Source organism: Anarhichas minor, unplaced genomic scaffold (genome assembly GCF_050575085.1).
Source record: "Anarhichas minor isolate MPS153535 unplaced genomic scaffold, ASM5057508v1 ptg000010l, whole genome shotgun sequence".
Lineage (NCBI taxonomy): Eukaryota > Metazoa > Chordata > Actinopteri > Perciformes > Anarhichadidae > Anarhichas > Anarhichas minor.
In genome coordinates this window covers 16,869,639-16,930,586 of record NW_027466456.1, presented here as the reverse complement: position 1 = coordinate 16,930,586, position 60,948 = coordinate 16,869,639, and the positions used below count along the sequence as shown (strand labels likewise).

At 40.8% G+C, this 60,948-nt stretch overlaps 2 protein-coding genes across 8 annotated transcripts; one reads left to right on the top strand and one right to left on the bottom strand.

Annotated features, from left to right (window-relative positions):
- The first annotated feature begins 3,915 nt into the window (after positions 1 to 3,915).
- fxr1 (FMR1 autosomal homolog 1) lies at positions 3,916 to 15,317 on the top strand. Of its 6 annotated transcripts, none has more exons than XR_012953150.1 (18): positions 3,916 to 4,197; positions 5,789 to 5,841; positions 5,957 to 6,050; positions 6,156 to 6,227; positions 6,821 to 6,969; positions 7,217 to 7,310; positions 7,529 to 7,645; positions 8,440 to 8,610; positions 8,829 to 8,907; positions 9,146 to 9,267; positions 9,442 to 9,528; positions 10,448 to 10,677; positions 10,780 to 11,044; positions 11,229 to 11,322; positions 11,402 to 11,523; positions 12,047 to 12,256; positions 13,243 to 13,331; positions 13,454 to 13,502. XR_012953150.1 is itself a non-coding variant. In XM_076088428.1 (18 exons), the coding sequence occupies exons 1-18, from the start codon at positions 4,060 to 4,062 to the stop codon at positions 13,619 to 13,621; spliced, it is 2,202 nt and encodes a 733-aa protein (XP_075944543.1). In that variant the 5' UTR covers positions 3,918 to 4,059; the 3' UTR covers positions 13,622 to 15,317. The 6 variants fall into 6 exon arrangements, 3 of the variants coding, with proteins under 3 accessions (XP_075944543.1, XP_075944542.1, XP_075944545.1); XR_012953148.1 differs by having other exon boundaries at positions 9,433 to 9,528; XR_012953149.1 differs by lacking the exon at positions 13,454 to 13,502 and adding an exon at positions 12,482 to 12,559 and having other exon boundaries at positions 9,433 to 9,528; positions 13,243 to 13,301.
- Positions 15,318 to 15,854: 537 nt separating this feature from the next.
- On the bottom strand, positions 15,855 to 17,946 carry dnajc19 (DnaJ (Hsp40) homolog, subfamily C, member 19). 2 transcript variants are annotated; one of them, XM_076088431.1, is made up of 6 exons: positions 17,801 to 17,946; positions 17,365 to 17,416; positions 16,749 to 16,822; positions 16,511 to 16,590; positions 16,344 to 16,414; positions 15,855 to 16,052 (listed from the first exon to the last, which is right to left on the bottom strand). In XM_076088431.1, exons 1-6 carry the CDS (start codon positions 17,801 to 17,803, stop codon positions 15,982 to 15,984), a joined length of 351 nt encoding a protein of 116 aa, XP_075944546.1. In that variant the 5' UTR covers positions 17,804 to 17,946; the 3' UTR covers positions 15,855 to 15,981. The 2 variants fall into 2 exon arrangements, with proteins under 2 accessions (XP_075944546.1, XP_075944547.1); XM_076088432.1 differs by lacking the exon at positions 17,801 to 17,946 and adding an exon at positions 17,514 to 17,594.
- Between the last annotated feature and the right edge of the window lie 43,002 nt (positions 17,947 to 60,948).

Sequence of the window (60,948 nt, the reverse complement as noted above, 5' to 3'; positions counted from 1 at the left end):
CTGTGTTTCAAACTGGCATCGCTAACGGATGATGTTGTGGAGAATATATCAAGGCCAAATAATAGTCCTTGAAACGGGTGAAAGGGGATGTGAGAACTGAGGAGGGTCAGACATGTGGAACGTGTGTATCTGTCTTCCTGTGTGTGCATGTGTGTGTGTGTGTGTATTTGACTACAGCAGGAGCAAGGCAGAAAGCCTAATGGGAGTGGGCTTAACTCTTGCACACAGACTCGCTACATATCTGATTACTGGGACCAGTAATTTTCTTTCCTTAAATAAGGAAGAAATTGGATAGGATGAATGAAATTTGGCTGTCATATTGCAATGATGGTGCAGCAGGGAGATTATGTGTTTCACATAATCGTTCATCATTTCCCAACCAGTGTTCGGGCTTAGCATAATGGAATTGGTAAACTGGTTTAAATCAGAACGTGAGAACAGACTATCAGGCAGACTGTGAGGGTCTTGTGGTAATGTCTTCAGACCAAGCAGAATATTTTCACCACAGAGCTGCACATACACACTGAATCACACAAACACGACAGGAACACTATGTATTCATGTCTGCCTCATCACATTGGCAGAATACATCAAAAGATACCTTAAAAAACATCCCTATAGATATATATATTCATATTTGTGGTATTTGTTGTAGTATAATTTATCTTTATTTCATTGTGTTCCAGTTTTCTCTGCCTCTTTAAAGCTTTTTACATGAATTTAATACTGAATTCAGTATAGTGTGAGCACTATGTCTTGTTCTTAAAAAGCAGACAAGACATCATTACATATCAACAATTTATTTTCTGATGTGAATCACAATATATCTAATCTGAATCTATTTGATTAAATGCTCTACACAGTATCACTTGTCATTTTATTTTGGTAGGACTTAATACTCATATTGCATTCTGTGTTAATGGCTGCTATGTCTTTTTTATTTTTTATTATTCATTTACTTATCTTTTTATATTTTATTGGTATTTGCCCAGAGTTCTATTTCAGTTACCAGGCAATAAGTTGTCGATGTGCACTCACTTTATTTCACTTTCTTTTGTTTTCCTACACGTGTAACTGTATGACCACACAGCTCCTCACAGGGTCGTTGTGGAATAAAGAAAAGTCCAGTATTAGTATAATGATGGATACTTTTTTGTAAATGTTTGGCTCTCATGTTGTAAACGAAAGCATGACAATGATGACAATGTCATTTGTTTGGGACATCATACGCCTCTTTTGTAGCAAATTATTATTTTTGTCCTCATCTTAACAAAAAGGGCAAAGAGTGTCAGACAAAACAACACGTATCTACTATTACACCTGTTGAATGTAACACCTTTGGGGAGTACACTTCCTGAAAGACCCGGTCACCAGTGTATGAAGTACCGCTATTTTCAATTACATTACTGAGAGAGTTTGACTACAGATGAAAAATATCTGTGTTTCAACTGATCATAATTAGAAATAAAGACATTTAGGGTTAAAACCTTTTACAGCATCAGTAAACATGAATTATGATAGTCTAATAATAATCTGGGAGTTATAGCTGCTTCCAGTCATTTGTTTGGAATTTTGGTGTTGAAAACTTCAATCATTTCTTCAGCTTTTCCAAACTGGTGAAAACTTAAAATTGATCACCTGACCAAACATGACAGGTTTACCCAAAATTTACCAAAACCCAAATTGCTCAAATGACTTCCTGTAGTGAGTCGCTCATAACATTATTTTGTATATATTGAGTTGATTTGACACCGATATGAGCCAATAAAATCTGTTTTAAAGTTTGCAGAGTATCTCTGGTGCAGTCTCATGGTGGTGCCAAATCAGGATAAATATCTGATGCACTGGGGTAACAGTCCCCAGGAGGTTATCTGTTGGCCACTAGGTGTCACAGTGGTTGTTTCTAAAAGACGCTCTCTGTTTGACTGAGCACTACACTCAATGTTGAGTCTAATGTGTGTTTGTATTAAATCGGCCCTGTCGAATAATTCTGAAATGTGAATGAAAAACAAACATATAACTATCTCCAACTATTTAATTTTTTATTTATTAGCTGCATCTGTGGATGAATGATGGCTTGAATGATGTTGGAATCACAAGCCAACAGCAGGAGGAAAATGCCACATGCCCACAAATGTGAACTAGGTTTTAATGCAGCAGATAAACAAGCTGAGCGTGAGCTCTGTACTCTTCATTACACTGAATTATACATCGACGGCTCATGTCAGACACATAACAGGAACATCAAAATTAATTAAATTGTCTCAATATTGTTTTTTTTCCCCACAAGGTGCAAGAACAGCTCAAGTGAGTCACAGTCCGAATGTGTCTGAAGCTGGACTGCACAGATGGGGGAAAAAAACCACAACTTGTTTTGTGTGTTTTAAACCTTTAAGAATATTGAGCCCTCATCTGGACAGAGCTGCTGCACAATTGGTCAAATGGCATCACTTTGAATGCTCTTGAATTGACTTGCATTTAAAATGGTCATGCAGGAATGTAGTGGATCTAATCCACACCTGTAAAATACAGCGAAGCAACCACAACTCTTCACTTCAGTGAGCTATGGTCTCCAGGTGCGGTCTCAATCTTCTTTCTCCCTCTTGATGTAAGCACAACATGAAGTCTGCTTTATAGTTTTGCTTTTATAAGATATATGGTAAATCATAAATATCAAATAAGTAATACATAGGTGAAGAAACCAAGGTTTAATTGGGATAAAATGTGTTTTAAAATAATGAAATGAAATGTTGGGAATGACATTTTTAGAAATGAATGTATGCTTCCTGTGACATTTTGTCATGGACACTTAATAGGACACTTATGGAAACTATTTGATTTAAAGGAAGTCAAAACAAGTGCATGCCAGCTGAGCAAACTAATAATCCCAATAATATAATGAAAATATATAACTGTTGTTAACTGACTGCTCTAGGAAGTGGCGGAAGAAGTATTTCAGTTCTTTACTCAAGAAAAAAGTAAAACTACTAATGCTGTCATATATACTGTGACAATTCTCCATTACAAGTGGTCCTTCATTCAAAATCTTACTTAACCAAACCATGTAATATCAGAAAAATGTACTTTGAGCTTCAAAAGTAATACTCATTATGTGGAGGAATGACCTCTGTGATATTATAGTTGCATATTATTAATTATGCATGCATGTGTAAACTCAATTTTAATGTTGTAGCTGGTTGAGAAGGACCTAATTTGAACTATTCCATGTAATATCACTGGATTTTAATTACTGATGCATTAATTAAATGTATATAACTTCAATACTGCAACTGGTAAAGGTGGAGCTTAATTTCAACCATTAGACAGACTGCTGGGGAGTTTATTCCATGATAATAATCAGAATCAGAATCAGAACCGTTTATTTGCCAAGGTATGTTGCACATACAAGGAATTTGACATGGCGGGTGGTGCATAATAATAAACAATCAACAACAATAACAATCAACACAGTGCAAAAAATAGAAACATATTAAAATGTACAGTAAAATATAAAATATAGTGCAGAAACAGATAACAGTACTATAAACAAGTATAATGTAAGTGTAATAATAAGCGTCTTTGAGCACCTTTTAAAGTGCTATACAAATAAAATGTATTATAAATGTATTATTATTATTATTATTATTATTATATATCATAATGTATTAGTTGATTTATATGTTGTAATAATCTGATTCCGCAAAGTAACTAATGTTGTCGAATTAATGTAGTGGAGTAAAAGGCTACAATATTGGCTTATAGTATGTAATTAGGTAGAAGTATAAAGTAGCATTAAATGGAAATACTCAAGTAAAGTACAAATAGCCCTTCCTTAGAAAAAAGTGCTTAAAGAATGTACAGTAGTCTACTTCAGTAAATGCACTTCGTTACTTTCCGCCGCTACACTCTCTTAAAGGGACAGGACAACCAAAATACAGCAGGAAGATGACTACGTCAGACGAGGCTTCCGTCTGTTGAATTATTGGTGTCAGGAAACACAATCAAGCTTCTTTAGGGTTGTATGTTTGTATCGAGGTAAGCAATAAGCACACCACCATCATGGAGCAGTTACCTCTCCAGCCTGCAAACTTCTGCCCTGATGCCTCAAAGAGCACCTGTCGTCCCGACATCCTTTGCGTGTCCAATATGGAAGAACTGGTGGTGGAGGTCCGTGGCTCCAACGGGGCTTATTACAAGGTAATAAACCTGCTTATCGATTCAGGGTCCAACACAATAGCCACGTTATACCATGCAATACTCTAGTTGACGTCTCACAGACCACGGCAACAGTTTCCGACTTGCTCTGAACCCACTAGCTGCTCGCCTTTAGCTTGAACTAGCAATGCTATAGCTACAACACCAGCGGGCTAAGCTAGCATCGCTCGCAAGTCTTCGCCAATTGTCACTTTTTAGCGAAACTTCTGTGTACTCTGAGTGGACGAAACAAGATCTCATCTTCGATTATTGGGACGTACAACCGGTAACGTTCTTTATTATTTGTGCTTGACGTTCGGTTGCAGCTTTCCCGAGCTAAACGTTAGCTACGTTGCTAGTTGCCAAAGTGTTGACGTCAAGAGATGTGGCTCAAGTAGCGATAGATTGCGGTTGCACGCTGTTCTGTAACATATCTTCTGCCCATTGTAAGTAACTCACATATCATGAATCTGGTTACTAACGCTGTTGATCATATATCTTATTAAAATATGTCATGTTTAGGAGGCACCGTGGCTCGTTATGACTGTGACTTTGAGTTCTCGTTGAGCTGCACCTACTCGACGGCTGTCTATTATTTGATACTTCATCACGCCGAAGTTATTTTGTGTGTGTGTGAGTGAGCCAGCTGTTCCTTGTCAATCCTGACCAGCTGGCATGCCAGGAGAGGATCACTGATACCGCAGACTTAAAGGCTATTTCAGGACGCGCTGTGTGCAACAGTCTCCTCTCCTACCATCTCTTCTTTCTGTGCGTTTCCTCTCTCCTTCTCTCGTCTCCTCTGCTAATCGTACTCCTTTCCTTTATTTCATTTTCCTTTCTGGCCTCACCTCTATTCCTCATGACTCCTGCTACTACTGTTTGAGACTGCCCCACTCCCCACTGCTGTTCTCTGTGTGAACCCAGCCCTGGTGACTCATTGTGTCCACTTCCCTGCTGGTCGGTTGCCTGGGCTGAATCTTGAGTTTTATGTCTGTGTGATTCTATCTTTCTATTAAAATAAAATTGATATCGCACCTTCAAAAGAGATGAGCAGGTTGCTTACATTGCACAAGTCTTAAAGCTCCTGAACACCTAAAACATGTTCAATTCTGGTGTGTGTTAATGGGCAGCAGCTAATGTTTTTTTTATTGTGTCGTGAATTCATTTGCAGATTATTTTCTTTTTTACATGTCTATTACAATGTCTCTCACATTGTATGTTTAGTCTGAGCCAGTTTGTAGCCAGTTTGTCAAAAACCCAAAAGGTATTCAGTTCACAATCACACATGACGATGAATAGAGACAAATCCACACATTTGAGAAGCTGAAACCAGAGAATATTTGGCATAATTTCTCTAAACATTACCGGTAATTGATAACCAAAATAAAATAGTAACTAATCATTTCAGCTCTAAACCTTGTGGCCTCTTCTCATGCAGATGCTATAGGTGGTTTTTGCCCAGATTTTAAGATATCTGCCACTAACATTCATGCCAACAACCAGAACTAATTGGGGTTAAAAATAGTTTTGTAAATTGACAAATATCAGTCCGCTGATCGTATGTGTTTACCCTGTTTGTGTGTCTGTCCTGCAGGGCGTTGTCAAAGATATCCACGATGACTCTCTCACCGTTGCCTTTGAGAACAAGTGAGTTTTTCTCCCTTCTCCTGTATTCAAGCTGTCCTCATGAAACATGTTGACTTCAACATTTTAATGTAGGACCGTGTTTTAACAAGGTAAGGCATGACCATCTTGTTTACAGTTGGCAGCCAGAGCGCCAGGTGCCCTTCAATGATGTCAGGATGCCACCGGCCGCTGACAGCAAGAAGGAGATTGGAGAGGACGAGGAGGTGGAGGTGAGGAGGACACACACATAGTCTACTCTTTTTCTTTCCTTGTTTCCTTTCCGATACCGTTGTGTTTGTGTCTCACTCTGTCTCTCGGTCTTCGTCTCCTGCCAGATCCTCTCCAAAGCCAATGATCAGGAGCCTTGTGGTTGGTGGCTGGCTAAAGTCCGCATGATGAAGGGAGCTGTGAGTAATGTTCCTAATGAAGACACGTTTCTATACTATACACTTAATATTTACATGCATATTAATGCCAACAATATTAAATTCTTACTGACACTCTATTGTAGTGTTGTTATTATATAGTTCATTAAAATTGACCAATATTGCAGCTATCGATCTATAATACTTTATAACTAGCAGAGCGTTGAGTGAAGAATTTAGCTAAAATACATTTTTTCTTGTTTTATTAAAATACTTTTTTGCAAACCTGATATTTCGCTATTGTTATTCAAACTCAGGATTTCAGATTTTCACTACATGATTATTGTTTGCCAGAAAAAAATCATAATAACAATATTATCAGGATATCAATAGGAAATTTGAAAAAAATGAAATGCTACTCGTCAAATGCATCTTTAAACAGACAGTTCACCCCAAAATCAAAAATACATATTTTCCCTCTTACCCGTAGTTTTATTTATCAATCTAGATTATCATATTGTCATATGTGTATTATTGAAATTATATCAATATTAAATTTTTTGGATATCATGTTTATCATCATTAGCTGTATATCGTGACACCCCATAATGAGATATATATGTCTGTCTTTACAGTTCTACGTGATAGAGTATGCAGCCTGCGACGCCACCTACAATGAGATAGTGACCTTTGAGCGTCTGCGTCCAGTCAACACTAACAAGGCCATCACCAAGAACTCCTTTCACAAGTGCACTGTCCCTGTTCCTCAAGATCTACAAGAAGCGTATGTACAGCAGCTTTACACCAACGAGCGTAGGGAGGGATACATCTTAAATACACATGCTTGTTCTCTTCATAATTAACGATACAGAAGATTGTTTATTGTAGGTGTTACATATGGTCTGTACTTTTCTCTTAAGATTCATCCAATCCTAATCACCTGTCAGCGGTGTGACAGATGTGCGGGTAAACCATTTGTTTACATTAGGAATTTGGCAAATTTAAAGTAATACATTTTCCTCATATTGCAGGTGCCAGGGTGAGAATGCCCATAAAGAATTTAAGAAAGCCGTGGGAGCCTGTCGGATCTCGTACTGCCCTGAGACCAGCCAACTAGTGATTGTGGTAACTGGCTCACTATTAATCCTGTGGAGACATTTGGATATTCATAATAGCATCTCAACTACTATATGATGTGTCGCAACTTTGTCCTGCTGATGTTTGTGCACTGGATGACTCAGCTATTCCTTTCTTTCTAGTCGTCATCATAAAGGGAGCAGCTCAACATATGTTAATTCTTCTTTTATTCCTCTGTGTGTGTGTGTGTGTGTGTGTGTGTTTAGTCCACCAATGAGACGACAGTGAAGCGTGTTTCTTTGCTGAGTGACATGCACCTGCGCAGCATCAGGACCAAGCTGCTGCTAATGTCCCGCAACCATGAGGCCACAAAACACCTGGAGGTTAGTTGGTGATGAGGTCGCTGTGGTTCGGTCTCGATGGTAACCTGGAGGTCACATGGGCGACTTAGTACACTTGGAGGGGGGACAACTAGCAACCTTAAACCTAGTCTGAAGGGGACATGAAGGGCAGTTAATGACAATGTGACCATACCAGATGAAGTTATAAAGTCAAACTTTTTATACGACACTTTGGGTGTCCGTCAGAGCAAAGTCCTAGTAAGTGATAGTTAAGGAGTTTGTAGTAAAGAATTGGAGTTGTCCGCAATACCATATTTGGAGCTAAGACGCTTAAGTGAGAAATATTCCAGGATATGCACCCCTGAAAAACAAGTTTGCACATATGTAGGCCCATAAACAAATGAATGAATGAATAGACTAGCCTATGTCTCTCTATCAAGTTCCTCTGCTGTGTTTCAGTACCCGGGACAGCGACACACAGCCCCTCTATAGCGCTATCCGTCTGAGAATAACCAATAATAATTCATGTGGATGCATAATAAATAATGTGTTACTACTATTCTTTATGTAATGGGCTATTTGGAATTGTTGGGGTAGTGCATGTATAACAATGAATAATGTATAATAGCTATTACTCCTGATAATGAGGACAGATATACGATGTGTGCACTGTACTTCAGATCAGAGAGAAGATTATTCATATTTTCAGCACCTTCAATTATTTTTTGAATTTTTGATAAAGTTATATCTGTCCGTTTTGGCTATAAAAATAAAGTTCAAGTATTGTGAAAAGATGAACTGACGACAACTGAACCTCTGCTCTTGTGTTTGTGCAGAGCTCCAGGCAGATGGTGTCGTCCTTCCAGGAGGAGTTCATTGTGAGAACGGATCTGATGGGCCTGGCCATCGGCAGCCACGGCAGCAACATCCAGCAAGCACGGAAAGTTCCAGGTGTCTCTGCCATTGACCTCGATGAAGAGACCGGCACTTTCAGGATTTACGGAGAGGTAGGGTGTTTTGTGCTTTAGTGTTGGAGGACGCATGAGTGGCTCAGTGATGGGTGAAAGGAATGAATGAATACAAGCCTTTACAGCAACAAATGTAAAGAGAAACGAAGTAAACTTATTACGACTGAGTGACCGTATGCGGTTTGTAGAACATATAGATTGACGGTGCATGTGTGTTGGACGTATGACAGATAAAGTAACCCTGTGTTGTCTTTCAGACAGCGGAGGCAGTCAAGAAGGCCAGGAACTACCTGGAGTTTTTGGAGGACTCTGTCCAGGTGCCCAGGGCCCTTGTCGGTACGTAGACACACGTTTACTCCCTGAGCTGGAAATCTTCAAAACTTGTGCTTTTACTTGGGGCAGTCACGGGCAACTGAAAATGAGATGCTCCATACGTTAGTCATGATCATAGTGCCACATCTAAAATTCATAACAATATCTGTGCAGCTCCTTCATATACCATAGTTATCTACTCCCTTATGAGGTGATCTCAGTTTGGCTAGTTCATCATCTTCTCCCTCCTCTGTGTCCTCAGGCAAAGTGATCGGTAAGAACGGAAAGGTCATCCAGGAGATTGTGGACAAGTCCGGTGTGGTGAGGGTCAGGATAGAAGGAGACAAAGACAAAGACAAAGACAACAAGCAGCCCCGACAGGAAGTAAGCCTGCTACTGCCATATCATTTCTGCTACTGACAAAGCTGCTTGTGCAGTACTGATAAGTGTCACCGGTTTTGTCTTCTCTTATTTCTATGTATCCAGACACTTTCTTTGCACTTGGTTCAGTCAGTCCCGTACTAACATGTGTTGTGTTCTTTTGTTTTGTCGACACAGGGAATGGTCCCATTCACCTTTGTCGGTACTAAGGAGAGTATTGGCAATGTTCAGGTCTTGCTGGAGTACCACATCTCTTACCTTAATGTAAGGATACCTTTGTGTGTGTGTGTGTGCGCTAAATAGGGTTAAAGGGCTTGTTTTTCATGCATGTTTGTCTATTTTTCCCTACATCTTCATATGTTTATATATGTGTATATACAGTATGTATAAACCAAAAACACAACACATATGTATGTGTGTGTATATATACTGTATATATATATATATATATATATATATATATATATATATATATATATATATATATATATAGTATATGTGTGTGTGTGTATTAACAGTATTTTTATAATTGGGATGGCCAGCATTTACTTTGGGACGTTGGTGGTAAAAGTTCAGTTTTAATTATGGTGTTGCAACATCAGAAAAAACAGCAACTCCTTTAAAATGTATTCCATTTTGAGGCTAACAGCTCAGTCAGCCACAGTTTGATGGGATGTGTGACGGAAATATCCACGGCACAAGCAGAGGAGTGCAGGGAGGTGAAGTTGGTTTGAAGAAAATCACCAGCGGGAGGGGACGTCTGTGGTTAACAGGGAAGAGCGGGTTGTCCCTTTAATCACAAGATTGCCAGCTCCTTCCCCGACTCCTCTTGTCCTCAACGTCAAAGGGTTCCTGAGACGAATGTGACAATGAAAACAACGTTTCAGTTTAGGCTCGACATTGACTTGACGTTTTAGACATTGACCAGCTGGACATATAGATTATTACCATCTCTAGTAAACAATGTCCTGGCAGGAATTCTGATTATTATCATTATTTCCGTATCTATATGTCTACAGTGTTAATTGTGAATGCCATACAAATGCTTTCTAATCTTCATGTGTCATCACTTTGCTGCTCTGCGGTGTGTACGTTTTGCACGCATGCACGTGTCCTGTGTTGATGCTTTGTGTGTGTTTTGCACGGTGTGTGTGTGTGTGTGTGTGTGTACGTGTACGTGTAGGACATGGCGGAGCTTCTTGCAGAAGGCGAGCAGCTAGAGGAAGAGCTGAGGCAGATTGTGGATTATACACAGGGAAGCAGCCTAGCAAGATTCAGAATATGCAACACAAGGCACACTATATGTGATGTAGATGTGTGTATGATGATTATGCATTTGTATCCAGTGATGACTCTACATAAGAAAAGAAAAACATTTCTCAGAGATTCTCTTCATTTACTGAAACAAAAGAAGTACGATTGCACACATTTTCTGTTTCTTGCTTTTCCTTTCGTCTGGTTTTCTTTCTCTTTATTCTTACCATTGCCCCTGTTTCTTTTTTTTTTATCCTCTAGGAAGTTGAGGAGCTTCGTCTGGAGAGGATGCAGATCGATGAACAGTTACGTCAGATCACCCAGGTTCATCGCCAAGGTGACCGAGAGAGAGGAGAGAGAGGAGAGAGAGGGGAAAGAGGAGGAGGAGGAGGAGGAGGAGGAGGAGGAGGAGGAGGCTATAATACAGATGGCAGCGCCAATGCCTCCTCCTCCTCTTTACATGGCAGTCGCTCCTACAACGGTCGAGGGCGCGGGCGCAGAGGCCACGGCTACAGCACTGGATACGGTAGGCACCTGTTAAAGTCCAATATTCAACAAAAAAAGACTCAACTTACCTGCTGCCAGATACTTCGGTGTTAACAATTGTATACAAATGTGCCATTTGTGCAAGAAACCGTAACCTTTTCTGTGTGGCGGTCTCTCTCTCTCTCTCTCTCTCTCTCTCTCGTGTGTTCGCTTGATTCATCCAGGCACCAACTCAGAGCAGTCCAACGCCTCTGAGACAGATTCAGAGCGCAAGGATGAGCTCAGTGACTGGTCCCTGGCTGGAGAAGACCAGGACAGGTGAGGTTTTTTTGTATTTTTTTCATAGCTGTGTTGTCATTACAGCGTGCACATACATATTTTATTGACTGACTTGCAGGGAGAGAGAGAGAGGCTCACGGCCACAAAGAGATGCCCGCAGGAGGCCTGGGCCCGGCAGAGGCCGAGGAGGGCTTGGAGGACGGGGGAGAGGAGGAAGAGGAGGATACAGCAACAGCTCTGGTAAAATTCACTCTCCGAGCAGACATTCACAAAGATCGGGTCGAGACCCGCAGGTGGGACGCAGGAGGTTGTATTTGGCTCGCCAAATAGATTTGCAGAATTTTCATTTAAGATTTATATCTGCAGTTCAGCGTTGAGCCACATGAGGCAGCCTGAAGGTTCCTCTGATAACTGTAGTTCACTGATCACACTGAATCTAATACGATAGACCAGATTTCATTCTGTTTGTTTAAATCATGAGAGGAAAAAAAACCAACAACATGTTAACTCTGCCTCAATGCATTTATTTGATCTAAATTATAAAGTATCCAACATGTGTATATGTCTTCAATAACATGCATAAAACTTTTTGAAATTGCTGATTTACCTTTTCTAGATAATATAGTTGATGCTTAAATGGCAGTAAAAATGGTCAGGAACAAAGTTTGAGACTACAAAGAGAGTATCTTTCTCTTGTAAAAGTATTGTCCTGTGGTAGTGTGACTTTAGATAAAAGCTATTTTCTGTAACTCTGACCCTGCAGCAGGGCCTCGGGACCATGAGGATAACCATGCCTACGGGGCCACGGAGACAAACACAGAGACAGACCAGACGGCCGATACCGATGCCAGCGAGTCCAACTTGCCCGCAAACCGACGCAGAAGATCTCGACGGCGCCGAACAGACGAGGACACCACGCTGATGGACGGCATGAGCGAGTCAGACAACGCCTCAATGAGTGAAAATGGAATAGGTAGGGAAGTCCCAATACTTCTTTCAGGACTTCTTCATGCACACACGGACTCTACAGTGCATACATGTAAAGCATTAGTCACAAACAGAATATCCTAGTGGGAGAGTCTCATACTTTTCACATTTGAAGTGTTAAAGGAGCCTGTGCTGTTCAAAGGCAGGTCTCTGCTTTAAAGGCAATTTAAGCTCCAAATCCCTTTCTTTGTGATTACCCTGACGTCCTTAGATGACTCAGAAGTTAAACCTCAGCGTCGTAACCGTAGTCGACGTCGCCACACCCGCCTGCCTGAGGAGAAGCAGCCAGGTAACCATGGCAACTGCAAGTGTCCCCCCCCCCCCCCCTCTGAACAGGTCTCCTAATGGCTTGGCTTAGAGGTTGCACACCAGGCCGGGTTTCTTTTTTTGTCTTCGTGTGACACAAACCAAACAACTAAACCAAAAAAAGTTGTTAAGATCGTTGTGATCTCTTTAACGACTTGGTGTTGCTTGCTGCTGCTCAACGATGGGATGTGATTGGTTGACAGACGCTGTCCTCACTGGAATGCAAATTTGAAAGTATGCATCTTCCTTTTTTCTTGTATTCTTTTATTTGTTGCAACGCTGGTTTACTAACAACTAGGCTGCAGCTGGTTTGTTTTCACGTGGTCGGGCTGTCAGTAACACCGATGGCACTCTTGGTTTGTGTGGTGTGTCATAGTGGGCGTGACCCCTAACTTACTTCTCTGTGATGTCGGATGTCAAGTACACAGTGTGGCCTCCAGGTGCCGAAAAGCTCCTTTCAGGCTCTCAGACAGGATCGACCGCGACATTCTCAAAACTGTCAAACTATCGTCCATTGTAACTATATAACCACAGGAGGTGTAAATTGTGAGATCAATATTGTGTATGTAAGAGTTTCACAGCACTGAAAGAACTTTTCGGCTTCGGTTATTTAAAAGACAAAACGGACAATTTCCTAGTGGCTTTCTTCTCTCTGTTGTCTCGCAGTGACGACGGTGGCCGACTACATATCCCGGCCTGAATCTCAGAGCAGACAGACGACGGCCACTAAGGACACCAAGAAAAACAAGGATGTGGTTAGTTCCTAAACGTCACGTGTTCATAAACCTTTTATAAAGTCTCTTTAACCTGGATCTTTTGAAGAAGCACTTTTGAATGTAGATGCTGCATTGTTTGATTGTCCCTCGTTTCTGTTCAGGGTCAGGTGGACGCCATCGCCGAGGACAGCCCACCATCTGTGCCGGCAACCGCCAATGGTTCTAACGACGCTGCCGACACCGAGAGCAGCAATGCCCCCGGAGCTCCCGCCAAAGCCTCCTGCCAGGAGGACTCTAACCAACAACCTGTTGCTAACGGACTCTCCTAGTCAGACCTGAGCAAAGGAAATGGTTTCAAATTTTTGAAATTCTTTGGCTGCACTTGATTTAATCTCCCCGTCTCTGGAGCAGCCTTAAAATTGAAACATTTAAACACAACAAGCACTGTTCTTCTTTTACTTTACAAATATTTGAAACCCGCAAATTTTTAGACATCTGAACCTTAACCTTCCCTTTACACACGTGTTCTATCCAACTATTCATTTTACTACCGTTTAGTTTTTTACAACAGTTCTTCCTGTATGAGCTTGCCAAAGATAGTCAAACACACACAGACTTACAAACATCTAATTAACTGTACTTTTCGGTCCGCTCTTCATTGAGAGCTCAGGGAGAGGTCGGACCGAATGCAGTATTTATAAAAACGCAGACAGGGAATCAAACTCAAACCCATACTAAGGTATGAATGCAGCCCTTTTTTTTTTTTTATCAGTAAAAATATCATAGCAGGATTTTTAGATCAGAAACATGTCTGCCTTTTACCAGGTGGACTCGAAAAGATGCTTCCACGACCTTTTTCAGGATGTTTTGTGCATCTGAAGTAGTTTGTAAATTCAATATTCTGCAAGAGCAGAACCACAGTGCAGATAGGTTTGTTGGAAACCCAAGTATGTTTGACATACATGTGATCATCTGTTGTGCCTTGAGAGTAGATTCAACATGTTGTTGCCTGGCTCTGCACACCGTCTGAAATTGTTTCACTTGTTTCTGTGTTACGCGCTCACCCTCTCCGCCACAGTGGAACCAGATGAGCTGTCTCCTTGTGCTTAATGTACCCTCATGGCACTGTAGGCAAGACAAACACCCAGAGACCCTGAAAGGATTTCAGAGGCATATCTTTTTAAAATCAGGTGTGTCTATTCTTAATGTTTGTGGGGAGAATGAGTCCAGTTATTCTTTCTCTCGCTCTCTCTCTCTCTCTATATATATACACGTCTCTGTTGAGGAGTTTGACATTAGCTGCTTTCTGTTTTTTCAATATGCAACCACTTTGGTCATAAGAAATGTTATTACAGCGTGTCTGGAAAAGAAACAAACGATAGAAGAGTTGTTTTCTTTGCACTGAAACATAACCTTTTTCTGTTTTTAAAAGTTGATTGTAGGTGAGTCTGGAAACTGGCTGTTACTGTTAAGTGCTGGAAAGAGATGTAGCCATCAAGCGCTGGGTTTCCTGAAAACATCTCATTGCTAAACAGCGGGCGCTTTCATCAAATATATGACAAGAGGGATAATGAGTGCTTTTTTTTTTTTCTTCCAGAATTCCAGCTAAATCAAAAGAAAATCAATGCTCAGTTGAGATGTTTTTGGAAAACCAAGCCCAGGTGATGATGTCATTTTCATGGTTCTTCCACAGGCTGGCTGGAAACTGGTCACGACTGTTCCACTAAGGAAGGAGATTTATTTGGTTTTATTTATTTAAAAATGTACAGTATTTAAAAAAGGCAAAAAACAAGAGAAGCTCTTCTTTTTCTTGACACTAAAATATACGTTAGAGGGTTTTCTTTTGAGACAAAATGAAAATTTGGACTACTGAGAGTTGTGACATCCCCAAAGTGTTTTTGTTGGGTCAACTACAGTATGTTTTTTTTTTTTTAAAGGATCATTCTGGTTGGTTGATGTGCAATATGTTTTGTATGCAGGTAGTTCTTAAATAAACTTGATCTTCCATGTAGATCTAAAACTCAACTGTGTCATCCTCTCTTATGAAAATATGACTTAAGTTGTATCAGTACAATGCAAGTTGGTGCAGTTGTTCATGGATCTCAAATGATCATTTATTGATAAATATTCATAACATCAAACCCCAATTTTGGTTCTGTTCATGGTTGGCTGTAATAACCAGTCTGTACCAATTTGTATCATTCTATATAGTTTTATTGGTGGTGGTAGGGCCAGCCTAAGCACGAGGGAATCAGGGAAACAATGCATGAAATCCAGCACACATCAACCTCAGTCTCACCGTTTGCTCTTTTACACAGCGTCACAGCTGTGTGGAGTTATCGCTATTAGAGATGGAACATCCAACTACTGCTGCTTCACTGCGAGAGAGCTGTATATGTGGTGCGTGTAACCTCCCCCAACCCTTTACCATGGCACTGACTTTAACAAATTGTAATCTATTGTTTGAAGTTCCCATCTTGTGGAAAACCACAATGGAAACTTTCCCTGAAAAGCACACAAAGTAAATCTGAAATACAACATAATAACGAAGGACAGTTCCAGTTACAATTTGTACAGCGTGATTTTATTTGAGAACAATCGGTTAGAAAACTCTGGTAATCGCTGAAGCCGGGTCAGTGCAAACAGCATGGATGAGAGCAGTGTGGAACTTCTGTCATTGCTGGCATCTTCACTTCTTTGTCTGGGCATCGAAGAAATCCTTCGCTTCATTTATCTTCGCTGCCAGGTAGGGAGATCCACCTGTGGCACACACACACACACACACACAGTGTCCATGGTTACGTTTCAGAAAAGCCGAAACTGAATCTTTTTGGCAATCATGCTGCATAAAACCTGTTAATAAGTGTAGCCATTACATTCACCTCTCTTTTCTAAAATAAACTACACCCTGAAGTAATTTGAGTGACATGTCATCCATAAACAGTGAATGCAGTGAACGAATGTTTATTTACTCCATCAGTCTGTGGAGCACTTCATTGTAACGTACATGGTCAACAGGAACCGATGGTGGACTTGTAATGCCTCACTTACCTCTATCTGGGTGATTCAGAATCATCAGTTTTCGATGTGCCTCTCTGATCTTAACCCTGTTGGCTGTGGGACTGCAGGACAGAACGGTGGCACAACAGTGAATTATTGTCGTAATAATCAGTGAATAGTGCGGGTTAGCTGATTCTAACATGTAAGCGTGCACTTACCTGATACCTAAAACCAGGGAAGCTTCTCTCTTGGACATCTTTGGATCAAACCCACCTCTATAGTAGCCTCCTCCAAAAGCCTGCAACATGTACAGTTCACAGCTCAGCATGATGGGCCTGCTAACCCGACGCTTACTTGCAACATACTTGTGAAAAGTAAACTCAAAGATTAAGCGTATCTATAATGTATACTTCCATTTGGAGAGAAACTTATTGTGTGCATGTTTTCCCTTCTTACCGTCTTGGGGAAACTCTGAAGGGCCTGTTTCATCTGAGGCTCCATCAGCCTCATGGCCTGCACGGCATAGCGACCTGACAGACGGAGCAGAGGGGAAGCACGCAGCATATTTACACCATATGATAATTGTGGAATTGTCTCTACCATTTATATTTACGCAAGCACCGATAACCCCAGTGTTATTTTGGCTGGCAGATGTTTAAAAGCAATTTTGTTTTCCCCACATCTTCATCACTATATGGACAATCACATATAAAGTGATGAATGAACCATATTACACACTTATGCATTACATCAGGAAAACTCTTAAAACAAGAGCAAATGATAACCAATGTGACCCTACTATAACAATCTGCATTATATTAATAGAGGATACTGAATTATTGCCTTAATTAACATTAACTTGGATTGCTGCTGGTATTATAAATGAAACCAGAGCTCATCTATCTGATCAATCGCTGGTGGTTGTGCAACATTGAATTTCTGGTACTTATTTTACTTTATGCATTTCATGTTTGTATTGTTCTTGTTCGTGTCAAGGTGATCGGTCGCACCACAGAAGAACTAAATGCTCAGTTCACCTTTTCAACAGTTAGCTCTTATAGGAGACGCTCACCTGCAAATCCAGCTGCTGCCAGAGCCAGTCCCACTGCCACCATGGAACTGGCCTGATGTTAGACAGAGACAGAGAGAGAGAGATCAGGATAAAAAAACATTATGAAGACGCACAGAACCTCACCTGCACCACCTAACCAGCTGTCCTACCGGTGCCACATGGCCAAGGTGTCTCCTACTGTGAAGCCTAAGCAAGTGACGTTAGCTACGTGTGTTTTGAACCACTACTACTGATCTCTTTAGGTACCGCACTAACGTTGGCTGGTAAACGTTATCTAGGTTTGGTCACGTCGTGCTGGGTCACGCACATTCGAGTAAAGCTAACGTTAGCTTAGCCGTTTAGAGTGAACGTTATCTAACGTTTTCAGCAGACCCCTGCTCACGCTACCGTTTTTCGGATGTTCGCTCCACGTTAGTGAATAACACGTCCGACCTACCATGTCTGGGTGTTACGTTCCGTGTCTGTTGCAGATTAGGACCATAACTTTTGACCTCTCATGTTTTCCTCGCTCCGAGCGTGCATGTGTTTGTACCGGAAATGGCGGAGAACTGTCGTAAAGCGTTGACGTCCGCTGGTTCTCCTCCCCTCCTCTCCCGGTAAAACTGAACCAACATGCAAACATTCACATAACATCCAGCAACATGTTTGTGTGCCATTTAGCTGAATGCAGTTTAAATGCTAACCTGCATTTGCTATAATGCTTTGTGGTGGCTAGTTAGCATTAGCATACGGCTCTGCTAAAGCTCCAAGTTAGTTAGTTATGTAAACATTTAAGCTGCACTACAGCTAAGAGCACTGAGTGGGATGAATGGGAAACTCAACAAGTAAATTAGCAATGCAACTCATGTTTTGTTTGTTAAACAGAGTGGCCACAAGTGACTTATTAAAGGATATATAAATGCAAATAAATGTGTAGCATGTTCAAAGAACCTATCCATGTCTATTACACGGCAACATCGCTGATATTTTCTAAAATTGAGCTGAGTAATGGTGCAATTTCTCTAATATGAATTACTCTTCATTTGAAAGTGTAAGCCTTGCTTTAAGTCAACACAATTAAACATGAGCTAATGTATGTTGCATCTACTTTTGTTGACAGGGTTGTCTCTTTTTCAATAAAACGTTAAAACTACCGATGGGTCTTGATTTCCTCACTTTTGCTGATTGAAGATATTTTGGTGTGTGTGGAAGTAGTACTTTAAAGTGTCTGTTACAAAACAAACCTGGATACATTATGAGTTGTAACTTTGTTGCTACATGTGTGTGTGTGTGTGTGTGTGTGTGTGTGTGTGTGTGTGTGTGTGTGTGTGTGTATTGGAAAGTAAGCAGTAGGCGGTTGAGAAGAGCTTCAGATGTTGTGCATAATAATAGTACGTAGGCCTACATGATTACAAAATGAGTACACTACCCCTTTAACCAGTGACCCACCTCCACTGAACTGTTTTGGAGGAAGTGGGCGCAATGATTTTAGCAGACTCGCTCAATGAATTGTACTTCCATATGGCCATTGGCAGAAGTAGGTCTCAGCATGTATGGACTGCTTGATAGACATCAACGTTCAAACAACGTTACCTGTGTGGGTGAGCGAAGCCTTTCTATGCAGTGGTTTCCTCGCTGGAAAGATGACAATAATGTCAAACGTTTTGTTGCCGTCACTCAGTTTAAACTGTGCAAAGTGTTCTGTGACAAGTTCCACTCCACACATTAGGTTAGTACTGTCAATTTGATATATGACACAAGTGAGTTGTCCGACTATTTAGAGTTAATTCATATGGTTCAGTTATCTGGGTTTGAGCTACATCTCAAGAGTTAAAAAAAAAAGTCTTAATTAGCCATGTGGATTAAAATCATTTGTAGATCTGTCTAGATTAAAACAATTTTATGTCTTAAAAGTATTAACTGTAAACTGTTGCTGTTGACATTCTTTCGAAACGTGATTTCTAAAATCATTAACTTCAACTAAATCAAACCCAGTCTTAATCCAAAAAGCAAAGCATCTTTTGTACTCTGTTCTCCTTGAGTTTGTTAGATGTTTTTGCACATTTGAAGGTTATATTTAGAGGAGTGGTCACTTTACAGTTACAACTTGAATGGTAACTCAGGCCTACACAGGATGACGCTGAAACTGAGTTCATACTAGTGACGAAGCATACAAAGTGTGGGAGATCAAACTCTGAAAGCGTTTCAACCATAACATAATGTTAATTATCAAGAGAGCTTCTGGAAGTCATGCTACACTGTTTTACCTGTGAACTCTACCTGTGTGTTATGCCTATATGAGCAGCTCAATAGCCAAACGGCCTGCTTGTACTGTAGGTGTATCGTAATCAACAAAGATGCAAAGGTTTGGGATCAATTAACTTTTCAAGTCATTCATCAAGCAAAAGCATCAGGTTCAAGCTTCTCAAATGGCACGGCTGGCTGTTTTACCGTTTACAATAGTGCATCACATGCCAGCAGGCCTCTGGATAAACAACAGCTGTCTGCTGCAGTGGCATCCAGCTCCCAGGCAGCTCTCCCACAGCTAAACCAGAGTTTGCTGCCACTGTGTCATATCTGGGGTGATGGCTAGTCACAGGACAGAAGATGCTGTGAACATCTGCAGGCTGTCAGTAAGGAGCAATTTAAACCCGAACGTGCCCTGCTGCGTCTCTCCTACCGTTGGACCGAACCACGGCAGCAGCTAACACAATGGGACAGTGAAGGGCCTAATTATTGCCCCTATCATTTGCATAATTACAATGTTTTTCTGAGGCAAGGGCAGTATAGAAATTGTAAATTGTAGTGGACCCGCTGTCTCTCCTCAGTGGAAGTCATATTTGAATGGAGAGAGCCTGTTCTGCTAGCCAGGCTCAGGCAAGAGGTCCCAATCAGCCAGCCGCACAGACTGCTCATTCAATAGGATTTAAAAAGCCAACTGTGTGGAGAAATGAGAGTTTTGCCCCCCAAATCATATGGAATTACAGTGCTGGTTGCATATGGGGGGAGCCAGTGGCAAGCACAAAAGCCCACAGGAAGCAGCTATTTCTGTGTGTTTTATTAACCCAACCAAGCAATTTAATTCTTTTGTTCGGGGGAGTTCTACTTCATTGATTAACAAAAGCGGGGATATAATTTTTTCAGCCCCTTTTGAAAAGCCTGAAATGTCAAGCCTTTTAAAGGAGATTATTCTGCCTGTGTGCGATGAATAGAGCCCAGAGTAACCTTTTGTCTACAATTAAATATTCCAGCATAAATATAAAAGAAAATCAGAGATGGGGAAGATTGAGTCAGGAGAGATTGGAGAGGTAGATCCTCTGCCCGATAGTGGCAACAGCCTGGCTCTAATTAGATATGCCAGGCGGGCTGTGAGCAGTCACTCTCCACAGCACGCCGAGAGAGGAGGCAGCCTGAGAGAGGAGGACAGAGGAAACATATCTGCTCATCTGTCTGTCCAGCGCCTTCCTCTGGGCATCCACAAGGTATTTCAGGAGACTTTGTTTTGTTTTGCTTCCCCGCCGTTATTTGTTTTCCTGACATCTTTGCCACCGGAGAGGGAGCGTCTATAAGGCAATGCCTTCTGGGAACTGCATAAACAGAGAGGGCTGAATAGGAATAAAAAAAAAAAAAGTTGTGAGATTGTTTATGATTCTGAGGAGTGATTAGGAACGACAATAAGAGACTTTAGGGACAGAGAGGGGTTTATTACGTAGACTATGAGGCTGCCTGGAGGAGATGAAGAGGGATGATAATGAAGTTTTCATCGTGCAGGGCTGCATTTGATTGTGTTTTGTGAGTTGCATTTGCGTTGTGCACTGAGGAGGCTGAAATGCATGTGGACCGAGGTGATCTGCATGCTTTGGTACAGCAGTGAGCTTTGCACTGTTGTCTTCAATCCTTATGGAAAGATTTACCTGATGATAAAAGTTTTGTCATCAGTCGATTAGAAGTTTCCGAGATGGTCTTCGTGTGCAGTTTGGTGAAGCTGTCTTCCTCCGTTATGTAACCCTTTCTCTTTAATTACCCGATTAGGGAAAACACTGAAGGAGGTAATGAAACCCTTAAACTCTCCCGCAGGTTTAGTTGGAACTGGGTGCTAGTTTGCTCCGTTGGGTTTTGATGGATGATGCTGTGACCTCTTGTCAGTTGGTTATTTTCCTGACCAATCATTCTCTGGAGTGACTTCATCGTCTCTGCTAATAGACGTGATGCTCCTCTTGGCTTTTTGACACGATACCTTCATACATATACTTGGCTTTTTGACACGTGCTCATACTTTATTAACCACATTTAACATGTTTACATGTTTGTGCAGTTTTTCTTTTTAATATTATGATTAGTTAACGAAATCTTGTCTTACTTAAAATGATCTGGATTGATCTGGTTGCATAAGTTTAGCAGATAGGTCTCTTTTTATTCAAACTAAGTACTTTCAAGTTCGAAACAGTTGATATTGATTTATTAAAGGGGGAGTTTCATCAAGTACTGTTTTGATCTGTTTTGAAGGAAAAGGAAAGTGCCAATACTACTGTTATATTAACAGTTATTAGAGGCATCTGTATAACAACTTACCACACATTACTGGTGGGTTCCCAATACCCCACATTGTTTGGTCAGAATTCCTGTATATGTAGCAAGATGGAAGACTGAAGGTAAAAGATGAAAAGCAGTGTTTTGATGTATAGATGGTGAGAAAGGACTAAGATCGCCTTGTGCTCTACTTCTGTACATATTACAGGCGACGAGAAAGGACAGCCTCTATTTGAACTCATTTGTGAGACTCCTGAATTTATTTCAGCAGAGCCTGAAGCATCCTCCAAATTGCTGTCAAATCCTTTCCCCCTAAATTATGTGCAAGGTATTTAACTTAGAATAGATTTTGTATTTCACCATGCAGGCAAGAACAACACATCGTCATTAGAGAACTCACCTGCTGTTAACACCATGAAACATTTAACATAATGCAACAAAAGAAGAGCAGGGTACAATACCTCTTACAAGTGTTTCTGTGCAACCTACAACACCATACATGGATGCAGTTTTTTAGCCAACAAACACAATGACGTTTACAGGGTGGTAACCTGAAGACTTTGTACTGACAATGAATGCAACAGGCCCTTCAAACAACCTACATTACCTCACTGGCTCTTGTTCAGTCTGCTAATTTCCTCCAACTGTCTCAAATTCTGGATCAATGATAAGAGTCCTGATTAAACTGCAATGCAGAAAAGCATTCATAGAGTTATGTCAATTTTGTGGGGTAAAAGAGAGAAACGCAGTATACTGTATATCATGGCATGAATGAAATATCTTGTTTCACCCCCCCAAGGACAAAAATATACATTTTATTTGTATTTAGATTAGTTAACTCCTTTATCCACCTGTCAGTCACACAAATGGTTGCTGGTTTCATCTTTTGTTTTTCCTGTCAGGGTCTCAAACACATTTTTGTATTTTGCCCTGGGACTTAGTTTTAGTGAGAAATACTCTTACCATTGGCGAATCCAACACATTGACCCAAATTCAGTGGAGTGCAACTGCACATAAATATTTGCCAGACTCTAGGTTTTATTGAAACTCATTGTAGAATAACACATCAGACTGGATCCAAGTTCAGACTGGGATTGCAACAAGTTTAGTGTGCATTTTAAGTAGAAACTTGAGCCAGGGGTGGAAGTATTCAGATCCTTTACTTTAAATAAAAGTAGCAATACCACACTGTGAAATACTCCATTACAAGTAGAGGTGCCGCATTGACAAAATGAAGGTATTTTTAGCAAGAAATGGCCCCTATTTTATATTTTATGATTAGATTATTACATTTTATTATTACAGATGCATTAATGTAAGTAGTATATACTGTTGGTTGAGCCGGAGCTAATTTAAGCTATTTTATAAACTGTTACAGTGCATCCAATTTCATAAGATCGTCACATGTTTTGTATGTAAAATCGTGATCTGTGTGCTGACAGAGAAGAGGTGGTCAGGTCTCGGATAGACCTGATGATGTGTTACACCCTGAACGCTGTTCTCCCTTCCAGGGGAGCCACTTGAGTTACGATGTGTTATGAGCTGTGTGACAATGTGACCCATTGGGCATTTATGAGGAAATAAAAATGTACACTGAAGACGCTGACAGCGATGTAATGCCGTTCTCCTTTTCATTTTTGAGCAGCCCTCAAAAATGGGACATTTTAGTTTTTTTAAAATAACAAAAATAACTCAGAAATGGAAAACTTCACATGATTTTTCAGCATTCAGTTTTGTGTGTTCGAGATCGAACTTGCAAATTATAATAACCTGCAAAACCTGATACAAAAGTCCATAATGTAGTATGATGCTATGCTTTTAAGTTCTTTAGTTTGCTTAAGATTAAGTCACTGCATCCGATCCCAGAATTTGGGCAGACCGTCTCTCTTATAAACTCAGTTCATACAATGTAGTCAAAGTCCCAGATTCAAATTCAAACAAGGATCATGCCCCCTGCAACCTCCCCTCTTTTTCTGTCAACTCTCAGCCAGACATTTTCAATTAAAGGCAAAAAAATGCCCCAAAAGTAGCTTATTTAAATCCCTCACAGATTCATGTTGTGACTTGAGATTAATTCAAATTGATTTCAGTGACATTTTGAGCCTTTTAGAGTAGGAAAGAATATATTTTGATTTGATGTTAAATCCATTAAAATATAAAAATGTATATTGCTTTAACCCCAAATTGTCAATCACATAACATTCCACCTACCGTCTGTCAGGTGCTGTATTAACCGTTTAACCCAACACCACACTATGCTCATTTTTAACCCCATTCCTCACCTGTACTTCATCTTAATTCTAATCTAAACCCTAAACCAAGGTGTTAATCCTAAACACTAACACACACACACACACACACACACACATCTCATGTCACCTCTATCCAGCAGCCTGTTTTTTCCCCAGAGGGCTTTATCAGAGCTGTGGAGGGCTGATTGGAGGAGGCAGCAGTAATGACTGCAGGTCGTGAGGTCACCACCCTGTTATGATAACTAAACTCTGAGGTCAAACACCTAAACTGCAGCGGGCTCTGCCTGCTGATGATGCCTGATAACAGCAGATGAACATTGCTTTGTTACTTTAATGTTCAAATCAAAATTCATCCTTTAATGGAATTTGATTTTTGCTCAGTTTTCTTTGCCAGACACCAACCGACCCATCCCAACAATGACCAACCAAAAATATGTATTTATAGGATCGTTTTGCCTTTATATTGCAATTAAATGTTTAGATTAGTATTTGTGGTATTAGGATATATATATACATACACAAAATATATTTTAAAACTGTAAATATTCCAATGTTATATGCAAGTATTAGCATTTTTTTACCGTTCAGATATCCTCTGAATTCTGCATTGAGCACCTTTTAAGTGAAAGCGTGTTTTTTTTTTTTTCAAATTTTCAACACCTCATGTGTCATCTTCAAGGTTATGATTACATTTACATTACATTACAGTCATTTAGCAGACGCTTTCATCCAAAGCAACTTACAATAAGTGTTTTCAACATAGGTATTCAAGAGAACTACTAGTCACCAGAAATCACAAGTGCATCTCCTTTTTTTTAAACAAGCATCTAAGAGCATAAACCAGAGCAAAAGTACAGTGCAGAAACAAACTAATATGAATACAATAAGTGCAACAAACTAATATGAATACAATAAGTGCTGAGTGGAAGGCTCATAGTACTTCTTGAAGAGGTGAGTTTTCAGCCTGCGCAGATAGATGGGCAGCGACTCTGCTGTCCTGACGTCAGTGGGGAGTTCATTCCACCGCTGTGATGATAACATAGTCGTGAGAGAGGTTTGGAAGTGGATTAATAAGGTGAATTAACATTAAAAGACACTTTGGAAAATGAACCCCCCCGCATATAAGTTGCTTACACATTTTGGACTGACTGCAGAATGACAGCTGGACAAAGTAAACATCTCAAACAAACATTGTGATTCTTAGAGTGAGACTCCAGTTTGTTTCTGAAGCACTGCTCTGCAGTTCATATCAGCCATTTTGCAGGTTTCTTTCTGGTTCCAGTTTAAAAACTTGCTTTGGGCGCATCATTACGCTAAAGGCCCCCACGTCTTGTGCGCAAGATAGAAGACTGTATGTTAAAAGTAAGTTTTGGGTGCATGTTCTCTTGCACCAACCTGGTTAGATGCTGGTGAGAAGGAAGACCACAGTTGCTTTCTAATACGTGCCAATTTTAACATTAGTGGCCTTCTAGTGCGACATTATGTAATGAAGCTTGGTTAAAATGTAGTGGGCAACCACAAATACAGACTGGTCGTGCTTATTTTGCGAGGCACCAGAGTGTGTTTTTACATCTTCCCAGACAGACAGTCACACATGCACACAGACAGGCGTGCTGGTAGTCAGACGTGCAGTAGATATAGAGCCAGACTGACTTCTACAGACGGCACATGTATAAATCTGGAATAATGCTGATTTTTTACTTTTCCCAAAGAGGACTGCTAGCTTGGCAGAAAGGAAACAAGAATTATTCAATCAAACAGCTCTCCTTCCATATCCAGATTTGACTCCAGCCGCATAAAGCTTGCCGCATAATCCTTTTATCAAACCCTCCGATGGAATACTCTTATTGGAAATACCCAGAGAGAGAAATAATATTAAGGTCATTTCTATCTCGAGTTTATTTTCCCACTTAAAAAAAAAAAAAAAAAAAAATCACCTCTGCTTTTCGTTTTTTTTATTTTTATCTTGAGACAATAATTACTTCAGGTTTGCGGATGGAGACCTAACTGCTGATTATGAATGTTCTCTGACCACTGAGGGAATCTCTGCCCTCATCAGTAATAACTGAATCAAATTGTCCTCATTTATATATATCTAAAAAAAAAAAACAGCATCTCTGGAAAAGTGTATTCGTACTGCGCCGTGGTGAGCCTCCGTCAGCCTCCGTCAGCCTCCGTCAGCCAGGTTGGAGGGAAAAACGTAATGTGGGTCAGCTGGTGATGATGGCTGGAAGTACTAATATCTCTAAAGTGGTAGATATGGAAGCTGTGAGAGCTGCTGTTCTGTCCTGTCAGCGTTTTACAGCTTTATATCTCTGCTCTCTGAAGCTGTCTGTAAGTGTGTTGGGGTTTAGGTTGGTGAATGCAGCCCAGGGTTATTGTTGTATTAAAACAATATTCCCCTGTGGATTATTTAAATTCTCCAAACTGTTTTTTTTTTTACCACAAGAGGAGTTCAGGGGGATTCTGTGTTTCTCATGTATCTCACTGTCAATAACTGCCATAACTTCAGGTGATTTCATTACGGTTAGATATCCTCATTGTGTACATATATGAGATTTTCCAATAAAAAGTTTGGTAACCAAAGCTGTATGTGACACAGTTATGCATGTGTATAATCCTGCAGTTTAACAGAGCAAGCCGGGCACCTTTTATAAAGGCACATGTGGCTATGTGAAATATTAACATGCAGAAACAATTTCACGTGTGCATTTGGGTTTGTAAAATAATTTTTTTAATGGAAAAATATGAGTTTTTTTAATAAGTGTTTCAAACTGAGGGCAGATATGCTTTAGCAAATGGGCTGAATGTACTATATCACTACATTTGGACTGAATGAGCACATTCATGGTCAAACTTTTCAAATAGGTATATACTTGACTACTCTTCTTGCACCAGATTATGTGGGGAAACTCAATGAGTATGAGATGTCTTGACCAATTCTAATCAATTAAATAATGCATTCTTCTCTGTCAAATAGTTGATTCTAATGAAGGAATTTGTCAAGCAAGTACAAGGCTCTTTAATGTGTTTTGATTGTTGGACAACAATGGAGTACAATTGAGGCACAGATGTATCAACTATTGCTGACACTACTTATCAAACTGGGATAAGTTCATTGTTGGTTTTGCTCTCTTCAGATGGATAGTTGGAGTTGATAATTAAAGGGTCAGTGCACTGATTTTACACTTTGAGTTCACTCTTCACGAGGCGCACTTCTCAGCCTGTGCAACAGTTGAATAATGTCTACTGTGGCTCTGGAGAAAATGCTTCGGAGTTGAAACAAACCCAATGTCATCAGGGTTGAATGGGATGGGTTGAGATACTGCAAATTTGTATCAGAAAGCCTTGCAAACCGTTGCAAAGACGTATTTACCGTCTAGGGATAGTCTAATGAGAGTCGCTATCAAGTTACACAAAGGAACGGTTGGATCCAGTGTTTTTGCAGCTTGAACCTTATTAGGGACTCAAGGTCAAGATATCTCGGCCTCTGCTGCTTTGATTTTTACCATTGATTTTCAATCTGTCTTTTATGAGACCCCAAACTTTTTAAAAGTGCTGCAGTACCCTTTTAATAGGTCAAGAAATGCTAGTATTATCCTTGAAGCAACTCAAGAAGAAGAATGATGGCCCTCTACACTTACGTGTAGTTTCCTCTCTGCTTCAGGCTGTTCTTGATGCATTCATTAGACCAACATAGACCACTTGTACTGTAGCTTGCGGTGCAACTCTGAGCATGCCATTAAAGATGTTTGATATATTGCACCCTGCTGTGACACAATCTGGTAAACTTTTTTTTAGCCGTATTAGCAACATAGCAATGTCACAGGTCTCTTTTTCAATCCACCACTTTGGTTCAGACTGAAATATCTCAACAAATATTGGATGGATTACTATGAAAGTTGGTACAGACATCGGATGAATGCTACTGTGTGGCGATTTATTTCTAGTACTACTGCGAACAGGTTGACATTTTTTGAACTAAGCTAAATGTTTCAACTGCTATGGATTGTCATGAAAGTTGGTATTCATTCATGGCCCCCTCAGAATTAAATTTTCAGTTGTTCACTCTTGATTCAAAGAACAGTTCAGTAGCTGCTCAGTGTGTGGATCAGATTTTCTATATTAGAAAGAAGGAAAAAACAAAAACAAAGAAAAGGCTGCAGTACAATTTACGGATTGACAATGTTTGAATTTCTGCCAGTGAAAGACGTTGTTTTGGCCGCTTGCCCTCAATGATGGTTACCGTTTCATCACACTGATGGAATGACACAGCCTGCGACCTGGACTCGGATGGCTGGTCAGTGGATCCAGGAATGAACTGACTCCTGTTTATTAGTCTCTCTGACCCGGAGTGGTCATGCCAGACCATCAGACCAGCACTTCATCCTACATTCTGCAGTGTGTGATGATCTGGTAATGGGATAACAAGTCATAGTTCACTCTAAACTGGCTTCCCCTCTGCTGCAAATGAGTGTGTGTGTGTGTGTGTGTGTGTGTGTGCGTGTGTTTTAGCGAGAAAGCAAGAGAGCTCTAAAGCTGTGTGAGAGTGAGAGTAAGTGAGTGTGTGTGTGTGTGACTACAGACCTATAATTATCCTCCTGAGGAAAACAAGTGCAGAGTGAGTGGTCCATTGTGGAAACAGGATTATAGCCTGTGAGAGAACAGAACGCTCTGCGCTTTGTGTTGGCTAATGTTTTCCAGTTGAGCTGAGCTGTTTGATTTGAGCTGTGTGTGTGTGTGTGTGTGTGTGTGTGTGTGTGTGTGTGTGTGTTATCAAATCTAGTGGTCAGAGTGTGTCTCATTTGACCAATTCCCTTCCTGTCTATTCTGCTGAATATGTAACTTTGTCATCTTGAGATGCGGCTCTACGCTAGGCCACAATCGTCTTGCGGCCCGCAGGGCAGGTGGTTATTAATATGACAACACATAAACATGCAGGCAAACACACTCTTTTTCTCCCAGTCAAACACCTCATTTCATTTGTTTTGATTAAGGTGTACGACCCAGAGAGAGAGTGTGAGGTGACAAGGAGAACGGAAGAAAGAGAAAGAGAAGGCAGGCTTTTCTTTCTCAGAGTTCCCCATGTCAGTCGTGTAAGAAAGCCGCCAAACCAATAATTTTGTCAAGTTCTTTTTTTAGCGCAGCGGCTGAAGCGTCTTTGGATTGCCACACGTATAAAGGCAGCCCATATAAAGCCATTCACAGCACTGAATGAACACGCCATCTGTGGGGCTTTCTTATTTCCTCTTCTCTTTTCTTCCTCTCCTTTTTCAAGCCTTGTAATCAAATTTGAGCAAAATCAAATGGCGGGAGGATAGAAGGGAGAGCAGTGGGGGTGGGTGGGAGGGAGGAGGGTTCAATGAAAGTACCTTTTGTTGGTCTGAAACGAGCAAGTAATTTACAAAATGCCCTCCCTTTGTGCAGGGGGCTAAGGGAAGAAAGAAATCAGTAGCTTTTAGAAGCTAGGCCTTGCGCTGCGACGGGCAAGATAATGAAAGCCGTCTTGTGTTTGTGGGCTAGAGAGCATCTCGAAGGCAGACCGGGCCCCGGCTCAGGGTTAGCTCGGCTGCTGAAAAAAAAAAAAGAGAAAAAAAGAAGAAAAACACAACACTCTCCTCTGTGTATGTGCGTGCTTGTATGTGTGTGTGTTTGTGTGTTTGGCAAAGAGCGGCAAAACAGGACGGCTGTGCCCGGCTACTCTTGGCAGAGACACTCCGAGGAACAGACAGAGTTGTCGTTGCTGAGGAGAGCAGAGGGATTAAAGAAAGGCTTCAACGCCACCGAAGGCTGCTCATCTCCTCTTACCTGTTGTCCCGTTGCAGGTGCGTCTGGTCTCGGGCCCCACATTCAAGAGGTGTTACACCTCCGTAGAGGAGCCCGGAGGAGAGATGAGGATGTCAGAGGAGGAGATGAAACACCCTGCAGGGATCACTGTGCTGGAGGATTGCGAGGGGCAGGAAGAGGTTTTCAGCCGACTGTTTTCATCCTCGGTTCCTCTGCGTGGACGTCTCAGAGTAGAGCACCTGACTGCTGAAGGACGCTCAGCCTTTACCTGCATGGATTATTACCTGAGTGACACCTGGACAGACTGCTGTCGTGGATTATTACAGGTCCGACCATTTGGAATAAGTTGATTTCTGTCTGTGCAAATTCAACTTAGACATAACTTGTTGACTAAGAAGAAGAGAAGCTAAATATGATAAACGGATGCTATCTGATGCCTAATCAAGCAGGTCACTTACCCACCTCACCTGAGATGTAGTCAAAGCAATGATGATCAGTTATCTGCTGGACAGCCTAAACGGATTCTGATTATAAATTGGTTGCACTCCCCGAAGTTAAAATATTTCAATTCTTCATAATTACATGTCATTACAGTTCATTTAAATGTCCGCTGTGTCCGGCCTACAGATGAGTTCCTGGTTTACAGTGGATGGGCTCTTTCCTGATGTGTCTTCCTGCGTTGCAGACTGGTGAGTTAAGACAATTTATACAACAGATATGTGTTGTTACTTTCTTTTTTTCTTTCCTTCTTCTTCGATAAATCTCTTTCCTTCTACCAGTCTGTCTAGCCCGCCCTTTACTCAGTTCTTTCTCTGTGCATCTCTTAGACAGCCACTGCCTCTCTCCTTGGGTTGTTCCTGGTAGTCTTGTCATTACAGCTGAAAGCCTTAAAGCAAAGTTTGTTGTCTTATACATGTCTATGTGTGTTGAGACTTTTGATGCCTCTCTTGCTTGATAGTGTTTGACTTTAAACCTATTCCTGCATTGTACGGAAATGTCTTCATCCCTGTCTTTTTATGGCTTGTTTTGCTTTTCCTAAATTCATAGAGTTTAGTGCAACAGGAGAACTACGGTATTTGAGTTTGTCATGCTTAGAGTTACTGCTAGAGGTGGGAATCATTTTACCACTGCAAATACAGCCAAAGGCAATACATTTTATTCATATTGGCAAATGATGCCATATGTCATGATGCTTCATGTCAGTGGTGATTGGCTTGGATTGTTTTTTTTTGGTATTTTCATACAAAGTTCTTTTAGCTCTTCCTTGATGAAACAGAATATAATTACAGTTCAGGTTTTACTTTGCCGCGTGGTAACTGCCATTTGTCAAAAAATATGAAAATATGAAAAGTATCTTAAAAATTGTCACATTGAAACTGAAGGGATGTTGGTAGGATGGAGTTACAGGTAAGTTAAAGCAAACAAAACATTTAATACAGTAGAAGTGAAAACTATGACGACACAGTTTGCCTAGCTAGGTAAAGGCAGGTACCCAAAAAGTAAATGACAACATTTTTTATCACAAAATCAGTCCTTCTGTCGACTGAACATTAAATATTAATGGTATCAAAAACGGAGGTCTTTTTTTCCCCATGATAACCAAAACGACATTGTTTGTAGTGACATTGTCTCAGAACTATGTGCCACCATAGAACAGAACTGTTTAGTGAAATCCATATTTGTCAACACAAACCATTTACACGTGATGTCATCAGGTGAACAGGCCCGTTGACAGTGAAATGTGGGCACGTAGAGGGTCTATTATCTGAGATATTATATCCAAATTACTTTTGTGGAATAGGATTTCATGTCTCAGTAAAATCCTCATGGTTGCTGTCTTACTTTCAGTGATGGAAAGTAGCTTCTCTTTACTTCTACTCTACTTCAAAGGCAAATGTTGGGCTTTTTACACCACTACATTGCTATATTTAATCAGTTATTTTGCAGATTCAGAGTAATAATGCAAAATAAAATCAATAAATCATGATTTATTATTATGGATTAAGATAATAGAAGACTATAGTGATGCCCAGGGATACATTCACACGCTGCCCAGCAGAATATGAAAGTTAGCTACACCTTGACCAGCTTTCTACATCAGGGTGCGAGGCAAATTAACCTGTGGGTAACCATTCAGCTTGATGCCACCAATAGCTTTAACCCAAATAGACTTAATGATGAGTTAAACTGACTGAACAGACTTTAAAGATGGATTAGGATTTGAACACAGCCCACTATGCTTTCCTGTGGCTCTTGGCCATGAAATACACACGATGATAAACTTTGATGTCAAGACATCTAAATGTGTTATTTCTTATTAGTAATCATTTGAACCACATTGCGTTAGTTTCACCAGTGTGTTAACTGTTAACTTAATCTGGAGCACTGAAGTACTGTTGCTATGATTGCCTGTGGTTTGATAGGCCTATGACCATGTTGACCAAAAATCCCATTTCAGGTGACATTAGTTGGTAAACTTGTTTAATGCGATCGAGGTTTGTCTGAAGACGTTAAACATCTATGAACTACAAGTGAGACTGGTGCCGCTCTGGCTTGTGCATGCAGGAGGCAATTTAATCCTTTTTCAGTCTGTGCCATTTGACCTGTAGCAAGCAGCGTCACTACTGCGTCACTACTTAAAGTAACTGAATCTTTGAATCCATCCCTTAATATTCTGCCACTTATCTGGCTCCAGACTACAGAAGTTGATTCATTATATTTGTATGAAGTATGGTTCTATACAGATGACAAAAATGAAGGTTAATTGGGTGAACAGTGCAGAAACCCTGTTAAAGTTGATCCTGCTTTACCTGAGACTACTCGGCCACCCTATCAGTAAAGTTTCACACTTTCCGTCCTCCCTCTGCTGTGTTCTTCAGGGAACAGTAAACAAGCAAGCCACATTCAAATGAGCTGATTTCTCTGATGGCATATTGAAATGTCAGAATTTGCACTGGAACAAATGCGCCGCTTGAATTCAATTGGAACAGAATGGGTAATAAGCTATCTTGTTGTTGCCACACACTGACAGGCAGAGTCCCAGTCTGTCTGGAGGGTTACAGTCACTTAGTCACGCGGCATGCATCGCTGCTTTGATTGTCGCCAACAAACCGTTCAACCCCGCGCCTCAGCCCAGGTGTGTGTGTGAGTCTGTGTGTGTAGGTGTGTGTGTGTATATGTCAGGGGAAGATAGGAAAACACTGGCTTTTCGCTTTCCTGTTTCTTTAAATCACATACAGTCACAGGTCGTTGTGTTTCAACCCCTCCCAACCCCTTTGATTTAATACTCTATTTTACGTTTTACCAATGAATCCCGTCTAGTTAATATACAATATACAAGCTAAAGAGCTTGTATATTAAAGAACAATGGAAATACTAAAAAGATGCATCTTCAAATCAATAGACCAAACTACTGTTTCGGTCCCTGCAGACCTGTGTCGGAGGTCTGTGAAAGAAACCTTAGTTGAATGTACTGTTCGATAGCTATTATCATCTCCGCCAGGAGGATCATGTGATCCGTCGCGTGTCTGCTCAGCGGCTCACTTGTATTGTTTTGGACGTCTTGTTTGCTGATTGTCTGCATACATCCCAGCTTGTATACATTCAATCATACAATACAGAAGTGGTCGTTGCAGACACACCTGGCAGAAATCTGGTTGTTATTTGTTGCGTCGTGCACATACAAATTCCCATCCCGCATGGCCTTATAAAACACCACAAATATCATTTGCAGTGGTGAAACATGACATGAATAGTCATGCAGCTATGGCACCAGATAACATGACTTGAAGCATCAAAATATATATTTAATATTAGGTTCCAGCGGCTCCTTTTCATCCTTTCACACATTAACCTGTTTTGAATTTGACTGTAGCAGCATCTTCTCTATTCAATTTCATGGGTTATTAATCTCTGCTCGGTTAGTGATCTGTTGTGACCCGTACGGCTCCCTGAGGACCCTCTAATAACAGCTAATGGGCTGTTAAAGTAGTGAGCGGGGCCTCTGACTCTCAGGATTGGATGCTTGTGTCTCACCACCAATTACAGCTCATCGAACAGGAGAGGACGTGGACTGATTTCATCTGTAAGTGCGTGTAAGGCCGCACCTGCATGCATGCGTGTGTGTGTGTGCGCGCGTGCATCTGCCAGTCAGACTCCTCTTCCACTCAGCTAGCTGTGCATAGGCAGTCATTAACAGCAGCAGCAGCAGCAGCCAGTCATTAAGCCTGTCATTTCCCCCTTCTGCCAGCTGACCTATACTGATTTGGACAGCTTCTGTACTTAACCTATGTGCGTGTTTGTGGAGGCAGTGGATGGCTGTGTGTGTTACGATATTCAGAGTACCATGTTTATAAAAAAGAGGAAAGAAGTACAGTGTTGGATTATGTGAATGTTTGCACACTGATGGGGTGCAGATATGTGCTTGTGTGTTTTTAGTCACTAATGCAGATGAATTTGAAAGCAAAGTTAAATCGGTGAATTTCAGACGGGGTTCTGCACACGGTCTGAAAGCCTGTTGCCAAACGTGAAATACACTTTTCCTGCTTTCCGTGTTTTTTTTGTTTCTCTTGTCCTGAGATGATCAAAGGACACCAATGCTACCTTTTCTTCCAGACTGACAGTAATTCCTGGGTAGCTACATTGAGATCTGTAATAAAATCAACGTTTTAAACACATGCATGTGTATGACAGCATAACCAAAAACATATGCCAATTAGAACACCTATATGTAATAAGGTACAGTGTACTGACAATATAATACGTTATCACAGGGAGGGTCAGTGAGAGCAAAGTAGCCTGTATATTCTTTCAGGGCTGCAATGATTAGTCGACTTGTCGATAAGTCAATCGACAGGAAAATGAGTTTGTTTTCAAATATAACTTAAATTTAAATTAATAGAGATATCCTGTTTGTCTCTGTTTCATATCATATATATATATATATATATATATATATATATATATATATATATATATATATATATATATAACTGAACATGTCTGGGTTTTGGACAAATCAAGACATTTAAAAACATTTCATTGGACTTCGAGAAACGGAAATATTTTTGTATATTCTGATATTTTGTCGAGCAAACAATTAATCAATTCATTAAGTCCAATATACAGAGAATATTTATTTAATTATGTAATTCTACTTAGTTCTCTCTTTCTCTCTGTTTTCTATGATGTTTTGGATGGAAGTCCTATCAAAGTGTTGAACATTTGTGTCCCTTAAAGTGAGATCGCTGTGGGTTGGCAGGTCACATTGAAAATTGGTGTGAGCAAAGGTAAACAAACCAACATGGGAACTTGCCTATCAGAATGGATTTTTATTTTCATTTTCTGTGAGGGTTGGCAAAACTGCATGGAACCCCCCCCCCCCCCCCCCCCAGATGAAATATACATAATATAGAATCACAGTAAAAATGGGAGAGTTGGCAGGTATGCATTACTGCCCCTTCATTGTGTTACAACCAAAACTGCACTGCTATGTGCATCAAATGTAATGTCCTTGTCACTTTGGCGGGGCTCGTTTCTGTTGAATTTGCCCCTCTTTCTATCAAGCTACATTTCTTCATTGCTATTTTCCACACTGCACTGCACAAATACTTTGCTACTTTGCAATTTTATGTCTTTTTGCACATTAGTCTTTTGAAAACCGTAGACATACTGTATTTTCCCCCCACTCGCAGGATTTTAAACAGGTGTGTACTGGTTCCTTCATTTATATATCCAGTAATACCGTCTGACTTCTCCACAGCTGGGATTAACCTTGTGCTACTTTGTCTCAGCCGCAGCTCACTGTGGCTCTCAGGAAGCCTCCTGAAGCCCTGCGAGAAGCGAAAGAAGCTGAAATTAGGCAGCTTTCTGCCCTAAAGCTGCTGCATTAAGACAGCCCTCACCTTGGCCTGCTGGAGCTGCGTTAGCTGTACAGCTAATCCAAAAGCTAGCCAAGTCAATCAGTCAGACCTTAAGCTAACTAAAGCTACCTCTGCTCTTCCTCGTCTTCCCAAGATAAGGTAATGAGGATACGGTGGGGTTAAGTTGAAGTTTGGTGGCCGTGTATTTAAGTCTCAGGTGCCACGTGTAATGGATGACCAGTGAATATCTCAGTAAATACACCGACTCTCAGGTAGAAAGGTAGGAATCACAGAGGTATTGTCTTAAGGCGATAAGGCAATGAGAGGCTTACAGAGTTGTATCAGTGGACGGTGGAAGGGGAGACTCGCACAGTAATACCTGCTATCTAGATGTGACACCACAGCTTGGCCCCCAAGTGGGCTAGGCGGTGTTAATATTCCCCTTTTGTCTTGTCCTGATAAGCTAATGGGGGTTATAGCGAGGATTGATGAGAGTGTTAAGAGCTGCATTAGTGGACAGAGAGGAGCAGGGGACAGTCGAGCTGTCACGGTTAGACACAGTAGGGCAACTCTCAGCTCCAGGTGTTGATCACAAAGCAGGAGTTGTCCCGCGCTGATAAGGAGGAGAGGTGAGTGGAGAGGGCAGGGTTAAAGATATAGAGCTACAAAAGGAAAAGACTTATTTCATAAGGGCTGCGTGTTATTTGCAATATGATTTTTGATCCCATGCAAATCTGCCAGGTCTTTGAATTGTAAAACAGCATCTTTCAGTCTTGACTGAGGTCTCTGGATTCTGCAAATAACAAAACTTTCAGTGGTTTCAGGCGGAACTTAACCTCATCTTCTCTCGACATGCAATACAGAACTTACCATTGTTTTAAATAAAGACCACTCAGCTTTCTAAATAACTAGACAAACTTGCGTCTCGTCTGTGTCGGAAGATGTTATTTTAAGGTGGTATTTTGCTAACACACTGCTATCCACCACCATCTTAGTTTTAGTATTTGAAATGAAATCACAGTTTGCTTAGTGGGAAGGAAGGTGTCGCACCCCTCATTTTGCTCTCGTATAAATACACACACACACACACACACACACACACACACACACACACACACACACACACACACACACACACACACACACACACACACACACACACACACACACACACACTCATGTTCTCTCTCTTTTATAGTTTCCTGTCACATGTTATTGAAACCACGTCCTGGGAAACTGAGTGCTGAAGCACTCAACACTAAAACAACAATGTGGATAGTGGATTAGCCATAATGGGCAACGCATTTAATCTCAGAGAATGGTGAAGTGGATGGAAAATAGAGGAAGGTGGAGGACGGGAAAGAAAAGGAGCCATTACTTCAGTGTATTTATTACGAACTCTCTATTTTTGCTCAACCTTTTCTACCTTTTTATATTTGTAATTTTGTACATGATGTCCCATTTTTAGTTGGCAATCTTGTTTGCTGTTATTACCTTTTCTTATTTATGAATCTCAACCATTTTAGCACTGTCGAAATGAAATTAAATTTTCACTTTAAGGAGGAGAGGTTGGGTTGAGACACTGTGTGTAATAGGCTTATAACTAAGTGTGTGGGATTTGAATGAAGAGCAGGAAGAGAGCATAACTGACCAAAAGACAGTAAATGAAAGATATACATGCGTGTGTGCTGTGTCAAAGATGGCGGCTGGATAACCTGTGTGTGTGTGTGTGTGTGTGTGTGTGTGTGTGTGTGTGTGTGTGTGTGTGTGTGGGTCTGTGTGGATCTATAACTAATGGTGCGATGATGAGACAGAGGATGAGTCTTCATGTAATCGTCTGCCATTCATCAAACAGCAAGCTGACAGCATCACAATACACAGCTTGTGGAGGGGAGGGACGAATGACTGGGTGAACATGCACACACACACACACACACACACACACACACACACACACACACACACACACACACACACACACACACTTAAATGCGATAATGTAGACACGCATACACACGGATACATAAAGGGATGTAAGCACAGTTTTATGTCACAAAGAACTTGTGAAACTGTTTCATTTTCCTCCTAATGAAGGGTTCCTAACTTAAGTGTTCGCTTGGTGTGTAACATTGATGATTCATAATTACTGAGAGATATCTCTTATGAAAAAACTGTCTTCCACTGACCAAAAACTGCTTCCGCACTCACACCGTCCTTCATCAGAGGGCTTCATCTAAGTTTTTTTCTTTAATTTTGCTTTTATATACCAGAGTACATTTTTTAAAAATCATTTCTACTATGAAATAGTATTTGCAATGACATGCCAGCTGTGAGGTTGAATAGATGTTCACCTGGTATTGATTGGAATGTGTGCATTTCTATGTATGTGTGTGTGTGTGTGTGTGTGTGTGCGTACAGTTGCCATTGATGGCAGTGTGTGCAAGCCTCTTGAGGCCTCAAGGCCTCTCGGCTATCTTATACAAGCACCCATGCAAAGACGCACACAGCCGCACACACGCTCGCGTGCGCACACACACACACACCGACTGGCACCCTGCTCTGCTTTTAGAGCCATTACTGTCAAACAGCTGTTAGCACGTCAAGAGAAGTGGTGTTGATGGGATGGAGAGAAGGAGGGAGAGAGGCTGAGGGATAAATGGTCAGGGCCAATAGATAGATAGATAGATGGACGGATAATTGGGTGTAGAGGATAGAGGGAGGGGTGTGAGGGATGAAGTGGTGGATGGATGAATGGCAGGGTGGAGGGAGGAGAGGAGGGGGGCTGTGCTAGGCCCCCTCTAAGTGAAGACAGATTGATGTGGGTGTCAGAGAGGACTCCAGAGAGGAACAGCCCTTTATTTGACAGTCAATTATCAGATAGACCCAGTGGCCTCGCAGTCCACAGCCGTCACCCTCATACAGTACGTAAGTGGGTTTCAAACACTGGCTCGGCACCCAGAGGTGGACATCTGGAGGATTAAATGAGGCCCCCAAGAGAAAAATGGTGGTTTCAATTGTTGGAGGAGCCTCAGTGAACTACGTTTTTGTCAAGACGCTCTGTATCATGTTGTGACCTCTCTGGCCTCTTTATGTCCGTTTGTCAAAGTATAGACAGGGTAATGAAGGAATTGTATAGAAATTGTGATGTTCCACTGAATGGATAGTGGCTTATACGTCGTTTTACTACTCTAGATGAGCTTGAACTATAGAACAAGAGGATATACTCTTTTAGAAGAAGATGCACATGATGCAAGACAAACCCTCATATGAATAAAGGCATGTTAGAAAACACAAAGCCTCAATGATAAGCCGATACAATAATATACTTTACCTGAAAGTGCCAATGGTTTACAATTGAAGAGTCAAATAAGCTGAATATATTAAAATAAGGAACAAGTAAGACAATATAAGCTAAAAACAAAACGTACAGATGAACAAAACCTTCTTTATTCACTGGTATACATGCTCTAATACATTTGTCCTCCTAGCTTTAAAGTTTTGTTAGATTTAAGTTGTGTTGAAATAGTTAGCAGCCACTAATGATGAAATCCACTGGCACCATTCGTTTAGTGTACATCAATGGTGGTGACCTATGTTCATATGCAACTGTTGCATTTGAAATGATCTTTTAAGAGAAACACGATGTGAACTAGCTTTATATTGATGTCATTTGCAAATCTGTAATTGTGATGTTTAGGAGTGCAATAAATACTGAAGATATAACCGTCACATTGTACAAAGTATGGGTGCAGAGGTCAGAGGGGAGTATGGACTTGGAAATCTGTCTGAAAATGTCAATGATTTACATCCCATTGTATTCAATATGGATTTTATTTATTGCTTGACCATATCCACAATATTTAATCGTAACCAGTGGTTTTAGTTACGTTAAACTAACCTTTAATTGCACTTTAGTTGCTAAACCTGTGTATGTTCAATAAATGACCAACTGAAACATTTTGCAGAAATGTGCAGTATGATGCTGATCACATACACAATGTGCATGTCATGACATTTCCCCCAAAAATATAACGACTTGTGCAAAATAGTTTTAAAGGACAGGAGTATGTTTAATGTCACATTTCAGTTTGGCAGCTCTGCAGAAAAGAATCTGTATTTTTTTTCACCTTATTCTATAAATCCACACTAACACAGAAAGCAATAGTTCCCTTTTTATTATCTGCAAAAAAATGATGTTGCCTGTGTAGCAGCTCCTTTTTAGTGAAGCAGATTTTAAGGCACACTCGATGGGGATGGTGGAGTTTTTGAAGGGGCCTCAGAGAGCGCAGCAGCCTTGCAGACAAGGCCAGTGGAGCTGCGTTGCTATTGGCTATCCGGGGCGCTTAACGATGGAGCCTCGTGTGTGCTATTCAGTGTTTGGCCTTCAGCTGGGGTGCCACAGACAAGCGCTGTGAAAAAAACAAAAAACGCATGTACACACATGCGCCTATAGGAACAGATACAGGAATGGATGTACCGTGCAACGCTTTCATTTCAACTTTGCCTCAAATCTCTGAACTTTAAGTGGAGGGTTGGAACACAAATTCTTCCAAACATACATTTCTTCTTTTGGTTGTGTTGACAATGGTGGTGAAGACACACCGGACCAAAATCTCCCATAGTTGTGCAGTTGGTTTGAGATCTGCTGACTGGGATGAGCACAGCAGATGAGTCACATCAGTTTAGCACTCATCAAACCATTCACTGATTTGTTTATCCATTTATTAATTCCTTTGATTTGTCACCTGTATGTACACATCGGGTCTATTTTCTTGACAGAAACATATAGTATTTCAAATGTGCAGATATGTGTGGGATCATGCAACATTGATTTTGAAATACCTTTATCACACTGCACTGACATAAAGATGCATACGAGCATGCTGACCTATCTGGTTTATCTGTTTGTCGTACAAAGATACTGAAGTGATATAAAGACAAATCCCCACAGCTCTGTGCGGCTCTGTCCATGGTGCTGAACACAAGGCAGCTGTCCAGACAAAAAAAAGACAACACTACAATCTCTGTAAATAACATTCAACACCTGCACAAACAAAACAAATGAATAGCCACAGGAGGCATTTATGGATGCAAAGTTGTCAGTTTCTGCCTTGTGTAATTTTCCACTGCACTTGACGATGTAATGCCAATTAGGAGAAAATAAACTTTAAAAAAAAATAAAAAAACTCCAACTCTCCACTCTTTTGCAGAATTTTCTGACAAATGTAGCTTGTATCATCAGCTGACTATATCTTATTGTTTCATTTACCGTGCTAACTTGCTACGGTCGCTTTGCTGGAAGGCAGAGTGTAGGTGGCCTCTGTGTCACACAGTCATCAGAGTCCACATCTGATTTGTTCATTATCATTACTTTCTATGCAAAAGCTGTAAGCTTGACTGGTTTTCCCCATTGATACACATGCATTGCTGCAGTATAGGAACACTGTATAGTATATTGTCATTGGCCACACAAAAGGGACATTTACTATTAAAATAGTTCAAACGGACACGCATTTGAATCAATGCAAAATATGGAAGAGCTGCTCATGTCAAACACTTTTTGTGTAAAATGACTAAACTACTTTGAATGACAGAGTCCTAGGTTTTACTTCATTTCAGGGGTGCACTAAGAAGTCCAGGCTTTTAGTCCCTCATTCATATTTTAACTCAGGAAATGAGGATGTTGATGTGAAATCAGCAGTTGTTTTGTACTGAAATCCACAAAATACATTCCATACTGACACGTAATTCCCAATACAAAGCTTCACTTATGAAATATTTGGACTTGACTCAGGATTTAACCAAACAAAGCAGGAAACAAAAGCATCTCACATTGATGATCATCAGGGTGAAAACATTTATAAGCAGCTCATTTTGAGAAGGAGATCCAATCAACAGCATTTAGAAATGAGACCAAATGAGATCAGAAACTTAATGAGACGGCCTCTTTTTGTCCTTGCAGCTTCGCAGGGTTAATGTACGTTTATGTGAAGACAAATCAGCCGCTTCTATACACCAAACCTATAACGAGACTTAATTGATCATCTTCTCTCTATCCCTTTTCTTGTCCTTCTAAGAAGCATGTCGCTCTTTATCTTTATGGTTTTTATCTCACTTTCACAGCTCAAACATCTTAGTGAAAGTGCACCTTTTTTATATATCAGAGCCAATATTCACAGTGCCTACTGCACATTTCTAAAGCTCATGTCAAAATAAAACATTGTAGATTATCTGTTATTTATTTGTGACATGTTTTGCTGGAATTGGTGGAGCAGCATTGCTGTAGTCTGAAGGACACTAGATGGAAAAATAACAAATCAAGCTTTTCATTTTATTTCAGATTCCCCATACCTGCATATATATATTTTGTGTATATATATATATATATATTTTGTGTATATATATATATATATATATCTGTAGCTTGCTTCTTTACGTCTGATTTTGTGTCAGCGTTTGTTTGTTTGTGCGCATATGTTGTGTGTGCTGTGTGCTATCAGTGCCCCCTGCAGTAAAACCAAAAGGAATACAGAGTCGAGGGAGGGAGAGAGAAAGAGAGAGAGAGACACCACAGAGGAAAGATAGCGAGAGAGAGAGAGAGAGAGAGAGAGAACAAGAGGATCGTTTTCATTATCTTCAGCTCACAGAGGAACTTAATCACACTCATACAACAGAGAGGTCTTATAGCCAAAGACTGGATCCTGTGTGCCGAGGATCTGTAATATAGAAACCGTGCTCCGCTCCGGAAATGTTCACCGCCCACACAGAAAATAATTTTTCATTTTTTTTTTTGCAACTACAAATGTACTGCATGTGTGGTTGAACACAAACAAGTATAAAACATATGCGGCATGAATGCACACTGCACATCACCAACAGACACGCGGTGATGTAGAAGGTCCAGATGAGCAGCAGCACATCAGTGGACTGTTGGTGAATGAATACAATTATTTTTTAAATGTTGAATTTGTCAGTGCGGTGCCAGGCAATAATGTCCTTTTTAATGATATATATCAGCTAATTAATACTAGTTTATAGTCTGCAGTCATGTTTATTATTTTAGCACTTGTTCTGTGTGTTTATGTAATTGCTCAATGATAGATCTGTGAGTGAATTCTTTGCACATAGGCCTTATGAAGTCCAGTCTTTCTTGTTGTTAGTTTGGGTTTCAGTGAAGACATTTAGTGTCTCATGAAGGTCTAGATGCTGTTTCATAACCTTTGCCACATTTTCCACAGTAAAAATCATATCAGCATAAAATATTGTCCTTTTAAGAAACTGAATGTTTATCAATTGACAATAACAATTCTATTTCATTATTCTGATGCTACAGATTTTCGCAGAAAGGACCGCACACAGAGCATACACTCAGTTCTACTAGAGATGTTTTGGCACACAATATCTCATACTAGCAACCTGAGTGTAAAATGTTTCCAGTAATGACCTCAATCTACTGTATATGCATATTTGTTGGTACAGGTTTATGTTTGTTACCTGGAAGAGACGAGGACGTCTGGCGTCTCTGGCAGATTAGGTGTAAAAGTGCAATGACTGAGGTGCTTGTATTTAAAACCTGTAAAACAATTTCACCTTCTCGTAGCTGAGAGCGAGACTGATCAAACCCGTCGTTAGCTGCTGTCGATGCCTCATTTTCATTTTTTATATCCAAGAGGCAAAATATTTTGATTTATTTTCTGTATGTAATTCAGAACCCTGCGTCGTCTCATGACCTTGCTTCAGAAAACAAATGATCAATTCGTATTTACTGCCATTTGTATCAGGAAAAAAATATTCCACTGATATACATATATATTTAAAAAATTTTGCATGAAATAATTTAATTTATTGTTTTATTCATCCATTAAAATTTAGACTAAATACATCCAGTGCAGTTTTTGAGAGATTTAAGTCTGTAAATGCACTGCCACAATAGCAATATTCATTCAACCACACAATTTATCTTCAAAAAATTGTTAACAGTTAACAGTCGTAATTCCCTTTCTTTTGCCACATTTTTTTTCAAATCTTTGTTATGTCAAATCTGGGAATTTATTCCATCAGTTTAATTTACTTACCATTTATTTATACGGCTTAAATTTACCCATCGTACGTTCATAATTCCCTTTTCTTTTGAACACATCGAGGGCTTTGGAGCTGGGTCTCTCTGTCCCTGTGTGGGTTTTGCTTAGAAGAGGCTCTCCTCTCTGTCTCCGTCCTGTTCTAGAGGCAGCCGGGGCTCCAATAGATGGCATCACAGCACTAGACTTAAGTCTTCAGCTCTGCTCGCTCTGGTGAGATGCCGTGAGCCAAGCTTGGATGTGGACTGCATTAATTAGCTACAAAAAAACACATTTTCCTGTCTTTATTTCTTAAATGATGAAGCAGAAACAAAAAAGATTTTGAGTTTGAAAAATGGTGAGGGTGCTAGGATTTTAGATACTAAATATAGCTGCGCTGATTGCAACTTAGATTTATAGATTTTTATTCATGGCGACAGAAAACAACTCTCTGCTTCCCCGGTCTGCCGATGTTTTGGTACAAAGACAGACACATTTTAAGACAGAAATGACACTTTTGATGATTAAATCTGTTTATACTGAATGCTTTCTTCTTGCATTTAATCAGTTGTATAAATGTCACTTTTAAAAATCCTTTATGGGATTTTTAGGTATTACAAATGTAATTCTTTATAAATAAAATAGTTAGATTAATGGGATGTGACACAAACAATATGACTCCTTGTCATGTCTAATTTCCTTGCTAATGTGAGTATTATTTTATTATGGAGTGGCCTGTAACTCAATGTGATCCGCTATACAGTTGACAGTTATGACTCAGGATTATAACCTGTGTGTCACCACAGCAAGTCCCTGTAATGTGATTAATCACACTCCATTATACCGCCCTCATTTGTCCCACAATGCACAGTTTTATAGGGAATTAACACCGGTTTTTATTGGCCCCGTGCAATAAATCAACAGCAGCACCTCGCCCGCTCACATAAAATAATATTATTTGGCCGACGTGATAAAAGTGTTTCTGTCAGTTTGGCTTCAGAGCAGCCATCCTTAAATCTGTCGCCCTCGCTTTCAACTGAAGACGTGTGTGTCGGTTGACTGTAATGTGTTTTTGTGTGTCTGAATCCCCTGCTGGTCTGTTTCGCGCAGACAGGAGAAAAAGATAGTCAGCTCCGATAATGGAGCGTTTCTCTACAGCAAATGTATGAAAAGGGCTCCTGAAATGACAAATGATTGTGGCCTAAAACAGGCACAGACAGAGAGAGGGAAAAAAAATGTATTCATTAGAAATTACATGTGGATGGCAAGGAGCGCCGTGATGCCTTTCAGTGCGGCTGAATGTCGTGATGTGAATTTGTGTTTGGTGCATAAATAGAGAATGCAAGGGAACGTACAGGGAGGAAAACAAACAGCTTTTTCTTTTTTTTTTTGCTTTCTTTCTTATACTCAAACACACAGCAACACATTTCTCGAAAGACTGTCTGATGTCTGAGAGACGGGTGTTCTCATTTTCAAGTATTAAAGCGTCCCGTTTGATCAAACAATTTGTCTTATATTTTAGTTATTAACGTTAAATTATAATTCAACTATTTTGAACATGATCTATTCATGAAGCACCAAAGCGAATACAAAAAAATATATACTCTCAAGACACATTTTGTTTTGAATTATGACAGAATTATGACAGATTTTGTACGGCTGTAATTTGCCTCTGTGATGTTGGTATCACATAGCAGCACTGCATAGTACTGAAAAGGTGAAAAGCTCCTCGCTGGATTTTGTCTTTCTCCTCAGATAGAGGTATCATATCAAAATGACAGCCACTCCATTTAATGTCCTTTAATGTCATTTAAATCTCCAACTGTTGTGTGCAGACTGATAATCTTCCTCTTTGTGATCTGTGGACTAATGAGACCTCTCTCCTCGCTGCCTCTCTGTGGTGAAGTCTCCATCCTAATTTCTTAATGCTGAAGCACAAAGACTGGGCTGCAGTGTGGCCTCGGTGGAGATCCGCACTGACCACGATTTGATTGAATAAAGGACAAAAAAAAAAGAGGAAAAGGGGGGGAGGTGGAGAGTGCGAAAAATAGAGACTGAGAGAGAGAAATACCGGCGCTGACAAGCATTTTTAAGGTAGTGTTGATGAAAGGCTATTAGTTTAGACAATTAAAGGTGTGTGTGTGTGTGTGTGTGTGTGTGTGTGTGTGTGTGTGTGTGCGTGTGTGCGTGTGTGTGTGTGTGTGTGTCTTCTTTTCCCTGCACTCCTCCACAGCAGTGTAACATCCCTGATTAGTACAGAGAGAGAAACCTGGAATAATGTGTAACACCAGACGAGAGGAGGGCGACCTTTTAGAGGAGAGTGTGGAGAACAGTGTCAAACGCTATCCCGCTAACATCGGCGCTCAGCCTAAAGGTTAAGGCACGGCCTCTGCTGCTGGGAATGAATACAGAGAAATGAATATACATGTAGTAGTATTCTCACTGTGGAGATAAAGAACATCTTTTATCTTCATTCGGTACAGCAGATATTCAAATTATTGTTACTATTTTAGTCTCAATCTGGCTTTAAAAAAAATATATATATCTAATAATAATTTCCAGTTCAGGAAGCCATCGATGGTGCGTCTCATGTCTTAGAGGACTTGTTCGGGTCTTTTCATTGACTTCAAGTCCAAAAAGTCCTTCAACCAAGTCCAAACACTGTCACAGCCATTGTAACAATCCGGTGTATAATTTATATTTTCATTGTTTTTTATACCAATTAAACAAACTATTGGATATGATTTGTTACAGTATGTATAATAAGACTACGTGGAAGGTAACCATACCACATTGTAACCATACCAACACAAGTTTGATGGGCTACAATCAATGGTCAAAGTCTCGTACATTATCACTATTTGTTGGACTTTATATGCAATTTGATAGCGGTCAAGTTTTCCTGAGCTCTTGCAGTAGTTCCTTTAATTGTGCTCCTCCAAAAAAAATACAGTTTGAATGAGACACAAGGAAGTAATGATGAAGAGAGCTTTCATCTGATTGGCTTGAACATCAGGCATAAGACAATAGTACTCTCACCTCCGTCTGTCTGTCGTATCTTATCCATTGTGGTTGATTTCCATTTCTGCATTTCTTTAATTTTTCTAATCCATACATCTTGAGAGGCCTGCGATTTCTGATTTCTCTCTCTTTGACTTCTCATTATTTTCATTCTTTCCTGGTTGATTATGTTGACACACAGACTGTCTCAACATTGGCTTTTATATCAAAATTTCCCCTCAGAAATGTTTACTTTTGCTTGTTTTTACTCTCAAATAGTTCCAACAAAATTCTACATTTTTCCTAAACAAATCAACAGCAGTAAATCTCTCCCACTAACTAGTATTCTGTGTAGCCAAAGCCTGATATATCTTATTCCTCTTCACCATAGCACACACGTTGTTCAAAACTATTAAAACTACACCAGTGAGCCACATTGTTACACTGGGTTCCTTCATTACTATGAACATGGGTACTGTAGTTCATTTTGATTTAATCACAAATATCTCATCCAGCTGCCATTAAAAACACACTATGAAGCACCACATGTGTATTACTCTACGGCTATGAATTGTGACATACAAATGCACTCTTTCCTTGTGTTTGAAGAACTTTTTTATAAAAGCCTTATTTAATGAAACTATCTAACTGTGACATGTTTTTATACATTTACATTCTCAGAAGGAACCAATGAGCTTGGGGTTGAGTCCCGCAGGGATTAAGTGTTGAGAAATGGACGAACACATTGTTGGTTTTGCTCTTTCTTTGTCAGCGATAAGAAAAATATAGAGTAACACTTCCCTTACCCGGTAAAAGAAGTGACATGGTTTATTATTTCTGGCAACAGGAGAGTCATTTTATAATGGCGTTATGTCAATGTTAGATAATTGGATTAGCCTGAACTACATTTAGGTAAAGTGTATTAAATGATTTCTGATTTCCATCTGCTCTGTGATTTACTTATGTAACAAGGTACAGCCTCAAACCTGGCCTGTAAACACACACACGCACGCACACACACACACACACACACACACACACACACACACACACACACACACACACACACACTCTCACTCTCACTCTCACACTCTCTCTCACTGACTACACGAGTGTGTGCTCATACACATTTAATGTATTACCGGCAGATCAAATACAGGCTTCCCACCTACTTCCCTCCCCAGAGAGACTGAGTGTGTGTGTTATTAACCCCAACACCACTGCTGCTTGTCTGCCGGCATTAACCCCATTATCCCTCCTCTTTTCCCCCGCTCTCCTCTCCTCTCCTCTCCTCTCCTCCCTCTCTTTCCCGCTGCAGTAATGAAGTTCAATAGGTGCAGTTTTCCTCTCCTCTATCATGCGCTTATTCTTTCCTCATTTTCTCTCTCCCTCCATCTCTCTACAGTTGGCAGTGGCAGAGGTTAGACAAGCACACTCTGTCCCTCCATCCCTCCCCTCCCTCTCCAGGTCCCAGAGGTGCTTTCTGCTTAACGAGGCTGGATATCTGTTTCCTAAAATCAATCGTCTGTCTTAAACGAACATCCCCGACCATCTGCTTCAGGGGTTTACACACACACACACACACACACACACACATAAAACAAAAACACGCACACATAAAACAAAAACACACACTCACATTGCCTCGCTGGAGCTCCAATCCCAATATTTGTAGAGTGTGTGATCCAGCAGGCTCCTCGAGGGCCCCAGAGAGCCGATGTCGGGGTCCTCCCGGGGCCCCTCAAACTGCCTGGCCGGGGGCCTCGCACTTGGCCCTGCTCCCTCCCTCCTTTCTTCCTCCCTCTTTCCCTCTGTCGCTTTTCTGTTTGATTAATCTATAAATCTGTGTGACACATGGATGAAGCTCTGAGACTCTGCCAGGGGTGTGTGTGTGTGTGTGTGTGTGTGTGTGTGTGTGTGTGTGTGTGTGTGTGTGTGTGTGTGTGTGTGTGTGTGTGTGTGTGTGTGTGTGTGTGTGTGTGTGTGTGTGTGTGTGTGTGTGTGTGTGTGTGTGTGTGTGTGTGTGTGTGCGTGTGCGCGCGTCTTCTTTTCCCTGCACTCCTCCACAGCAGTGTAACATCCCATATTAGTACAGAGAGAGAAACCTGGAATAATGTGTAACACCAGACGAGAGGAGGGCGACCTTTTAGAGGAGAGTGTGGAGAACAGTGTCAAACGCTATCCCGCTAACATCGGCGCTCAGCCTAAAGGTTAAGGCACGGCCTCTGCTGCTGGGAATGAATACAGAGAAATGAATATACATGTAGTAGTATTCTCACTGTGGAGATAAAGAACATCTTTTATCTTCATACGGTACAGCAGATATTCAAATTATTGTTACTATTTTAGTCTCAATCTGGCTTTAAAAAAATATATATATATAATAATAATTTCCAGTTCAGGAAGCCATCGATGGTGCGTCTCATGTCTTAGAGGACTTGTTCGGGTCTTTTCATTGACTTCCAAGTCCAAAAAGTCCTTCAACCAAGTCCAAACACTGTCACAGCCATTGTAACAATCCGGTGTATAATTTATATTTTCATTGTTTTTTATACCAATTAAACAAACTATTGGATATGATTTGTTACAGTATGTATAATAAGACTACGTGGAAGGTAACCATACCACATTGTAACCATACCAACACAAGTTTGATGGGCTACAATCAATGGTCAAAGTCTCGTACATTATCACTATTTGTTGGACTTTATATGCAATTTGATAGCGGTCAAGTTTTCCTGAGCTCTTGCAGTAGTTCCTTTAATTGTGCTCCTCCAAAAAAAATACAGTTTGAATGAGACACAAGGAAGTAATGATGAAGAGAGCTTTCATCTGATTGGCTTGAACATCAGGCATAAGACAATAGTACTCTCACCTCCGTCTGTCTGTCGTATCTTATCCATTGTGATTGATTTCCATTTCTGCATTTTTTTTATTTTTCTAATCCATCCATCTTGAGAGGCCTGCGATTTCTGATTTCTCTCTCTTTGACTTCTCATTATTTTCATTCTTTCCTGGTTGATTATGTTGACACACAGACTGTCTCAACATTGGCTTTTATATCAAAATTTCCCCTCAGAAATGTTTACTTTTGCTTGTTTTTACTCTCAAATAGTTCCAACAAAATTCTACATTTTTCCTAAACAAATCAACAGCAGTAAATCTCTCCCACTAACTAGTATTCTGTGTAGCCAAAGCCTGATATATCTTATTCCTCTTCACCATAGCACACACGTTGTTCAAAACTATTAAAACTACACCAGTGAGCCACATTGTTACACTGGGTTCCTTCATTACTATGAACATGGGTACTGTAGTTCATTTTGATTTAATCACAAATATCTCATCCAGCTGCCATTAAAAACACACTATGAAGCACCACATGTGTATTACTCTACGGCTATGAATTGTGACATACAAATGCACTCTTTCCTTGTGTTTGAAGAACTTTTTTATAAAAGCCTTATTTAATGAAACTATCTAACTGTGACATGTTTTTATACATTTACATTCTCAGAAGGAACCAATGAGCTTGGGGTTGAGTCCCGCAGGGATTAAGTGTTGAGAAATGGACGAACACATTGTTGGTTTTGCTCTTTCTTTGTCAGCGATAAGAAAAATATAGAGTAACACTTCCCTTACCCGGTAAAAGAAGTGACATGGTTTATTATTTCTGGCAACAGGAGAGTCATTTTATAATGGCGTTATGTCAATGTTAGATAATTGGATTAGCCTGAACTACATTTAGGTAAAGTGTATTAAATGATTTCTGATTTCCATCTGCTCTGTGATTTACTTATGTAACAAGGTACAGCCTCAAACCTGGCCTGTAAACACACACACGCACGCACACACACACACACACACACACACACACACACACACACACACACACACACACACACACACACACACACACACTCTCACTCTCACTCTCACACTCTCTCTCACTGACTACACGAGTGTGTGCTCATACACATTTAATGTATTACCGGCAGATCAAATACAGGCTTCCCACCTACTTCCCTCCCCAGAGAGACTGAGTGTGTGTGTTATTAACCCCAACACCACTGCTGCTTGTCTGCCGGCATTAACCCCATTATCCCTCCTCTTTTCCCCCGCTCTCCTCTCCTCTCCTCTCCTCTCCTCCCTCTCTTTCCCGCTGCAGTAATGAAGTTCAATAGGTGCAGTTTTCCTCTCCTCTATCATGCGCTTATTCTTTCCTCATTTTCTCTCTCCCTCCATCTCTCTACAGTTGGCAGTGGCAGAGGTTAGACAAGCACACTCTGTCCCTCCACCCCTCCCCTCCCTCTCCAGGTCCCAGAGGTGCTTTCTGCTTAACGAGGCTGGATATCTGTTTCCTAAAATCAATCGTCTGTCTTAAACGAACATCCCCGACCATCTGCTTCAGGGGTTTACACACACACACACACACACACACACACACACACATAAAACAAAAACACGCACACATAAAACAAAAACACACACTCACATTGCCTCGCTGGAGCTCCAATCCCAATATTTGTAGAGTGTGTGATCCAGCAGGCTCCTCGAGGGCCCCAGAGAGCCGATGTCGGGGTCCTCCCGGGGCCCCTCAAACTGCCTGGCCGGGGGCCTCGCACTTGGCCCTGCTCCCTCCCTCCTTTCTTCCTCCCTCTTTCCCTCTGTCGCTTTTCTGTTTGATTAATCCAAGCCAAAGCATTGATTTTTTCACAAATCTCTGATGCTTGTATTTTGGACAGGTAGCAGTGGTTTGGTACTGACAGAGGTGGTACAACTTTTCAAAGCTTTAGGTTTCATTTACTGCTTCACACGATGGCCTGATCCAGACTCTTAAATACTGTACACTTTCTTGTAATTTTTTACATCAATATATATATATATATATATATATATATATATATCAGCGTAGGTAATCTTTGTAACTGACTGTAATAACATGATAGTGACTCGCTTCTTGAATACTTTGAAACAGTTGCGTTGCACACTAGGAAAATTCTACATCGAGGACTATACATGTTGATGCTATAAAATAACAAAGAGAGGTTGGATTGTAGGGGAAACGTTAAATGATCTGTTCATTTTCTGGTATTTTCTATATTTTCTGGAAAGAATGGTCAAATTCCAGGATACTAAATGTGGACTCTTGTCAGTTTCAACCCCAAACAGTTGGCATCGCCCTTTAAATCTCATATCAGTTAAACCCCAGATTCCTCCCCCTCCTCCCTCAAGTCTCTATTGTATTCCCTCATCCCCAACCTCCCCCTTCAGTAATTACACCCAAAGTCAAAAGACGGCGCTGTCAGTCAAACGCTCAACTGTCACTTTCCCTGCTTTGTCTCTCACATCTCTGTCTGTCTCTGCTGAATTAAGACTGGGCTGTCAGAGCAGTGCAGGGCTGCTCTGTATGCATTTAGAAATGTTTTGTATTTGCATGTGTGTGTGTGTGTGTGTGTGTGTGCGTGCTTATCGGCAATCAGTCTCGTTAGTTTAACTTTCTCGATAGCTGGTGGAGCCCAGTGAAGCTTCGCACATGCTCGAATCTCTTTTGATATAAAACAGGTAGCCGTGTGTGTGTGTGTGTGTGTGTGTGTGTGTGTGTGTGTGTCAAACAGTCAGTAAAAATGACCCGGACAGATATTGAGTTGGTAAAACCTTTTGCACTGACTATGCCACCCACAATCTCCTCTTCTCCTCTCTCATTGTGGTTTGGATGAATTAACCTGAGAAAGTCAGGATTTTAAGTAGGCTGCACAATGGATGATTGACAGGTCTTTCCTTCATTTAGTTGTCCGCACAAACCCTTCCTGCACCAGAATGGAATATCACACCACTCATTGACCTGTCATTTATCATTTATCAAATGTATCTTTCTTATATTAAAATAAAAAAAAATAAAATGTCTCAGTGTTGGTTTGAGAGGTGGCTCTAGACATTTTGCAGCCTCCATCTCTGCAGAGGACAGCTGCTGTATTCAGCTCTGATTCACAGCAGTTACTTTACATTACTTCTTTGTCGTGCTATAGCCTCCTCATAGCTGGACACGGCATATTTCACAATTTGTCGACAAAGCATCTAACGTTGGAACAAATACTAAACATACAGAGCAACAGTGAAGAAGTGGATTTTTTTATAAATCATTTGATACATGTTTTTGTTGTTGTGAAAGGGGCCCGCAGTGGCAACAAGACTGTTGCTTGTTGGATTTGTGAGTCATAGAGGGCTCTCGCATGCTCGTACAAGGGTCGCAACTTAAGCCTGGCGTTTGCTACAATAAGTAAATAACACAAATTAACAGAGAGGAAACAATCACCTGGTGCAAATCTTGCAGCTTGAATGTTGCAAGTTTGGCAAAGTGGCCCCTGTGACACGGCTACTGTCCTCCACGAAGTTTTCTGTTAGTTTTCTGAATAATTTTGCCTTCACAGTTTCGGAATCGGGCTTCATTACATATCTGCAAAGCTTAGTTTTAATATTCATGAAATGATCATCATCTAAACACTCACTAATTTGTTAAAACGGCCATTCGAGTCTTGTTTCAGGACCAATATCTTGAGGGAAAAATGGAGCTCGTGAGATGCAGTGAGGTTAATTCTATGTATCAGGCAAATGCAAACACACACACATACTTTCAGTGAGAGCGGCTAATAGGGTTAATTGTCATGTAAAACCATCACTGCAGTCAACTTCACGGCCATCACTCAAAATCTCTCTCTGACACTCTCTCTCTCTCACACACACACACACACACACACACACACACACACACACACACACACACACACACACACATATTTACACACCCTCCCATGGGATCTCGCTTTGCCCAGATGGCTTTTTTCCCTGTGTGTGTGTGTGTGTGTGTGTGTGTGTGTGTGTGTGTGAGAGAGAGAGAGACCCTGGCAGGCCACAAGGGGCTTTGCGGTGAACAAGGCGCATCTTCTCCGTCTAATTAATTTACTATTATATAGCACCTGTTTCAGGCTAGATAGAGCTGAGGGCACACACACACACACACACACACACACACACACACACACACAAGCTGATGTAATGGAGAGGTAGTGGGGGAGGTAGGGAAGAGAGGAAGGGATGGACAGATGAGGAGAGAGGGGAGAATAAAAGGTGCAGAAAGAGTTGAGGAAGGATGGAGAATATGAAAAAGCAGCAGAAGGGAGCAGTGGGGTGAGGAAGAGGAGGGAGGGATAGAGGGAGACTGTAATAAATGGGTTTTGAACTGATTATATTAAGCCTATGCTTTGATCGTGTTTAAGACCTTAAAATGGAAATATGTTTTCTCTGATGGTGGCAGGGAGGGAGGGTTGGAGAGCAGCTCATTACATTTCTCCACTAGAAAATAAAAAAAATCTGGCACCAAACATCAGTTTTGGGGACAATCGTATCATCTATCACATGATTCAGTTCTTCATCTTCATGACATCAGAGCTCTGATGTATGCTGAACTTCCTTTGTATTATGACAAAAGTAAAAACAAAATAGACCATAAAACACAATGGAATTGTTTAAACATGTATATTGTATAAATGATAGGTATATAGTATGTCGTTGTGTTTTGCATTTCATAAACTACAGTAGTTTTTCTTTCATATATCTCCTCATACCAAACAAAGCAAAATTATTATTGTCAGCTGCGTGTGTTGCTTCTCTCTAAATACCGTATACGTTTGCCTGTTTTTGATTTCCTCTTTCATCTCACTGACCTTGCAGTTACAAGCCTTGCTCAAATACTTTAAAGTACATTTTGAAGACTTGCATATGAAATTGTGACCAAAGCTATAAAGAAAAGTATCTTTATTAATGTGATGGAGCAGCCAAAAAAGTAAAAAGAAAAATGTCCATATTGGGGTAATTGACTCATTCTGAGCATCATTTAGCTTTAGGTGTTTTTTTTATACAAGAAGGGGAACATTTAAGTGAAGTATTGGAATATTAGGTTCCATGTGTGCTTCAGGTAGCTGCATCAGTTCCCTGGCATTATTTCTGACATCAAAGCCACATGATCTGTCAGTCAGCCAAGCGATCAGTCAGAGTAACACATCATCTCAGAGCTGAATGCACTTTAATTAAGCCCAATGCCAGTTCTTTCCATCTGTGGGAACAAGTAAAATAAAGCATCAATGATACAAGAACACCTCCGCTCCCAATACTGTGATACGCTGCCACCTCATCTCTCTCCCTCTCTCTCTCTCTTTCTGAGTTCATTAGTTTCCAGACCGGTGCTCCCCCCGTATTACCATAACCTGTCAGCCGTGAAACACCACAAAACAATTTTCTCCTTGTAAAAAAAAAAAAGAGAGAAGAAGAAGAAGAAAAAAAAACAGCAGCCCAGCTCGCTCTGCTGCCTCCCACAGCCACAGAGAGGAGAGAGGGCGGGGAGGTTACGCTACCTGTATGTTTTTCTAATGAACACCACACTGAACTAATAAAAACATGTCAGGCAGCGACAGATGCTTGGAGTAAAGGGGTGGATGTAAATCACCACAAAGTGGAATTAATGCAAACAAATACCTGTGTTTCGAACAGGTGATGACTTATGTGCTGCGAGGTTCCCCGCTGTGAGCGGCTTACCAGGCTGCATAATGAAACCTAATGAAATCAATCTGCTGACACAGAAAGTGAGAATGCTTAAAGGGAGACTCCTGGTTATTTCAACGTGGACCTCGTTTGAGTAGTTTTGTCTATACCATTCTTCCTGCTTGGGATATTATTGTAAACAAAGTCATTGAGACGCATGTGTCAACCACACTACTAAGTTGAAGGGGGAAAGAAACATTAATGGTCAGAAGATTAGACGGGTTGTAAACAAACTGGTGTATCCAGATTATATACTACTTTTGAGGTTAAACCAAAAAGCCAGTGCACCTTAAATGTCAGTGATAACATTTGCCCATATCGTCATCAGAAAGCTCAAGTTTCAAAACATGGCAGTTGACAGAAGAGTCATAGATCGTGCAAACCAGCTCTCTAAAGGAGACTATCTTCTTCTCCCAAGAAGAACGACTCCAAAAAGACATGTTTTTATTCGAGTGGCCGAGGAATTATGACAAACACAAGCCGAGTTAGTCAGGTGACCTTATTTCACAGCAACAGAGTCTACATAAGGAGGCGGTTGGAGCGGATGTATTGCTAAACAATAAACAAAACATCAGACTTTAAGCGGCTCCTGTCACTGACCCTCCTCCAGTTACTGCAAAAATCATTCAACTTTTAGATGTCAGATTATTTTAAATGTTCCCCAGTGGGAAAATCTCCCATAGCCTCTATATTCTCACCTTGTTCAAAACCATCACACTTTTCCGCATCTTTCAACTTTGCCTCCGTGAGGCTTTGCGCTGTTGATGCTGACAACCGTGTGGCCCAAATAATGCTGCTTGCTCCACTTAAGGTGGACTCTCCCCTTGAACACCTCACTGTTTCAACAGCGACCGTTTACCTTGCAGTCCGCTCAATGTGTTTGTTCCGATAAAACATCTCTCCCTGCCAATTAAAAATCGGAATCCTCGCTGCTGACGGGCGAGGCCGCTGAAGGTGTGTTCCTGTTAATATTGACGCATTAGTTTTGTTTGGGTGGCTCCTTTCTTCCCGAAAAGGTTCTTTCAAAAGCTGGACGTGTTTACTCTCACAGAGACGAACATCAGCAGGATCACACGTACTGTCCAGGTACTTAAAACCTCGAGAGGAATGGAAAATGAGCTACAATCTAAATAAAAATGTCTTTAATATGCATCATTTCAGTGGTTATTAGTAATAGATTATACAAAATCTGTTTTATTTCTAATGTCTCCACTTAACTTTACTAAACTAATCTATAATGCTCCTTACCTTTCTGTTTCATGGTGTCTTTTTCCTTTCCTGCCCATTTGTAATAAAATTAAAATTATTAGCTTTGTTTGTTTCCGGAGCTTTGGGCTTTTTCCATTGACACCTTCAGTTAGCAATAAAAAAGTCAGTTGCTTCACTTAGAGTGACCAAGATGCCATTGGCTCTGTATGTATATGTACTGTATATGTATATGTGTGTGTATGTGTGGTTGAAATGTGCTATAGATCCTCTAGAGGTTGTGTGTGTGCCTGTTTATCCTCTCTGATCCTCCTCTTTTGTCGTGCTATAGGGGATCTGTCACTTGCACACAGACTCTGTCACTGTCTGTTTCTGGCTCAGGTTCTCCAGCAGGACAGTGTTCACATCCGGACATTCATACTGGGAGCTGACCAGTAGGATCTCCATCTTCTACTGGTAGACACTTAATAGGAGTGTTGTTTGAGAGTCATATACTGTTCCAATCCTTCTGTCTCACATACACAGACAATTTAATTAAAAACAAACATACATTTGCAGTGGAATATCTCTAGTCTCAGCATGTATTTTTGTCTTTAACGATAAGGAGTCTTGCACATTTCCATTTTTTCTGGAGGCCTTCACTGGAGCAAAACTGATATTGGGATTTTGAGGTTCAACATAAACACAACTATGTAATGGCGACACTGTTTCTCAGTGACTTCAAACATATCTTTATCAATTCTATAATGACTTTTCTTATCCATCTACCTACAAATACATCAAATACCAATAAATCTGCCGTTACCTAATATGGACCCCTTAATGTTTGACTGTTAACTTACTTCTTGGGTTCCTGTCCTCACTGGTTCTCTTGGTTCCTATAGCTAGCAGAGATATGACCTATAGGTCCAAAATATAGGACTCTTATATACCTATATTTTTAAATGACCTTGTTTGTTGACATCCGCAGCTGAAATTAGAACAAGCTTTGGGATTGCATGGACAAAAATGTTTAGGTCTTATTTGCTCCTTTCAAAAAATCTGGATGTGTTTTGGTGAAATAAAAAAATAAAAAATACATATATACTCATGTTCATGCACATACCAACGCTTTGGTGGGCCTGCTAGGTTTGTTGTTTCCATTTATGGATCACAGCAAAAAAGGATCAGACTCAATGTTTTTGGTAGCAAATCTTAATCCGTGTTACCAGAAATAGCAAATAAAATTTTTACAAAAATGCGTGGACACAGACAAACATGCACACCTCTAACAAGCAGCTGTTTTCCATCCTAATATTTATTTTCACACTTTCTCCTTCCTCTCATTTCTACATCAATGTGTAAGCGTGCGTGCGTGCGTGCGTGTGTGTGTGTGTGTGTGTGTGTGTGTGTGTGTGTGTGTGTGTGTGTGTGTGTGTGTGTGTGTGTGTGTGTGTGTGTGTGTGTGTGTGTGTGTGTGTGTGTGTGTGTGTGTGTGTGTGTGTGTGTGTGTGTGTGTGTGTGTGTGTATGCAGGTGATTACAGTCTGAAGGCTCCCCTACTTACCTTGGTCTGAACAATAGAGAGCTGTGAATAGGAGCTGCTCACGTGGTTTACTATAATGGCCTTGCCGGGCCAGACGCTGTGTGTGTGTGTGTGTGTGTTTGAGACGTATAGAAACAATGCGTGTGCTGTTGGCTGTATAATTACAGGCGTAATCTTACTATGCAGATGGTTTCATTCACCAGAGCGGGGAGTGGGGGAGAGATGTAATGACATAAAGAGTATAGGTTGCAATATATTAAGAATAATATAGGCTTACTCTGGTTTGTGCGGTTGTAATGGCATCCTGTGACACATGGCCTGGACTGAGAAAGGTGAAATTACAGTGTATCATGGGAGCGTGGAAGAATAATGGTAGTTCAGCAGGCACATGTGACACTGCACCAGTAGGGTAAGAAGGGAAATACCGCTGAATGTGTGTCATTCAGCAGCTCTGCTCCTCCGTAAAGCGTCACACTGCTGCTGAATTATCAGTCTTATTGGTGCCATGTTATTGACTGCACCCAGAAGGTACATTTGTTAGATGCTTGCTTTCTAGACAATAAAAAAACTATTAAAAAAAGCATGAAAATCAAAAGGAGTATTCTGAAATTTGCCTGTGCACGGCTCCACAGACGAATAGACCGGGAAACATTGATTCGTTCTATTTTTGTGGTTTTAAACAGCTGTGACATGGCCTTAATTCACGTGTGCTTCAGGGTCAACATTCTGCCTCCACAGTCTGTTTGCAGTCTTTTTACCAACACGAGAAGCCGTGTAGCGCTTGGTTCAGGGTCAAATGATTGAAATGTGTCGGCAGAGGTGAAGTAAAAAAGTACCGTTGATGTGTGTGTGTGTGTGTGTGTGTGAAGTTGTCTTACTTTGTGAAACCTTCGCTAAATTCTTTCATACTTCCCTTTGCCACATGTTTTGGGAATAGATAGTTGTAAGTAATGTGTTCAGTTCTTACTTGTTTGTCGTTTGAGCAGTATGCATTTTTCAACATTTTCTGCCATTCTATAGATCAAAGGAAACCCCTTTCAGTGGCTATGGAGGTCTGTAGATGGTCCGACTCTTCTGATAATGGTGTTTTATTTTAGATTCTTGGCTGGTTGAAGTTTATCTGGGTTCGGTCTCCATCTTGGCGCTGTAACGCCTGCCTTCAGATGATTGGTGGCTATAGGCTAATGATTGTGTCTAAAAAGGGAACTTCTTTACTTATGGGCTCGTTTTGTTGACACTATATTTGCTTTCCATTAATAAACTCTCCTCTCAAGTGGGTTAAGATCAGTGTCTAGCCCACAGTGTTAGATAGAGATAAACTCAACACTCATAACAGACTTTCTACTGTAGATCTCTGTGGCGCTCGCTCTCCTCCTCGCTGTATGTCTCTTGCCTCTCTTGCTCATTGTCTAGAGAAGATTACAGAGGGGGAGATACTCCGAGAGAGAGAGAGAGAGATGGAGGAGGGGGGAAGAGTTGGAATCCTCAAGTATTTAGCAGCCAGTTAATGTACTGAGGGATAATACGACGTGTCCACAGGCAGCGTCTTTATGTCCGATGTGTTTTTACCAGCTTCTCAGCAGCTTGGCAGTGTTTACACACTCTAATAACAAGTGGCGTCTTTCAGGGACCCTTCGGTTCATTCACCATTCAACCGCCAGTCCGGCTTTAGCCTAATCCCCTCCCCCCCTCGGCACACCGCTCCCATACAAAACACAAGATTTCAATTTTTCACTGTAATTGCCTGGTTTTTAATTCCTCGCACGCCATCAAGCCAAGATTGGAGCTCTAGCCAGATTTCAGGGAGGGGAGGTCATCCTGGGACTGTTGGGCAGCAAAGATTTTGGGGCGGGAGAGTCGCAGATTTGGGCGGCTTGGAAGTGGAACTGGGCGAAAGGGAAGTAGTTAGGAAGCGGTCTGCGTGGCTACGATAAAAAGTAAGAAATTAAAACGTCTTAGTTCTTGAACGGCGGCGGCTGAAGCCCGCCGTTGTCCACTGCGCGAGTAATCTGCTCTGTGCTGTGAGAGCGAGGCCTGCTGGGGCTTGGATGGAGGGAAAAGTGGCACAAAATGGGAAAAAAAATAAACGAGGAGTTTGTGGGCGACATTCAATGTAAACTTTCATCTTTGGTATAGGGCTGCTGTGTGGTCATCAAACAGCTAACACAGACGTGGATTGAAACACTGCACTGTTCCCCTCTAGTCATGTGGTAGGGCCAGGATGGACAGTCGGGATGTTTGTCCAGGTTTTGATTCTATCCAGGATGTTCACATGGTTTACAGAACCTTGGTTATTTATCTCCCAGTAACATTATCAAGGTGTCTGCTGTCGGTGTCTGGCTGTCATCAACCCCTCTTATAGTCATTTTTGAACTGATTGAATCATCTGAAAAGTAAAGAATATAATGACACGTTTGTTCATGTCCTGAACATTCTAACACATTCTGGTGGATTCATGCATCCTATAATGGGTAGTGGAAGATGAGTGTCAACCACTCATCATTACAACTTAATCATCATATTTTTGTTTTCTCTGACTACCTAATGCATGTCTTTTAGTAGCTGCTCGGCATATTTGGGTTTCTCAAAAACAAACCTAGGGCCTAATTAAATATTATACCGAGATATGTTACTATTTTCCCGTCCTGAGGGCGGTAGAATATTCTAAACGCCTCTCAATATTATGCACTTGAGTAGTACCAACACCACTACTGGCTATGACCTTGATGACAATGACAAAAAAGGCCATGATAAAAGGAGACCGTATTGCAGAACAGTTGTATTAAGTAA

Coding starts and splice junctions, on each gene's coding strand:
- dnajc19 (XM_076088431.1), bottom strand. Junction 16,823..17,364: donor GGCAGCAGCTGGATTTGCAG/GTGAGCGTCTCC, acceptor TCCGTCTGTCAG/GTCGCTATGCCGTGCAGGCC. Junction 16,591..16,748: donor TTCAGAGTTTCCCCAAGACG/GTAAGAAGGGAA, acceptor TACATGTTGCAG/GCTTTTGGAGGAGGCTACTA.
- fxr1 (XM_076088427.1), top strand. CDS start 4,060: ATGGAGCAGTTACCTCTCCAGCCTGCAAACTTCTGCCCTGATGCCTCA. Junction 6,970..7,216: donor CCTCAAGATCTACAAGAAGC/GTATGTACAGCA, acceptor CTCATATTGCAG/GTGCCAGGGTGAGAATGCCC. Junction 11,323..11,401: donor GCTGGAGAAGACCAGGACAG/GTGAGGTTTTTT, acceptor ACTGACTTGCAG/GGAGAGAGAGAGAGGCTCAC.